Below are 60948 nucleotides of genomic sequence, written 5' to 3'. Positions count from 1 at the left end.
CCCCCTGAGCTAAAATGAGTTGACACCGCCGGGATACAGGATCAGTTCTGATATTGTTGGTTTCATCACCATATTTTTTTATCAAAGCAAAACTTGCGTCAGCTTGCGCAACCTCTTATCCTGGATCTATCCCCCGCACACGCTTGTGCATCCTTGGCTAAATATGACTTTGCGTCTCCCATGTGTGTCACTGTGTGTGCTCCATGGCAGGGGAGGAGGAGAGGGAGAGAGAGAGAGAGAGAGAGAGAGAGAAACGAGAGCGGTTCAAGACCTCAATGGATAAACGTGCTGTACTGATGTTCTCGTAGTCTACACTCTGAGTTTCCTTGGCAAGTTTTTGCACCTCTGCAGGATTTTCCTGAGCTCGAATGTGCTGCTTCTTCTGCTGTTAATTTCCTAGACACACCTTCTCCAACTCAACAGGTAATGTGTGTACGTGCAACACTTTTTTATGTCGTTTTTTTTTTTTTACTGAGTTAAAGCTTTAAGATACTGTATGTCTGCACTTGGAGTTTCTAGTTTCCCTCGTCTTTACTTCAGCATACTTTTGCTATGCCTTTATATTCCTATTCTGGTTTTTCCTCTTTTCCTTCTTTTCTTTTTTTTTTTACTTTTGAAAGACTTTGTTTGCACATGAAGGTCAGTGCGTGTGTGTGTGTGTGTGTGTGTTTGACAACTCGATCTATAACCGAGCTGGTTGCTGCTGAAAACATTCCATTTTGTATTACGTTGTGTTTTGCATGCTTTTATGACTTAAGCAGAAAAGGGTGACTGCAATCAAGACATCACCTTTAGGATGACCCCTATGTTATGATAGACGGACTCAAATTCAATTTTGCTGCCATGTGGAGTGAGTTGTGCATGTTGAGGTAGTGAATATATAAACAATGCAACTGATGAATGAGGTTATTGAGATGAGAACTTGTGTAAACGTCTCCGGTTTTATGACGATCTCCACTTTCAAAGGTGATGAAAATGTCAGCGAGGCTCGTTCCTGTCCTCCTAACATCTGATCGTCACAAGGCTTCGCGGAAACAGATCCAGTACGTGTGAAATTGCACGGGCAAAGTCGATCGACGTGTTTCCTTTCATTCGATGCGCTTGAAAAAGTTACGAATAAAAAAACAAACTGGTGTAAAAGCTCAAATGGACATACGGTCCCCGGTTTGCACTTCACACACTCCTAGATGTGAACGTACTGGACGGATAGATAAATGGATTTGTTCGGGTAAAAGTAGTCCACACGCTTTCTGAAATGTTTCTGTATGTGTCCCTCGATGGAAAAAGTTGTGTGCAGTGTAGTTCTTTGCCGCTTACAGGCTAATTTGGTACTGTGACGGAGCTCTTAACTCAAAACACGCGTATCTTAAATCAACGTCTCCCGTTGAAATTAATTGTAGCGTGCTTTTTAAGAAGAAAAACGTTTTAGAAAATGTAGTCGGTGTGGTTAAATTACCCTTTGCATTTGACCCATCCCCCTTGTTCACCCCCCTGGGAGGTGAGGGGAGCAGTGAGCAGCAGCGGTGGATGCACTCGGGAATCATTTTGGTGATTCAACCCCCAATTCCAAGCCTTGATGCTGAGTGCCAAGCAGGGAGGTAATGGGTCCCATTGTTATAGTCTTTGGTATGACTCGGCTGGGGTTTGAACTCACCACCCACCGATCTCAGGGCGGACACTCTAACCCAGTGGTTCTTAACCTTGTTGGAGGTACCGAACCCCACCAGTTTCATACTCGCATTCACCGAACCCTTCTTCAGTAAAAAAAATATATATATATATTTTTTTCAAATTCAAGACAAAGTTATATGTTTTTTTACTGGTGCACAAAAAGAACAAAACCAACACAATGCATAAACTCACAACAAATTACGCACCTGCAAATCAGTGTGACTTCTGCTGTTGCCCTATCCCTAATACGCCGATATGGAGAAGTTTTTATTTCCACAATGAGTCAGGTGTGTCTCGACATCCGCGGCGGAGGGTCCGCCTAACCCCTGAGGCCGACTCACCAAACCCCTAGGGTTCGATCGAACCCAGGTTAAGAACCACTGCTCTAACCACAAGGCCACTGAGCAGCACTAACAAGTACAGTAGTTTTATGAAGTAATGCAATAATAATGTGCCGGCATTTACCTTAGAGAGTGGACTTCTACAGTATCTCTATCCAGCTGCTTCTCCGTCAAACACACCATCAGCAGCTCTTCTATATTTTCATGGATAAATGTACTGCCGTATAGATATTATTTTTAACATCCTTGGCTGGGGTTGGACTCATTTTGCTTCGTTACAGTGCAGACTCGAATTGCTTCGCCAAAGTTTGCGACACGCCCGGTCCCGTTTTTGATGATTGCTTTATTTAATTCAATGAGTATCATCCACTTCTTCTCAGCACTGTGCTTCACACTCACTTTTTTCCTTCCGGTGTTTCGGTTATGTCCATCTCTAGCAATAATCTTATCTCAAAACACTCTTAAGTTGAAGTACCACTGTATTCCATTTTGTTTGTGTCAACTGGTTACTTTGTTTTTTGCAGAGGGCCTTCAATAACAAAGTCCTAAGCCTTCCACGTCCTCGTCCTCCAAGAACGACACGTTTCATTCAGTTTTTCCGACCCCCGTGTTTGTTCCCCTGATGGGCGCCATACCAGACTGCAGGATCGTCTTACTTTCATCAGCGTCGATAACCTCTTCCGAGCCCTAACCCGCCTCACCGAAAACACCGACAGCAACACCAGATGGAGACGAAAGACATGATGATGACAAGCGTGTTGACAAAGGACAAATGGGAGGCCGGGGCCGAGCGAGGCAAAGGGAGCGAGGAGGCGAAAGACGAAGGGACGCAGGAGGAAAACTGTCGACTGATGCTGGCCGACGGTCTGGCGGAGAGAGGACCGAAGAGCCCGGGTTCCGGTCAACAGGTGTCCAACGGCTTCACCACGTCTGGCCCTCAGGGCTCCAAGGAAGGAGCGGGGCTTCCGGATGCTTCCCCCGCAGGTACGGCGTCCGCGCCTGCAGGGGCCTCCTCCGCGCCGGCGGGAGGCCTCAGGACTCTCGTGGTCCAACAAACCACCTTGGACCGTCCTAGAGAGACCTGGAGCAAGAAGATGGACTTCTTACTCTCTGTGATTGGCTACGCAGTGGACCTGGGCAACGTGTGGCGTTTCCCCTACGTCTGCTACCAAAATGGAGGAGGTGAGCAGGTTTTTTGTTTGTTTTTTTACTTACAAGTCGATTTATGTGTTTTTCTACACGATCTAAGTAGCAAAGGTAAGCAATTATTTTGTGTGCTCCAGCAAACACGACGCGTTTCACTTTTATTGAAACCGCAATAATAAGGTCTTTGCAATTTCCTGTGTTGTGTGTATGTGTGAAGCAGAGATGGGCTCAGGGAGACACTTGATAGAGGCAACACTATTAATTGTGTGTGTGCGTGTGTTTTTTATTAGAACAGCCTCAGTCTTCTGCGTGCTTAATAACCTGTTTGTCAGGCAGATGCTCAATCAACTCTTATCTTTGTCAACAACAAAACAAAAAAAAAGCCACACATATACATGTGAAGGAAACCGATATTTCGATAGGATGATAAAAAGGGAGATGTTATCAACTGCTGCATGTTGAGGCGAGCATCACAAACACCATTTTTTTTCCATTAAATAAAATAGTCCATTAAAATACAGTAAAAAGCTGTAAAATATCCATTTAAATAAATATTAAGGTTTTTCTATTTATCTAAAAAAATTGTATTATTAAATTATTATTATAATTTGGGTCGTTCTGTATTTATTTTTACTCTTTTTTTATTTTTTTATGTGGCATTCCCTGATTATTTATATATATATATATATATATATATATATATATATATATATATATATATATATATATATATATATATATATATATATATATATATATATAAAGAATCAATGTTTTAGATATTGCAAACATTTGTGAAACCATTGCAATAAAGTATTAAACAAATGTTACAAACTAAGAAGTAACACTAATATACTTATAAAATATATTCAATATATATAGAAAATGGATGGATATATATTATATATATATATATATATATATATATATATATATATATATATATATATATATATATATATATATACACACACTTATATATACATATATATGTACTGTATATACACACATATATTTACATATATATATATATATATATATATATATTTATATATATATATGTGTGTGTGTATATATCATTATATATATACATATATATGTACATATGTATATGTATATATATATGCATGTATATAAGTATAAATATATATGTATATACTGTATATGTGTATGTATATATGTATGTATATGTATGTATAGTAGTTTATTATTTTACATGTTATTCTAAAATGTATTTTTATTATAATAAATTTAAAAATGTATTATTAATTTTAATGTAGTTCTTTTATATTTAATATATATATTTCTTCTCTTTACTTAGTTTTTTATTTATGACATTTACAATATCATCAATCAATGTTTACTTATATAGCCCAAATCACGAGTGTCTCGAAGGGCTGCTTATAATTATTGTTTATTTCTTTTTTTTTTACTTTGCAATATCAAATGACAAGATTTTGCATACTTTTGTAAAAGCATTGCAATAAAGTGATAAAAAAATGTTGGAATAAAATCATAAATCATATTAGAGGGGTACCTTTGTTTTTGTTAGTAATCTGTTCCAAAATGTGCGTACATTTCATGTTGAAGTGCATGCGTCACAAAGACCAGTCCTTTGTCAACATATAAAATAGTCTATAGAGATACAGTAAAAAGCTGTAAAATACAAATTAAAAAGTAGATAAAAATAAATGTTTTATCTTAGAATTATCTAAAAATAAAATAGTTGTTATTCATTCTTTGTAGTTCTTTATGAATTGTGTTGTCCTTCTTATTTTTTAAATATTTGACATTAACTATATTTAGTTTTTCTTTCTTTTTTTCTAAAAGTAAGCAATGTTAATGGACAAGAAATCATACTTTTGTGAAACAATTGCAATAAAGTAATAAACATCTATTCCAAAATGTCCAATGCAAACCCAAGGAAGAAAAGGGAGATGTTATCAACTGCTGCATGTTTGTATGTACATTTCATGGTGACGAGATATCAATGCAAGCCTCACAAAGACCGTTAATTTATGTTACAATACAAAAATGTTTATTAAGATACATTAAAAAGCTGTAAAATATCAATTAAAATAGTAAAAAAATAAATATTTGTTTTTTCTTACAATAAAAAAATGTAATTCCTTATTTTTTTCATTGTTTCTCTTAAACTTTTTTAACATATGACATTAATATTGTTTAATTCTTAAAAAAAGAAGAAACAATGTAAATTTTTGTGAAACCGTTGCAATAAAATAATTTAAAAAATAAATACATGTCCTTAAATAAGAAACCATATTACAGAGGTACCTTTGTTTTAGTTTCTGACGTACACAAAAGTCCAAGCGTCACAGTCACAAGCTGTCAAATATAAATTAAAATATATTTAAAAATATATATTTTTACATTGTTAGTAGTATTTTTTTCTTTAATTATCTATGTTTATCTATGTTTATTTCTTTGAAATAAAAAAAAACTTTGAAATATAAAGAAGAAGCAATGTTAAAGGAAAATATATTGTATTATTTTGTGAAACCATTGCAATAAAGTAATTTAAAAAATGTATGTGATAAAATTAGAAATCACATTACAGACGTGCCTTTGTGTTCTTTAGTAATCCGTTCCAAAATGGTCGACGTAAACCGAACTGTACGAAAACTGAAACAAAAGAAATTAAATTAACCCGATAATACAGACAATATACACATTTTTCAGTGGCTAATTATTCAATGCAACTGAAAGTTTCACATGCCTAAAACAATGCAAAATATATATAAATGATGAGTGAAAAATCACTTTTACCTTGAATGAAGACTTGTTTGCAAAAAGGGCGGGGAGCGGAGGAGGAGGTGAGAATCATGTACTTTGCTATGGTGTGTTTCACCTTCTTTGTCAAAGTGCTGGCACTCGCAACTTTCTTCGACCCCATGCACTCTCAAAAATAAATGTACAGAATAAAAACATTTCTTTACCTAAAGGTACATTCTTTAGAAATGTTCTGTCGAAATTGCAATATTGCTCTTTAAGAGCAGAAGTATATCTTTGAACAGTCCTACCTCATTTATCGCTGTTAATTGGTTCCGCGGTAAATTAATTTCTGCGATGCAGGGATCGTTACTTATAAATCAAATATTTTCATAGCGAGGGAAGTAAAAAAGATCTGCTTACTACCTTTTAAATACGTTTTTTTAACTTTATGGACTTTATGGAGGACCTGAGACATGAAATACACCCTTTAGTCCTCTTTAATCCACAGTATAGTAACGCTTCCTTATGCAGAGCCAATCAGTGGCCACGATACTGAACAGCGCGCTCTGATTGGGTTGGTCTCCTCTAGTGGCCAATACTACTGTAGTATTGATATTTTTAGTTTATTTAGCAATGTGTATGTTTGAAAATGCTCAATTTAGGTCCAAAACCTTGGAAAATATGCTTTAAAAAGTTATTTAAAAATATCCCCCAAAAATCTTACAACTGTAAAACCAAAAAGGGTACAAGGTGATACTAAGTGCCGTACAAATGTATACTATTTCAACCCTAAGGGTACCTGCTGAAATAAAAATATGTGTAGCTCATAAATAATGCCTATTATTAGTAGTATTTGGAATAGGGTATACTAACAGTAGTTAAATTAAAATTAGGTATTTAGAACCAGTATTAATACTAGTATTAATTATACTATTTATTAATAATAGATGAATTTATCGTATTAGCATATTTTATTTTAGCCATCATCTGTCCTATTAAATTGTATTCATCATTTTTAGCATGATCTTATTTTATTGTCAATTTTATTCTTCAAATTTGTATTTGTTGTTGTGTTTTGATCATTTTTCTTACATGTTTCATTTGACCGTACGGTAACCGAGACAGTTTATAAAAAAATAAACCGGGGGAAAGATTCGAAACCAAAATTTCAGGGGGGAAAAAAAAAAAAAAACTCTGAAAAGTATAGCGTATAAATAAGCGCGATGTACACGATAGTGCAGTGCTTCCCCCTCAGAAAACACTTGGCCAACATTAAACACAGTAGCATAGTAGGCCTAAGTATTCATTAAAAAAAACAAGGCAGAGGTTTTATTTTTAACGGGTATATTTAATTTTTTTGGGCCAATGTAACATTACATAGTTTGAACAGTGACACTGTGCTTGAATATTTAGTTAAGTAATTATTCGGCGTACCACTAGATGGAGCCCGCGTGCGTACCACAGTTTAAAAAAATTACTTTTATAGCGTTTGCAGTACCGTATTTTTCGGACTATAAGTCGCTCCGGAGTATAAGTCGCACCGGCCGAAAATGCATAATAAAGAAGGAAAAAACATATATAAATCGCACTGGAGTATAAGTCGCAATTTTGGGGGAAATTTACTTGATAAAACCCAACACCAAGAAGAGACATTTGAAAGGCAATTTAAAATAAATGAAGAATAGTGAACAACAGGCTGAATAAGTGTACGTTATATGAGGCATAAATAACCAACTGAGAACGTGCCTGGTATGTTAACGTAACATATTATGATAAGAGTCATTCAAATAACTATAACATATAGAACATGCTATACGTTTACCAAACAATCTGTCACTCCTAATCGCTAAATCCCATGAAATCGTATACGTCTAGTCTCTTACGTGAATGAGCTAAATAATATTATTTGATATTTTATGGTAATGTGTTAATAATTTCACACATAAGTTGCTCCTGAGTGTAAGTCGCACCCCCGGCCAAACTATGGAAAAAACTGCGACTTATAGTCCAAAAAAATACAGTAGTATTTGAAATTGGGCATACTAATAGTAGTTTAATTATAAGTAGGTATTTAGAACCAGTATTATTACCCGTATTAGTAATACTATTAATTAATAATAGAATGATTTATCTTATTAGCATATTTTATTTTTGCCATCATCTTTACTATTAAACTGTATTCATTTTTTTTTTAGCATGATCCTGTTTTATTGTCAATTTTATTCGTAAAATTTGTAATTATTGTTGTGTTTTAATCATTTTTTTTGTACATGTTTCATTGGGCCGTATGGTAACCGAGACAGTTTATGAAAACCCGGGGAAAGTTTGGAAACAAAAATCTCTGGGAAAACAAACAAAAAAAAAACCTCCGAAAAGTATGGCGTACAAATAAACGTGATGTAAACAGAAAACACTTGGCTGCTCAAGTACCACCATAGTGACCAACATTAAACTACAGCAGCGTAGTAGGCTTAAGTATTCATTGAAAACAAGGCAGAGGTTTTATTTAACAAGTATATTCGATTTTTTTGGGCCACTGTAACATTCCATAGTTTGAACAGAGACACCGTGTTTGAATATTTTATTAAGCAATTATTCGGCGTACCACTAGATAGAGCCCGCGTGCATACCACATTTTGAGAATCACTTTTATAGTGTTTGCAGTAATGTTTACCTGCTTTTTTCTGATACTTTGATCAGCTCATCAAATGTTAGGAAGTGCAAACGCACAAACTTTCACCATACTTGCCAACCCTCCCGAATTTTCCGTGAGACTCCCGAAATTCAGCGCCTCTCCCGAAAACCTCCCGGGACAAATATTCTCCCGAAAATCTCCCGATTTTCAGCCGTAGCTGGAGGCCACGCCCCCTCCAGCTCCATGCGACCTGAGCGAGGACAGCCTTTTTTCATGACGGGAGGACAACAGGGTGACAAGAACTAAATCATCCAGACTAGAGATACATTGTATTATTATGTTTATCTTACCTAAAAATAAATATATATATTAATTTAAAAAAAAATTAAAAAAAATTACTATATTTTGCTAAAAACATCAAAATTAATTATATTTTTATTTGTATGTTTTCTGACTCCTTATTACATTCAGCCATAGAATTATACATTAAAATAAACATATTTGAAATAATTAATTTTAAATGATCATAATAATTCATTTAAAATGACCATATTTAATTATTAAAATAATTGCTTGTTTATCAACAACTTTAACATTTTATTCATTACATTTTGAAGCTCTCAGAAGCCAAGTTATGTTATATTCCTTAATATTTATTTATGCAAGTTTGAAGTATCAATTATCTAAACACAGTTTTGTTTGCATATTTTCATTGGCAAGTATGACTTTCACAATATGCACTATTTCTAGCCGGAGCCTATGTGTGATGTCGTTAAAATTGTGCACGGGGTACCTAATGAAGTGTCCTATTTCTTCGCCCTGCCCCTATGTGTCCCCTCGCGCGCTCACCTCAGGTGCCTTTCTGCTGCCCTACCTGCTGATGGCGGTGTTTGGAGGTGTGCCTCTCTTCTACATGGAGCTGGCTCTCGGTCAGTTTCACCGCAATGGCTGCATCTCCATCTGGAAACACATCTGCCCCATCTTCAAAGGTGAGTTCCACGGCCCCAGGAGGTGTGCCCACACAACATGGGGGGGGGACCCTAATTCCACAAATTGAGCGACATGGGCAGTGAAAGTGAAATGAATGTATACCTTTCTGTGACGTTGACACAGGTAGACATATTTGTACTTTTACTTTGAAATAAATGCACCAAATAGAAGACGAAGGTGTGATGATAATCTCGGATCATTTCTCAATGGTTTGATGTTATCCACTTCTGTTCAGATAAATATGAATTTATATTTAGGAGGCTGCCGATACAACTTTTTCACTTCCGATATCGATATTGTAACCTTGAGTATTGGCACGATATCAGCACGAATCATACATACTTGTATTATTTTGTAGGTTTTTTTTAATGAACTTAAGCTGTATTTAAGTTAAAATTGAGTGATAATTGTTTTCGGCGACACTTATGGCCACAATCATTGAACTCACCATGCTGACACCTTTGTTACTAGAGGCTTTCTGATACAAATCCCAGGATACTGAACAGCGCCCTTTAATTGATTTGGTCTCCTCTAGTGGCCAATACTACTGTAGTATTGATTTATTTTTTTTAGCAATTTATATGTTTGAAAATGTTTAATTTAGGTCCAAAAAATTGTAAAATATGCTTTAAAAAAAGTTTTAAAAAAAATATCCCCCCCCAAAATTCTTACAACTGTAAAACCAAAAAGGGTACAAGGTGATACTAAGTACAGTACTATTTCAACCCCTAAGGCAGGGGTGTCAAACTCAAATACAGAGTGGGCCAAAATTGAAAACTGAACAAAGCCGCTGGCCAAGGTTGAACAAATTAACCTTTTTGATAGGGACCCAAACAAGTTTTGCATTAAATATTGAACAAGCAAGGCTTATATAACTTTATAGCGACATGCAAAATCGAGTTTCAAATAATAATAATAATAATTAAAAAATATCAATGGCATATCAAATACAATTTAAATAAAAATTGAATGCCTCTTTTCTATTTGCAGCCTTCTGAGGTAAATATCAACATTAACTTTTTCCACAGGCTAATAAATTAGAAAATAGAATAACAATGAATAAACCAACCAATCAGGACTTTAAACCGCTCAGTTTGCAACACACTTATCTAATCTGATGTGCCCAAGCTGCCATCTTTTCTTGGATGCTAGTTCATTCATTTCGGGGCTCAGGCTTTGAGCTGAGGCAACATTCATTATCGAACGAAGTTGTTCATCAGTCATTATACCTCGAAGTCCACCCGGACCACAGTCTTGGGGGCGTCCTCTACGAGCTGTCGTCACGTCTACTTTTCATCCATTCTAACAACGTGCCGGCCCGTTCACAAAATATGTGCGGCGTCTGTACACACACACGTAAATGCAATGCATAGTCGGCCAACAGCGATACAAGTTACACTGACGGTGCCAGTATAAATAACTTCAACACTGTTAGAAATATGTGCCACACTGTGAATCCACACCAAACAAGAATGACAAACACATTTCGGGAGAACATCCGCACAGTAACACAACATAAACACAACAAAACAAATACCCAGAATCTCATGCAGTGTTGTGCCGGATAATGCACCCCCGGCGTAGAATGCACCCCCTGACGGGAGTGTTATATCAACTAAAGCCCACACTTAAAGTTTCCACGTGCAAGATTGAATCTATTTAAAAAAGTTATTTAATAAGAAGCCAAAAGTGCTAAAACAATAATGTTTGTGTTGGAGGAGTTGTGAATGAATGAAATATGAAATCCGTGCTGCAGTCGCTGCTGGGCCACAACATTAGGTTCACCTGCAGACTGCAGCACGGATTTCATATTTCATTAATTCCCAACTCCTCCAACACAAACATTATTGTTTTTGCACTTTTGGCTTCTTATTAAATAATTTTTTGCTTGGATTGGAGATTTCCGATGATTTTCAAGCCAAAATCAGTGAGTCTCAGTTTGAAAAATTAATTAATGGTATCATTTTTCTTTTAATAAAAAATGAAAACGGGTCCACACGAGGGTTAAACTGATCCATATTTGTACATGGTTTCAGGTCCAAAGTTGAATTCCACTAACAGATACACTAAATCGGTGTTTTTCAACCTTTTTTGAGCCAAGGCACATTTTTTGCGTTGAAAAAATGCGGAGGCACACCACCAGCAGAAATCATTAAAAAAAGAAACACAGTTGACAGTAAAAAGTCGTTGTCGCAATTAAATAAACCATAACCAAGCATGCATCACTATAGCTCTTGTCTCAAAGTTGGTGTACTGTCACCACCTGTCACATCACGCCGTGACTTATTTTGAGTTTTTTGCTGTTTTCATGTGTGTAGTGTTTTAGTTCTTGTCTTGCGCTCCTATTTTGGTGGCTTTTTCCCTTTTTTTGGTATTTTCCTGTAGCAGTTTCATGTCTTCCTTGACCACTTTTCCCCACACCTGCTTTGTGTTAGCAATCAAGAATATTTCAGTTGTTTTTAATCCTTCTTTGTGGGGAAATTGTTAATGGTCATGTCATGTTCGGATGTACTTTGTGGACGCCGCCTTTGCTCCACAGTAAGTCTTTGCTGTCGTCCAGCATTCTGTTTTTGTTTACTTTGTAGCCAGTTCAGTTTTAGTTTCGTTCTGGATAGCCTTCCCTAAACTTAAGTGCCTTTTCTTAGGGACACTCACCTTTTGTTTATTCTTGGTTTAAGCATTAGACACCTTTTTACCTGCACGCTGCCTCCCGCTGTTCCCGACATCTACAACGCAATTAGCTACCGGCTGCCACCTACTGATATGGAAGAGTATTACATGGTTACTCTGCCGAGCTCGACAGCACCGACACTCAAAAACAACACATAATGTGCAGACTATAATTACCATACTTGCCAACCCTCCCGATTTTCCCGGGAGACTCCCGAATTTCAGTGTCCCTCCCGAAAAACTCCCGGGGCAACCATTCTCCCGAAATCCACCCGGACAACAATATTGGGGGCGTGCCTTAAAGGCACTGCCTTTAGCGTCCTCTACAACCTGTCGTCACCTCCGCTTTTCCTCCATACAAACAGCGTGCCGGCCCAGTCAAATAATATGCGGCTTTTACACACACATTAGTGAATGCAAGGCATACTTGATCAACAGCCATACAGGTCACACTGAGGGTGGCCGTATAAACAAGTTTAACACTGTTACAAATATGCGCCACATTGTGAACCCACACCAAACAAGAATGATAAACACATCCGCACCGTAACACAACATAAACACAACATAACAAATACCCAGAACCCCTTACACCCCCGCTACCACCAAACCCGCCCCCATCTCCCGAATTCGGAGGTCTCAAGGTTGGCAAGTATGATAATTACTGGTTTGCAAAAAATATTTTTAACCTAAATAGGTGAAACTAGATAGTGTGCCGCGGCACAGTGGTTGAAAAACACTGCACGAAATGGCTACAAAAAGGAAAGAAGGTCAGGGTTTAACCCCATTCAGAGTAGCTATGACTCCTTCTTGAACATTTACAAAGATTTCCTCAATCTCTGTTATGGAAATCATCACATTTCCATGCCAAATGCCAGGTGTTTGGAAATTGGATGCTATGTAAATTGTCGTGGCCCTGGAAAATGTCAGCCACTTGAGCATCGGCGTGAAAACCGAACTAGTATCTATGTAGGATGAGTGACACGCCAAATAACCTTTAGAAAGTATTGCAAAACATACAGTAGGCTTTTTTCTAACTGTGATTTGATTTCCTCATCCAGGTATTGGCTTCGCCATCTGCATCATAGCCCTCTACATTGCCTTCTATTACAACACCATCATGGCCTGGGCCTTGTACTACCTGTTGTCGTCATTCCAGCCCACCCTGCCCTGGACCACTTGCACCAACAGCTGGAACACGGCCAACTGTAACAGCTACATGTCCACCGACCACAATGTCTCCTGGACCAACTCCTCCACCTCCCCCGCCGAGGAGTTCTATACGTAAGTGCATGTAAGTGGGATGTGAAAGCATAGACTTAGACTTAGACTTAGACAAACTTTATTGATCCACAAGGGAAATTGTTCCACAAGGTGGGTCATATTGATTGATTGATTGATTGATTGAGACTTTTATTAGTAGATTGCACAGTACAGTACATATTCTGTACAATTGACCACTAAATGGTAACACCCGAATAATTTTTTCAACTTGTTTAAGTCGGGGTCCACGTTAATCAATTCATGGTTTATAACATGACATATGCTAACTGTTAGCATGCAAATGTTAACATGCTAAAAAAAATGTTTGCTAATTTTGCAGGCGTACGCCTTACAGTCATTACACTTAGTAGGTGACACATGCTAACTATTATCGTTAGCATGCTAACTTTTTTGGCCTGTTTTGCCGCCGTACACCTCAGAGTTATATTCCTTGGTATTTGACACATGCTAATTGTTGGCATGCTACCTTTTTACGCCAATTTTGAATGCGTACACCTATTAATCATAATTTGGAGCTTGTCGCAATCTTGTCGGCATGCTAACGTTAGCATTAGAGATGTCCGATAATGGCTTTTTTGCCGATATCCGATATTCCGATATTGTCCATTTCTTAATTACCGATTCCGATATCAACCGATACCCATATATACAGTCGTGGAATTAACACATTATTATGCCTAATTTTGTTGTGATGCCCCGCTGGATGCATTAAACAATGTAACAAGGTTTTCCAACATAAATCAACTCAAGTTATGGAAAAAAATGCCAACATGGCACTGCCATATTTATTATTGAAGTCACAAAGTGCATTATTTTTTTTAACATTCCTCAAAAGAGCAGCTTGGAATTTGGGACATGCTCTCCCTGAGAGAGCATGAGGAGGTTGAGGTGGGCGGGGTTGAGGTGGGGGGAGGGGGGATAGCGGGGGGTGTATATTGTAGCGTCCCGGAAGAGTTAGTGCTGCAAGGGGTTCTGGGTATTTGTTCTGTTGTGTTTATGTTGTGTTACGGTGCGGATGTTCTCCCGAAATGTGTTTGTCATTCTTGTTTGGTGTGGGTTCACAGTGTGGCGCATATTTGTAACAGTGTTAAAGTTGTTTATACGGCCACCCTCAGTGTGACCTTGGCGCTCTGTACTTCTCCCTACGTCCGTGTACACAGCGGCGTTTTAAAAAGTCATAAATTGTACTTTTTGAAATTGATACCGATAATTTTGAAACCGATACCGATAATTTCCGATATTACATTTTAAAGCATTTACCGGCCGATAATATCGGCAGTCCAATATTATCGGACATCTCTAGCCTGCTAGAGATGGGGCTTCACGGTGGCAGAGGGGTTAGTGCATCTGCCTCACAATACGAAGGTCCTGAGTAGTCTTGGGTTCAATCCCGGGCTCGGGATCTTTCTGTGTGGAGTTTGCATGTTCTCCCCGTGACTGCGTGGGTTCCCTCCGGGTACTCCGGCTTCCTCCCACTTCCAAAGACATGCACCTGGGGATAAGTTGATTGGCAACACTAAATTGGCCCTAGTGTGTGAATGTGAGTGTGAATGTTGTCTGTCTATCTGTGTTGGCCCTGCGATGAGGTGGCGACTTGTCCAGGGTGTACCCCGCCTTCCGCCCGATTGTAGCTGAGATAGGCTCCAGCGCCCCCCGCGACCCCAAAGGGAATAAGCGGTAGTAAATGGATGGATGGATCTAGCCTGCTTAATAATGTGGAACATCACTCCTAAGCAGTTTTCAAAATAAATCAACTAAAGTTATGGGGGAAAAATGCCAGCATGGCACTGACATATTTATTATTGAAGTCACAAAGTGCATTATTTTTTTTAACATGCCTCCAAACAGCAGCTTGGAATTTGGGACATGCTTTCCCTGAGAGAGCATGAGGACGTTGAGGTAGGCGGCGTTGAGGTGGGCGGGGTTGGGGGGGTAGAGGGTATGGGGGGTGTATATTGTAGCGTCCCGGAAGAGTTAGTGCTGCAAGGGGTTCTGGGTATTTGTTCTGTTGTGTTTATGTTGTGTTACGGTGCGGATGTTCTCCGGAAATGTGTTTGTCATTCTTGTTTGGTGTGGGTTCACAGTGTGGCGCATATTTGTAACAGTGTTAAAGTTGTTTATGCGGCCACCCTCAGTGTGACCTCTATGGCTGTTGACCAAGTATGAATTGCAATCACTTGTGTGTGTGAAAAGTCGTAGATATTATGTGATTGGGCCGGCCCGCAAAGGCAGTGCCTTTAAGGTTTATTGGCGCTCTGTACTTCTCCCTACGTATTTTACTTTATGAAACCGATGCAGATAATTTTGAAACCGATACCGATAATTTCCGATATTACATTTTAAAGCATTTATCGGCCGATAGTATCGGCAGTCCGATATTATCGGACATCTCTAGTTAGCATTTCAGTTGGACTCGCGTGTATCCCGCGGCTTGCGCATACAGTATTTACATGCAATTTCGGTATAAATTGCATATTCTAGTACCTTAACAACTCTTGATTCGCGTTCACTTTTTAAAATATCTCACCTTTTTGCATCTCCCTCCAGTCGACACGTGTTGCAGGTCCACCGCTCTTCGGGTCTGCACCAGTTAGGTTCCATCAGCTGGCAGCTGGCCCTCTGCCTTCTCTTCATCTTCACCATTGTCTACTTCAGTATCTGGAAGGGAGTCAAGACATCTGGAAAGGTAACTGACGAGGCGCCTATACGGCTAATGGGTGGCGGCTGTCACTTAGAGCGGATGAATGGCCGCGTGAATTGACGGTAGAATGGGAGGATTACATATCGCGCTCGTTATCGTTCATCATTTTGGCTACAAGTTGGTTATGTGCTTCACCAATTAAGAGACCAGCAACCGGACCTGAAAGTCTGTTTCTAGCAGCTTCACTTGATTATTTTTTTCCATGACGTAAATAAAAAAAGAAGTGATGACGCCACTTTCATTACAGCTGTAAATAATACAATGTCTATTATAAATTCAATGGCAGTGTCATCAATTTCCTTCTAGGTGGTCTGGGTGACCGCTACATTCCCTTACCTGGTCCTCCTGGTGCTGCTCGTCCGTGGGGCCACTCTTCCAGGGGCTTGGAGGGGCGTGGTCTTTTATCTGAAACCTGATTGGGGGAAACTGCTCAGCACAACCGTGAGTTGTTTTTTTTCTACTTACAATAGTACAGTAGATGTTTTTATACTGTACAATATTTCTTATATAAAAGTTTGTTTTTCTTTTTAAATAAAATTGTGCTTTTTGGGGGGGAAAGTGTTTTCAGTTAAGTGCTCCGTCCCAGAATCAATTAAGCTCGGAAGTTGTGATACTAATATACAAACCCCAAAACCAGTGAAGTTGGCACGTTGTGTAAATCGTAAATAAAAACAGAATACAATGATTTGCAAATCCTTATCAACCTATATTCAATTGAATTGACTGCAAAGACAAGATACTTAACGTTCGAACTGGAAAACGTTGTTATTCTTTGCAAATATTAGCTCATTTGGAATTTGATGCCTGCAACATGTTTGGAAAAAAGCTGGCACAAGTGCCAAAAAAGAATGAGAAAGCTGAGGAATGCTCATCAAACACTTATTTGGAACATCCCACAGGTGAACCGGCTAATTGGGAACAGGTGGGTGCCATGATTGTGTATAAAAAAAAAGCAGCTTCAATGAAATGCTCCGTCATACACAAACAAGGATGGGGCGAGGGTCACCACTTTGTGAACAAATGCGTCAGCAAATTGTCGAACAGTTTAAGAACAACATTTCTCAACAAGCTATTGCAAGGAATTTAGGGATAACACCATCTACAGTCCGTAACATCATCAAAAGGTTCAGAGAATCTAGAGAAATCACTGCACGTAAGCGATGATATTATGGACCTTCGATCCCTCAGGTGGTACTGCATCAAAAAAACGACATCAGTGTGTAAAGGATATCACCACATGGGCTCAGGAACACTTCAGAAAACCACTGTCAGTAACTACAGTTGGTCGCTACATCTGTAAGTGCAAGTTAATCTGTACTATGCAAAGCCAAAGCCATTTATCAACAACACCCAGAAATGCTGTTGGCTTCGCTGGGCCTGAGCTCATCGAAGGTGGACTGATGCAAAGTGTAAAAGTGTTCTGTGATCTGACGAGTCCACATTTCAAATTGTGTTTGGAAACTGTAGACGTCGTGTCCTCCGGACCAAAGAGGAAAAGAACCATCCGGATTTTTCTAGGCGCAAAGTTCAAAAGCCAGCATCTGGGATGATATTGGGGTGTATTAGTGCCCAAGACATGGGTAACTTACACATCTGTGAAGGCACCATTAATGCTGAAAGGTACATACAGGTTTTGGAGCAACATATGTTGCCATCCAAGCAACGTTATCATGGACGCCCCTGCTTATTTCAGCAAGACAATGCCAAGCCACGAGTTACAACAGCATGGCTTCTTAGTAAAAGAGTGCGGGTACTAGACTGGCCTGCCTGTAGTCCAGACCTGTCTCCCATTGAAAATGTGTGGCGCATTATGAAGCCTAAAATACCACAACGGAGACCCCCGGACTGTTGAACAACTTAAGATGTACATCAAGCAAGAATGGGAAATAATTCCCCCTGAAAAGCTTCAAAAATTGGTCTCCTCAGTTCCCAAATGTTTACTGAGTGTTGTTAAAAGGAAAGGCCATGTAACACAGTGGTGAAAAGGCCCTTGTGCCAACTTTTTTGCAATGTGTTGCTGCCATTAAATGCTAAGTTAATGATTATTTGCAAAAAAAAAATTTAGTTTCTCAGTTCGAACATTAAATATATTGTCTTTCAAAAGTCTACTCAATTGAATATAAGTTGAAAAGGATTTGCAAATCATGGTATTGTGTTTTTTTTTTACGAATTACACAACGTGCCAACTTCACTGGTTTTGGGTTTCGTATTTGTTCATCATTTATTATATATATCAGCCTGGACTTCTTCCCTGGTTAGATATTATTCCAAGGCTTGAATTTCCATTCAAATTTGGCGAAAAATTATGAAGTCATAAATTATACCTAACTTTGAGTGAGAGGCAGCATACAGCCTGGACTTGTTGCTCAACAATTTATTACGTAAAGCTATAAAAAAGTAAGATGTATTTGTTCATTTTGAGTGTTTTAGCCTTTTTCCAATGGAAACGTTTGCAAATGAGAAAGATCACGTTGTCAGCCAGTACAAGTCAACGCGACGGCGGTGTGTCTTATGAAAAAATTGCTCATTTACGCGGCTGTCGGAAATCATACTATTCTTAGGTTTTATAGCAGTACAAGCGGTAGAAAATGGATGGATGGATGGGATCTTAGTTGATCAGGCGCTTAAAGCAGCAATCATAGAGAATACTTTTTTTTTTTTTATTATTATCAATATGAAATGGTGACACTGTAGCATATAGACTCCTGTGTCAAAAATATGAAAGACTAATATTTTACTTAAATTGTACGACATCCAGTGAGGCGATATTGCTGCTGAAGTCTTGACAAATGACTGCTGCAAGATGGCGGACAGCTTGACATATTATACGGCCAATACGTGAGGTGCCAACAGTTTAGGTCTAAGATTATATTAGAAGATATTTTGGCAAAATTTAACAAATCATACTCGACTATGTAAATATTTAGTCAAACACTTTCCTATTGATTAGTGATGTGCGATACCATATTTCAGGCTGGTATCGGTGATACTGATTCACCGATGCTTTTTGCAGATATACCTCATGTGTCTGCTAAAATTTGAAAAGTTGTGTGTTTTTCAATAATAACATGTCTCATAGCATAAAGCAGGGGTGTCAAACTCGTTTCATTGAGGGCCACATCGCAGTTATGGTTGCTCTCACAGGGCCGATTTTAACAATGAGTAATATATGAATATACATGTATATATATATATGTATGTATATATATATATATATATATATATATATATATATATATATATATATATATATATATATATATATATATATATATATATATATATGTATATATATATTAATATATGTATATATATATATATATATATATATATATATATATACATATATATATATACATATATATATATGTATGTATATATAAATATATATGTATATATATGGGTTGCCGACCCCTGAGTTATATGAACATGTTAATGTGAACATACTGAACATGTAAATAACACTTAACAAAACCATCCAACACTGACACATTCCCTTATTCACAAATTGAGTTACTGTGTTCCTGTTAATTGATACACATTATCTAAAATAACTAAAAAGTATCGATATTTTGGATTTGAGAATTTGTATTACAACATTCATATCTGGTATCAATATGCCAGTATCGATCCGCACATCATCACTATTTATTTCACATGTGACAAACATGGAGTTTGTGAATCTTTAGAATAGAATAGAATAGAAAGTACTTTATTGATCCCTGGGGGAAATTCAGCACCACAGTTCGCTCACAATAGACAATAAACACTTGGGTATTTTTTACATGTAAATAATATAAATACAGTCTATTATACAGCATTATTCACATGTGAATAATGCTGTATAAATGCTGTGAATAAAGGCTCCAAACAATTTGATCTGATTCCGATTTTTGGGGTGACGATTGAACTCAGAATCAACTCTCAATTCAATGCAAAAAAATTTTTTTTTTTTTTTTATTTTTTTTTTATAAATTATTGAAAATAAAGAAACAATTTAGAGTGGGCATGAATAAGAATCGCGATTCGTGTGTAAATGGATTTTTTTGTGCACCCCAAACCACCTCTAACTTGTCTGCATTGTCGCGTTCAAGGTGTGGATCGACGCCGCGGCTCAGATCTTCTTCTCGCTGGGTCCGGGCTTTGGCGTGCTCCTCGCCTTTGCCAGCTACAACCCCTTTCACAACAATTGCTACAAGTGAGTTTAAACATGAACGCTCCTGCAGTTTAGATTAACAAGTCTTAAAGGGGAACATTATCACAATTTCAGAAGGGTTAAAACCTTTAAAAATCAGTTCCCAGTGGCTTATTTTATTTTTCGAAGTTTTTTTCAAAATTTTACCCATCACGCAATATCCCTAAAAAAAGCTTCAAAGTGCCTGATTTTAACCATCGTTATATACACCCGTCCATTTTCCTGTGATGTCACATAGTGATGCCAACACAAACAAACATGGTGCATAGAACAGCAAGCAATAGCGACATTAGCTCGGATGCAGACTCGGATTTCAGCGGTTTAAGCGATTCAACAGATTACGCATGTATTGAAACGGATGGTTGTAGTGTGGAGGCAGGTAGCGAAAACGAAATTGAAGAAGAAACTGAAGCTATTGAGCCATATCGGTTTGAACCGTATGCAAGCGAAACCGACGAAAACGACACGACAGCCAGCGACACGGGAGAAAGCGAGGACGAATTCGGCGATCGCCTTCTAACCAACGATTGGTATGTGTTTGTTTGACATTAAAGGAAACTAACAACTATGAACTAGGTTTACAGCATATGAAATACATTTGGCAACAACATGCACTTTGAGAGTGCAGACAGCCCAGTTTTCATCAATTAATATATTCTGTAGACATACCCTCATCCGCTCTCTTTTCCTGAAAGCTGATCTGTCCAGTCCAGTTGGAAATGCATCTGCTTTGAGTGTCGCAGGATATCCACACATTCTTTCCATCTCTGTCGTAGCATAGCTTTCGTCGGTAAAGTGGGCGGAACAAACGTCCAATTTCTTGCCAATTTCGCATCTTTGGGCCACTGGTGCAACTTAAATCCGTCCCTGTTCGTGTTGTTACACCCTCCGACAACATACCGACGAGGCATGATGTCTCCAAGGTACGGAAAACAGTCAAAAAAACGGAAAATAACAAAGCTGATTTGACTCGGTGTTTGTAATGTGTTTGAGAAAATGGCGGATTGCTTCCCGATGTGACGTCACGTTGTGACGTCATCGCTCCGAGAGCGAATAATAGAAAGACATTTAATTCGCCAAAATTCACCCATTTAGAGTTCGGAAATCGGTTAAAAAAATATATGGTCTTTTTTTCTGCAACATCAAGGTATATATTGACGCTTACATAGGTCTGGTGATAATGTTCCCCTTTAAAAAAAAAAAAAAAAACTTTGCAAAAGATTCGTAAATTAAGCACGGTTATTTTTTCTGCCTTTTAGAGACGCGTTGATCACCAGCTCGGTCAACTGCCTCACCAGCTTCCTGTCTGGCTTTGTGATTTTCACCGTGCTGGGCTACATGGCTGAGATGAGGCAGCAGGATGTGGATGCTGTCGCCAAAGATGCCGGTAAAAATAACAGACCGGCAGTCTTTCAATCTCACAATGATGGAAAAAAAAAAAAAAACCTTCCCTAAATTGGTTCTATATAAAAACTGAGGACATCTATTCACCAATAACTGTAACTTGATGACATTTTTAAAAATCTGTTTGTTTTTTTCCCTCTGCAGGACCCAGTCTGCTTTTCATCATTTATGCAGAAGCCATTGCAAACATGCCGGCTGCAACTTTCTTTGCCATTATCTTCTTCCTCATGATCATTATGTTGGGTCTGGATAGCACGGTAAGTCACTTCAAAATCTGTCGCCTCAATTTGTCCGTCTCATGTCTCACCGCCCTGACAAAATGTCATGGCAGCATTTTTGTAAAAGCAAAGTTGCAAACCCCCTTTTCCACTTTGACTTGCTGCCTGCCGCATTTTCCTTATTGGTAAACAAGGTGACAATGCCCTGATATCACTGTGGTCATCCTGGCTCCATAAGCCTGTGTTTATCTGCAGCCAGCTTTGGAGACCCGTAAGGCTCTTATCAAGTCTTGCTAATCAGTTTAGCATCAGCATCAGGGATGCTTTGCTCCTCTATTTCACGTCTGAGGATATTACTGTGTGCGCGTGTGTATGTGTGTGTGTGTGTGTGTGTACTCGCCACAAACTACCCTTGTGTCACCTGTGTCTTGTCTTATTGGTTTCATAAGGCACCTCCTGTGGCTTTTTCACATTAATTACCTTAAACCCGACTGATAAAATTTAAATATCCTGTCCCATAATGGTACAGCAGTAACCAGAGTAAAAAAAGAAGATGTTTTATTTGGGTGCTAAATGAATGCAGCCATATGCAGAGAGTGTTTGAATGTGATATTGTGCAAGTAACATCTTGTAAGTAATGTAACGTCCCGACACAAGCTATTTTGAAACTTTATTGCCGACTTGACTGGCCAGTACCCACAACAACACAGCACTTCAAAGTCAATCAATCAAAGTTTATTTATATAGCCCTAAATCACGAATGTCTCAAAGGGCTGCACAAGCCACAACGACATCCTCGGCGCAGATCCCACATCAGGGCAAGAAAAAACTCAACACAATGGGATACAATGAGAAACCTTCCTCAATATGCACAGATGAGGGTTACAGCCAGTGAGGTTGCATTCACGAACCCCCGGAATTATGAGTATCAATATTACAACACAAAAGGCGCTTTTTGCACCTTCTGTATGTGCTGCATTGCTGCAATAATTACACGTGTACGTCAATTTACGAGCTTAATTAATTCTGTAACGGAGCTCTTAACTCAAACACTTGTATCTCAACTCAGTGTCTCCCGTTGAAATTAATTCAAATCAATTTAATCAGTGCTTGGCACCCCTAAAATAGCACAATTTCAACACGCAACATATATAAAAATATGTTCGAATTAGAAATATTATATAAAAACATTACGATTGTACTACTCACAACTAAAGTATGTGCAACTGAAGAATGAGGAAATGAAACAAAGCAATAACATCATTCTGTTTAAATTGAAATACAAAACAATATTCTATATATGTACAACAAACAGGAGGAAACAAAATACCAAATATCAAATCAAATCAAATCAACTTTATTTATAGAGCACATTTAAAATTTACCACAGGGGTAGCCAAAGTGCTGTACAATGAGCAGGTTAAAAGATAAAACGAGTACCGAGCAAACACAACACAACACAAACAGAACACGATAGAAAATAAATAATTAAAATAGAATTAATAAAAACATAAAAACATAAAAACAGGATCACAGCAGGTGTATTATGGGGCGCCATTGCAGGATGGATATCACTCAGTGTTAAAAGCCATGGAATAAAAGTATGTTTTTAAGAGAGATTTAAAAACAGGAAGAGAGGAGGCTTGTCTAACACTCAGGGGTAGGTCGTTCCAGAGCTTGGGAGCAGCAACGGCGAAAGCTCTGTCACCTCTAAGCTTCAGCCTTGTGTCAGGGACCGTCAACAGCAGCTGATCGGCTGATCTTAAGGATCGGGTGGGGCAGTAAGGCTGAAGGAGGTCGGAGAGATAGGTTGGCGCGAGGTTGTTTAGACATTTAAAAACAAATAAAAGGAGTTTAAAATGTATTCGGTAACGCACAGGGAGCCAGTGAAGGGACGCTAAAATAGGGGTGATGTGCTCACGTCTGCGGGTCTGTGTTAGCAGACGAGCAGCAGAGTTCTGCACGAGCTGCAGGCGGGCGAGGGAGGCCTGGCTAATGCCAACATACAGGGCATTGCAATAATCAAGACGAGTCGAGATAAAAGCGTGGATTAATTTCTCAAGATCATGTCTTGATAGAAGCGGTTTCACTTTCGCTATTTGGCGTAATTGATAAAAGCTTTTTTGAACGACGCTGCTGATTTGTTTTTCGAATTTAAAATCTGAGTCAAACTTTACCCCCAGGTTTGTGGCAGAGTCGCTGAGATACGGGGTCAGAGTGCCGAGGTCAACGTTGGGGGAGGGAGAGCGACTTGGACCGAACAACATAACTTCTGTTTTATCTTCATTTAGGCTCAGGAAGTTAGCTGAAAGCCAGACTTTGATGTCGTGCAGGCAGTCAATAAGACGTTGAACCGTGTTATTTTGTGCCATGGGAAAATAAATCTGGCAATCATCGGCATAAAAATGAAATGCAATACTGTACTTCCTAAAAATAGAACCAAGGGGGAGAAGGTAAAGCGCAAATAAAATTGGGGCAAGGATTGAGCCCTGGGGGACCCCATGTGGTAAAGGAGCTGTCTACTTTTACACAAAAACTCCTGTCGGTTAGGTACGACCGGAACCAGTTGAGGGCGGCACCCTTAATGCCCACACAGTTCTCAAGACGAGTGATTAAGGTGGCGTGGTCGACGGTGTCGAACGCAGCAGACAGATCTAAAAGCACCAGGACAACATATTTACCAGAATCAGTGGACAGGAGGATATCGTTAAAAACTTTTAGAAGCGCTGACTCTGTGCTGTGGAGGGCTTTAAAACCGGACTGGAACAGCTCAGTGATACCATTATCCTCTAAGAAGGGCAACAACTGACTGTAGACAACCTTCTCTAATATTTTGGAAATGTATGGAAGATTAGAGATAGGTCTGAAGTTAGAGAGGAGAGAGGGGTCGAGGCTGGGTTTTTTAAGTAGAGGTCGTACCACTGCATGTTTAAACTCTACTGGAACTATTCCACAAGAGAGGCTACTATTGATAATGTTAAGGACACTTGATCCAATAGTAGCAAGTACCTCTTTAAACAGGCGAGGTGGGAGGGCATCTGCAGGAGAACCAGAGGGCTTCTTCATATGACTAACTGTGTCACTTAAAAAAGAAAAGGACACCGGCTCAAACTGATGGAAAACAGAAGAGAAATGCAGGGGAACAGAAGGGTCATATGAAGGCTGAGATAGACTGGCTCTAGTTGACACAATTTTGTCAGTGAAAAAATGGAGACAATTTTCACAGAATTCAAAAGAAGCATCAAAACCAGTAGATTTGGGAGCATCAATGACAGTGTTAATAGTTTTAAACAGAACTCTGGGGTTGTTACAGTTAGAAGATATAATCTGAGATAGATATATATTCATTTCTGCTTTTACAGTCATCTGAAAGGAAAACAGGCTTTCTTTAAAAATGGCAAAGGACACATGCAGCCTGTCTTTTTTCCATTTTCTCTCTGCTCTTCTACATACGCGCCTGGCAGCCCGAGTGACGTCATTCAACCAGGGCAGAGGCGTGGCTTTAGCGCGGCGGCATTTGAAAGGCGCGATCGTGTCCAGTGTTTGTAAACAGATAGAGTTGAACCCAGAAACCAACTCTTCAGTATTCAGACACACAGATGCTGCAGAATTATCATCACAAAGAGTCGAAAAAATAGAGGAGAACCGAGCAGGAGACGAAGAATTAAACATGCGAGAGCGTTGGGGCGGTGCGCACAATTTAACTGGGCACTGCGTGGCAATATCAAACAGGATCGGCATGTGATCAGAGAACACAGCGTCGCAAATGTCCAAATTAAAAACACACAAACCATACGAGAGCACTAAATCGAGTGTATGCCCGCGTTCATGTGTAGAACCACACACAGACTGTACAAAGTTAAATGAGTCGATTATATTCAGGAAGCTCCTGGAAAGCGGCTCATCTGGACAGCAGGTGTGAATATTAAAATCACCCACAATAAGGACACGATCATATTTGGGCAGGATTTCAGCCAGAAATTCAGAAAAGTCAGTTATAAAGTCTTTGTGGTACTTGGGTGGTCGATAGATGACGGCACACAGGACGACATCAGAAAGACCCAGTTCAAACATGCACTGTTCGAAGCTTGAAAAGGAGGATTGTAGGCGGATCTGACGGCATTTAAAGTCATTTTTAAAAACGACTGCTAATCCTCCTCCTTTTCGACCGGACGGCCGTGGGGAATTAAAGTAGGAACACTCCGGAGGCAGAAGTTCATTAAGAGGGGCGGACTCACCGGCTCTCAGCCATGTCTCCGTCACACAGAGGAAGTCCAGTCCGCGGGAAGTGAAGAAATCCTTCAGGATAAAAGTTTTGTTTGTCAAAGATCTTGCGTTCACAAGACCGAACCTGGCGGGGGCCAGCACGTCCAAGGCCGCAATTAATCCGGGTGGGGCCCGACACACAGCCCGCAGGTGGCGGTGATCCACCCCGCGCCTCCGGGGGCGGGGACAGCAGGAGCGACGGCGGCAGGAGCGACGACGGCAAGCTTCTTCCTCCAAACCAACGATAGGAACCAGCCAGGAGCCGATAGGATCGAGCGAGCGTGGGTGCAGGAGGAGACCGGATACCGCACCATTCCTCCTTCGGGGAGCCACGGGGAGCCACGGGAAGCCGGGCCAGGAGTGCCCTAACTTTCACCAGCTGGCCGCCACGTTTACCGCGGCGCCGGAGACGCTTCCGCCGGGGGAGAGGAGCCAGGGGGCGGGAAAGGAAGGCAGGAATCCGGCCAGGTGAAAAAGCTGACTGGGACGTCGAAAAACCAACGTCGAAGTTGATCATATCAGTGGGAGAGGGGCAAAGATCCAACAGTGTTTGGCGGTCATACACAAGCAGTGAGCTGACAGAGACGAAAATAGACGCAAAAAACACAAAAACGAACAGAGCTGACAGCGAGAGACGGCAGGCCAAAGCACATACTGGCGCCATCTTGCATCGGGCAATATAATATATATATTATAATAAATATAAACCACATTTGATTTAATAATGAGTTTTTATTCAATTTATAATTTTTATTTTGAGTATTCATGAATGTAATTATAAATGTATTCTGTAATTATTTACTAAATATACTATAATATAAGATGTATTATAATATGTACTAAGTGAATGTTGTTAGATAAGGTCATCATGTATTCTGTTGTAGATACAAAATCTGATTATTTTGATTATTAAATTGATTATTTTCTGTTTTTTATTTACCTTGGTAAAATTGCATAGATGGACAGTATTTTTGGTTGCTGTGATGGAAATAAAGTATAAAGTCTGAGTCAACTAGAGCAGTTTTAAAAAGTAATGTAATCATAATGTACAGCGGAGAGCGGAGTTCTTATGGTATCTACTTTCAGCTGCTTCTCCATCAAACACACCATCAGCAGCTTATCCATATGTTCATGGATAAATGTCCAGCATTTAGATATTAGCTTAACATTCTTGGCCGGCGTTACACTCCTCCTATTTCATTGTGATGCAGACTGGCTGTGATATGCTAAAAAATGGCTGCACACTCTTTCATGTGTTTGATGATTTATTTCTTTAATTCAGTGAATATCATCCACTTTTTCTTTTCAGCACTGTCCATCACACAGACTTTTTTTTCCCCACGTTTGGAAAACTTTTGTCGCCCCCGATCTGTTTTAAAGACATTTAACGGGACAAATTGACTGTAAACACAACTCAAGACCACAGATCATCTCATAGTATAATCATAACACAATACACAATAACACTTTTGCTGAGGACTCCTGAGTCGTTGCTCCTTGAGTCGAGTTAAAAAAATAACAAATATAACAGTAAAAAAATATATGTTTCTACTTATACAATACTGACAAATAAAGTGTCTTCCAGTTCCAGATGTAATATAGAAGCGTGTTTTGGTTTTCTAAGCAAGATTTCAACGATATTACACACGAGCACATGAGGGAATATTTTATTTATTACTTAAAATGTTTCACCACAAAGACAGATATGTCTGATAAGTATGGATAGGTACTAAATTCCATTGGTACTTCCAGGTACCGGTTTACTTAAAATCAAACGTTACTGTAGTTTGATACCTTTGTTGCAGGTTGCAGACTCGGGCAAAAAGGCGTATTTGTAGCAAGTATGCCTGATAGAAAGTGCTCTAAAGTAAAGCCCCACTTTTCAAAATGTGCTAGCTTGATGATAATGCCCTATACATGCTACATTAGCATTAGCAATTTTACATAGCGATTTTGACACTTCTAAATTTGGTAATGAAAACTACAACGAAGATACTTGTTACAATCAAACTGCAGGTGTGTTAATAGTGCAATATTTACAGTATACACAAGATGTAGGACACAACAAAAGACAAGACTGGCACATTCAGCTAAATGACAAAGAAAATTTTTTGGACTAAGAGCGCACCGGCATATAAACCGCACCCACAAAATTTTAGAAGAAATACTTTTTTTCTATATTAGCCGCATCGGACTATAAACCGCAGATATATCCATTTTTAATTGAGATTTTGTAAATGTTTTCCAAACAATGTCTGTAAGACAGCAGTAAAACGGATGATCAAACAAAACAGAAGTCATCGTCATGGACCCATTAGTTGTGGAAGCCAGCTCTCCAATCAGCGAAACAGACTCAACAACTCCACTGTGATGTCTTGGTAAATATTCTGAGTAATTCGTGAAACTGAGATAATACAAAAAGAATGCCATTGTTAGTTAGTAATACTAACACAGGCATTCGTAAACGTTTTAGCATATTAGCTACTGATAACGACAATCGCATTAGGATAGCACATACAAATATGCATGAAAACACTCCTACAAACATTGCACATGGGACAGTTTAGTAAGTATGAATAGTTTTAGTTATATTGTAAAACTTACAATCGCTGCTTGTAGTGATGGGTGAAGAATCCATACGAGTAGAAACGTTATGGACGAATAAGAGACGAAATAGCATTTTTTCTTGCGGTTGAAAGAACTAAACACAAAGAAATTCTGGAGGCGTTCACACCGCAGTACCTGCAGTGAGCAAACTCGTCCAAAAGATGGCGCTATTGCACAGACAAAAACACACCTTTTCTATGATTTTGCTTGTGTTTCATGAAAACTATTTGCATTACGGTCGTTAGCGAAGAAAATCCATAAATTGGTTCCTCGGTTCAAAGCATAGAAAAAAGTAGCAGCTTATAGTAAGGAATTTACGGTACTTTTTGACTACGGCAACACACCTAGAACAAACCGCAACTTAGACATATACTTGCGAATAGGACTCACATAAGTAAGAAAACGAGATATAACAACTAGACAGCACATCAACCAATATCAGTTCGGTGTTAAATTATAAAAAAATAATATTTTATAATTAAACAAATTAACATTTATTGCCACATGAACACACAAAATGACTGATAACTGGTACTGTAGCGATTCCCACGGTACCGGGCATTGGTACTCTTATCGGTTTGAATGTAAAAGGCACCCATCCTTACCGATAAGCCACATGCTGAACATCCAAGTCGTTTTGTTTTTTTCCCGCAGTTCGCCGGCTTGGAGGGTGTGATCACCGCCATGCTTGATGAGTTCCCCAACATCTTGGTCAAAAGAAGAGAGTGGTTTGTCTTCGGTCTGGTGTGCGTCTGCTACCTGGGGGCGCTCACCACGCTCACTTATGTAAGTCAACTCTATCTTTCAAATAGGATAATAGTCTTCAAGACGTTTGAAAAATAGTCTGCACAAAAATGTGTCCTTCTGTGTTTAAATGTCGGTACCTTAGTTACTGCAGCTGATGTAATAAGCTGCAGTTTGCGATTAAAAAGAATGAGATTACAGCAGTAATTCCTTTATCTGCAGCCGTCTATTAAAGGAAGGCGGTAATTAACGGCTTTGCTCAACATGTGTTATTGCATCACCGTCATCTGTGTGGACAAAAGTCGTTAGATACATTTTTCCCCTGACATTCTTTGCGCCCCTGCTTGGATCAGGGCGGAGCGTTCGTGGTGAAGCTGTTTGAAGAATACGCCACAGGTCCTGCAGTCATCACCGTGGTGCTGCTGGAAGTCATCGCCGTTTCCTGGTTCTACGGTCAGTCTGGACTTTATTGCCTTGACAGAAAAGACAGCAGTATAAGCAGTGTTGGGACTATTGCGTTACAAAGTAACGAGTTACTGTAACGCCGTTACTATCGGCGGTAAATAGTAATCCTACGCGTTATTTTTTATATTCAGTAACTCAGTTACCGTTACTACATGATGCGTTATTGCGTTATTTTGCGTTATTTTTTATGTAGTATCGGCTAGAAACTGAGAAGATCTGAGTGTTTTATTGCAGCGCTGCGGAAGAGGCGACAAGGAAGAGGCGGGCCGCGCGCTGTCGGTGTGTACGTGTGTGTGTGTGTGTGTGTGTGTGTGGGAGGGGGCGTGTCTGTGTCTACTAACAAGACGTCATGGCGAACCCCGAAGCCGAGTTTCTTAAAATGGAGATATTTTCAGTACGTTTCTTTTATCGACCACAAAGAAAAGAACATTTTAGTTGAATGTAAGTTGTGTCTTGGATCAAAGATCCTATCCTCGCAATTCAAATATGCTGAAACAGCTACAAAAACAACATGCTTCGACGAAGCTAGTAAAAAGACACACACTTCACCTCCACCTCCAACAGCGGCTGGATTTTATCGAGGCACTGCACACTGAAGGTACACACTCTGTCAATTCTCTTATATACTCTTTCATTCTAGACTTATAGAGTGTTTGATTATCACATCACTCTAAATGTTTAGACTATAAAGTTCACAAACCTAAAGAGGGATACTAGTGGGCCAGGCTAATATTTCCTTTTCTTTAAACTAAGTGGGGAAATGTGTAGAGTGTTCTGGGCTTCAGACATGATTTTATTTCAGAATTCCTTGAGAGAAAAAAACGCCTGGTTAGGCTTTATGTATGTAGTGTGCCTTTCTTGGTTTACAGCTATGTTGTTATTATGTTGTTTGTTACTTATGTATGTTATGTTGCAGCTATTTAAAATAGTTTTGTCAATTTGTTCTGGTCTGAAACAAATTGGCCCTTTGAAACATATCTTTGTCTTTGTGTGTTGTATGTAGACCACATTGCTTAGCAGAGTTCAGTAATGCAAATGCATGTCAAGTTGATCAACACATTGTATTATTCTCCAGTGCAATAACAGTACTAAAATGAAGGCTAAAAGGGCATTAAATGGGGCCTTAAAAAAATAAAAAATATATATATAAGTAACTAAATAGTTACTTTTCACAGTAACGCATTACTTTTTGGTTTAAGTAACTGAGTTAGTAACTGAGTTACTTTTGAAATAAAGTAACTAGTAACTGTAACTAGTTACTGGTTTTCAGTAACTAACCCAACACTGAGTATAAGGGACTTTGTGTTATAGCGAATAAATAAACGTGGGTTTTTTTCCAACGTTTTTGTACCCATTGTGGATGAAAGTGGTGAGATAGTACACGTGCCTGTGTGTGTTTTCCAGGAACCAACCGTTTTTGCAACGACATCCAGGTCATGCTTGGTTTCTACCCCGGGTGGTTCTGGAGGATCTGCTGGGTCGCCATCTGCCCCATCTTTCTGCTGGTGAGAGTCCTGCACAGTGCACACTCATAGCTGGGTATCACCTATCCGTCCACTTCCCCTGCCCTTGTGTCACCCCCATTCTGGTATTCAAACGATGGTGTTTCAGTGACGTCCCAATAGCGTCGCTGTGTAACCAGACTTTTGTCCTTATAAAGCCATCATATTTTAAGAACCAATTTATTATACCTTCTCAAAGGACGATATTAGAGCATTAGAGTAGTCAGTGTACAACTATTCAACCCGATGGCCCAGGAATCACACCATGAAGTGGCCCTTAATTTCAGTTTAACATTTGGGGAACATTTTTGCAGAAAATTCCTAAGAACACTAGAGCAGGGGTGTCCAAACCATGTACAAACCCCGTTTCCATATGAGTTGGGAAATTGTGTTAGATGTAAATATAAACAGAATACAATGATTACAATCATTTTCAACGCATATTTAGTTGAATATGCTACAAAGACAAGATATTTGATGTTCAAACTGATAAAAAAAAATTTTTTGCAAATAATCATTAACTTTATAATGTGATGCCAGCAACACGTGACAAAGAAATTGGGAAAGGTGACAATAAATACTGATAAAGTTGAGGAATGCTCATCAAACACTTATTTGGAATATCCCACAGGTGAACAGGCAAATTGGGAACAGGTGGGTGTCATGATTGGGTATAAAAGTAGATTCCATGAAATGCTCAGTCATTCACAAACAAGGATGGGGCGAGGGTCACCACTTTGTCAACAAATGCGTGAGCAAATTGTTGAACAGTTTAAGAAAAACCTTTCTCAACCAGCTATTGCAAGGAATTTAGGGATTTCGCCACCTACGGTCCGTAATATCATCAAAGAGTTCAGAGAATCTGGAGAAATCACTGCACGTAAGCAGCTAAGCCCGTGACCTTCAATCCCTCAGGCTGTACTGCATCAACAAGCGACATCAGTGTGTAAAGGATATCACCACATGGGCTCAGGAAGTCTTCAGAAACCCACTGTCAGTAACTACAGTTGGTCGCTACATCTGTAAGTGCAAGTTAAAACTCTCCTATGCAAGGCGAAAACCGTTCATCAACAACACCCAGAAACGCTGTCGGCTTTGCTGGGCCTGAGCTCATCTAAGATAGACTGATAAAAAGTGGAAAAGTGTTCTGTGGTCTGACGAGTCCACATTTCAAATTGTTTTTGGAAACTGTGGACGCCGTGTCCTCCGGACCAAAGAGGAAAAGAACCATCCGGATTGTTATAGGCGCAAAGTTGAAAAGCCAGCTTCTGTGATGGTATGGGGGTGTATTAGTGCCCAAGACATGGGTAACTTACACATCTGTGAAGGCGCCATTTCAGCAAGACAAAGCCAAGCCACGTGTTACATCAACGTGGCTTCATAGTAAAAGAGTGCGGGTACTAGACTGGCCTGCCTGCAGTCCAGACCTGTCTCCCATTGAAAATGTGTGGCGCATTATGAAGCCTAAAATACCACAACGGAGACCCCCGGACTGTTGAACAACTTAAGCTGTACATCAAGCAAGAATGGGAAAGAATTCCACCTGAGAAGCTTAAAAAATGTGTCTCCTCAGTTCCCAAACGTTTACTTAGTATTGTTAAAAGGAAAGGCCATGTAACACAGTGGTAAACATGCCCTTTCCCAACTACTTTGGCACGTGTTGCAGCCATGAAATTCTAAGTTAATTATTATTTGCAAAAAATAAAAAATAAAGTTTATGAGTTTGAACATCAAATACGTATCTTGTCTTTGTAGTGCATTCAATTGAATATGGGTTGAAAATGATTTGCAAATCATTGTATTCCGTTTATATTTACATCTAACACAATCTCCCAACTCATATGGAAACGGGGTTTGTACACACATATATATATATATATATATATATATATATATATATATATATATATATATATATATATATATATATATATATATATACACCCAAACTGATGGAGAGATGGAGCGGAGACCAACCTGTGAAAAATTGTGTTTTAATTTAGTACAGTATGTCGCCGCTAATAGCTAGCTGGAAACTAGCATGCTAATCACAAGCTGGAAGCTTGCGCCGCTAACCAATAGCTGGAAACTAGTGCTGATAACTAGCTATTAGGGTTGTACGGTATAGCGGTACTAATATAGTACCGCGATACTAATGAATCATATTCGGTACTATATCGCCTCTAAAGGGGTATAGTGACATTGCTAGTTTTATGAGCAGAGGAGTGTGTTTGGCAACGCACAATCACGGAGTATTTACAAGCAGACACAGTGTGTAGACAGAAAAGGGAGGACAGACGCATTTTGGCCCTAAAAACTAACGATAAAGGTGAAGTTATAACACTGAAACGCCCTCAGGAAGAGGTGCTTTAAGACATGGCTAGCTAGCTAGCGGCTAACAAAATCTTTTTTTGTTTTTAAAAATGTATATTATGTTTATAAACTCTGGAAATATGTTCCTGGACAAAAATGTTAAAATAAAGCCAATAACGCCATTTTTTTGTGGTCCCTTTATTTAGAAAAGTATCGAAAAGTAACCAAATACATTTTGGTACCGGTACCAACATATTGGTATCGGGACAATCCTACTAACTATCTTAAATGCTAACATGAAGATAATAACACAAAATATGTTTTCATATTTTTATTTTAACCCTGCAAAGTAGTTTTCCTTTACTTTATAGTCTAAGGTAGATATTGACTGATTGATGTAGGATTTTCATTAGTGGATACTGTAATAACAATCATAATAATACATCACTATTATGATTATTATTATTAGCTCATTTACTGGGCGTTAAACCTTGCCTGTCTTTAAAAACTAGCTCTGTTTCGAACTTTAAACAAGGTTCCTTGAATGCAACACAGATATGTGCTATGTTGGATCAATGTTAATGTGTTTTTAAAGACATTCACATTTGCGGAAACTTTTTAACCAACCGAAAATTTCACTACACTCCTGCGGTGCCTCTGTAGAGTCCTTGTTGAAGACCTCTGTTCTAAAGCAGGGGTTCTTAACCTTTTTGACCTAGGGACATAGCTTTTCCACTACAGAGGGCCCCGGAGCCCACTGAAATATTAACATTAAATTAGAAATCATTTAATCATATTTAATTATTATATCTCGCTTACTTACAGTTTAACAGCATAAACCTGGTCAAATGATATGAAAGCATCACAAAGATTTTTATCAAGGCTTAGGTCAGGCTGATTGCAAAAATAAATACTCATCAAATATACCGTATTTTTCTGACTATAAGTCGCAGTTTTTTTCATAGTTTGGCCGGGGGTGCGACTTATACTCTGGAGCGACTTATGTGTGAAGTTATTAACACATTACCGTAAAATATCAAATAATATTATTTAGCTCATTCACGTAAGAGACTAGACGTATCAGATTTCATGGGATTTAGCGATTAGGAGTGACAGATGGTTTGGTAAACATATAGCATGTTCTATATGTTATAGTTATTTGAATGACTCTTACCATAATATGTTACGTTAACATACAAGGCACGTTCTCAGTTGGTTATTTATGCGTCTTATAACGTACACTTATTCAGCCTGTTGTTCACTATTCTTTAATTATTTTAAATTGCCTTTCAAATGTCTATTCTTGGTGTTGGATTTTATCAAATAAATTTCCCCCAAAAATGCGACTTATACTCCAGTGCGACTTATATATGTTTTTTTCCTTCTTTATTACCGTGTTTTTCGGACTATAAGTCACAGTTTTTTCCGGGGGTGCGACTTATACTTAGGAGCGACTTATGTGTGAAATTATTAACACATTATCGTAAAATATCAAATATTATTTAGCTCACTTATACTCCAGTGCGACTTGTGTTTTTTTCCTTTTTTATTATGCATTTTCGGCCGGTGCGACGTATACTCCGTAGCGACTTATACTCCGAAAAATACAGTATGCATTTTCGGCCGGTGCGACTTATACTCCGGAGCGACTTATACTCCGAAAAATACGGTACTAAAAAAGAAGATGTGCATACAATGTATTTACATACAATTATGCAGTGCTAAAATACATTTGAACTCAATTAATAATAATTAATAATACATATGTTACTTAAACCGTCAAAATTGAAGTTCAAGTTAAAATACAGCTTCACCACTTTGGTCATAATTTTTGCGCTTTAGAAACGTTTGTTTGATATTGCCATTACTGCCTCAAGTGGCGGAAAAGTGTATTACAACTGAATAGTGCTGCGGCCCATATGGACCACAGCTGAGAAACAGATATTTTTTGGTGGCCTTCTAGTGGGTGCTCGCGGCCCAACAATATGTTTAGGAACCACCGCTCTAAAGTAGACCTAAGTTCACATTCTATTGTAGCTTATTGTCCTTTGAGAGTATTGTAATACATGTGAGGCGTGTCATTTAATCTATCCCTCGTTTACAGTTCATCATCATCAGCTTCCTGGCCTTCCCTCCAGAGGTGAAGCTGTTCGACTACCAGTACCCACCCTGGACCACGGTCCTTGGCTACTGTATCGGCGTGTCCTCTTTAATCTGCGTGCCTGCTTACATGGTCTACCACCTCGTCAATTCCAAAGGCACACTCAAACAGGTACCTTTCTTCTTTCCTCCATGCTTTGGGTCAAGTTGTTCCTCTCACGGTGCCTCATGCGCAGTCGAGATCAAACCCGCGAGCATGTCAGCATCAAAGGCAAAAAGCCGAGGTCAGACATGAGCAAGAAAAAAAAAAGCAGTATTATACTAGGAAGCCCTTTCATTCATTGAATAATCACTCACTGCTTGGTATAATAAGCACACACCTGTCATATTGTAATGATGGGGAAAAATCCTTCGTCTCATCATCGGAGCTATTATTGTAATGTGCTAACAGCATATGGTGCGGTGAAATGGAGGAAGGAGACCGTTTTACTGTTTGTCCAGTGTTGACATCTCCACCGAGGCAAACGATAAACATACATATAAGTTCACTTCTGCTGATGGATGAGTGAACAGTTCAAAACGTGTGTTTTCTTACCAGGTATTTAGATAGATAGATAGATAGATAGATAGATAGATAGATAGATAGATAGATAGATAGATAGATAGATAGATAGATAGATAGATAGATAGATAGATAGATAGATAGATAGATAGATAGATAGATAGATAGATAGATAGATAGTACTTTATTGATTCCTTCAGGAGAGTTCCCTCAGGAAAATTAAAATTCCAGCAGCAGTGTACAGAGTTTAGATCGCATTTAACAAGTAAAAAGTAAATAATGGGGGTATAAAGGGAAACAAAATGGAAAAATATTACAATAAGAATAAAAATAAAAAGCAACAATGAGAATAAAAATATAACAGTAAAATAAGAATACAACAAGAGAAACTAGGCAGTAGTGACCATGTTATGAAAAAGTATTGCACTGTTATTGTTTTGCATCCCCTGTCATCCGAGTACCCTCCCTCCCCCCCAGAGAGGAGTTGTACAGTCTAATGGCGTGTGGGACAAAGGAGTTTTTTAGTCTATTATTTAATTACAGCAGGGAAGGGATTCATATGGGTAGAATCATTTTGCAATGCAGTCTGCTGAAAATGATGGAAAGCGCCGCTCTACTGTCAAGGATCGTGTGGTGACTGTCTGTGCACCAGTCTCCCCACGCTAAACAAAGTCACGCACAGGCATCCTCCATAAAGGGATACACCCCTACCAGGAAGATCGTCATACTCGTCCGAGTGACCGCCGATGATGATGATAGCAACTGACGCTGTGGTCAAAGTTGGAATTTCCACAAAACACATTTTATGATATTCAACACTGCCGTCTGGAGGCTAAAGTGGATAGCTCACCCCAATTTGTCACGTTTCATGTGTCATGCAAACTGCAACAGATGGGGCTATATCAATCAATCAATCGAAGTGTATTTATATAGCCCTTAATAGGGATGATGTTTGATAAGAAATGATCGAGTTCGAGCCTATTATCGAATCCACTTATCGAACCGATTCCTTATCGATTCTCTTATCGAGTCCAGATAGGTTGTTGTATATGGAAAAAAACCACACAATATTTGGTTTAACAAATCACTTCACATTCTCTACTGCTCGCTACTATAGTATTACCATATCTGAGTTATTGTGCAGAAATGTGGGGAAATAACTACAAATGTGTGCTACATTCGTTAACCGTGTTACAAAAAAGATCAATTAGACTGATACATCATGTTGGATATAGAGAACATACAAACACTCTATTTATTGAGTCAAAAATATTAAATTTCGATGATTTGGTAAAATTGCAAACAGCTAAAAATTAAATGATGGAATGGATGAAGTAAAGAAGTTAAACATTGTACTGATATGATCCAGTTTAAGAGGTTGTTCAAATGAATAGTGCTTACAAAGTACAAAGAAGAAGAATTATGAGAAATACTTTCAACCTTATTGAAAATAAGATATTCTTTCTTTCTTTCTTTCTTTAGTTTATTTCGAACATGAACACACTTACATCATATTACATCACACAATTTCATATCATTTCACTTTACATCATGTCCGAAAAGGAGTAGGAAGAAGCAAAGCTTATTTAATTGTACCCCTTTCCCACTTCAGAGCGTTTACAAATATATAGAATCATTTACTGACCTTTTTATATAATAAAATAACATCTATGAATTAGTACACACAACAGTTTTGTAATATTTAATTAATTAATTCAGTCATTATTAACATACTGAGATGAAGAATATATTATTTCCAATAAGGTTGGAAATATTTCTCATAATTCTTCTTCTTTGTACTTTGTAAGCACTATTATTTTGAACAACTTCTTAAACTGGATCATATGAGTACAATTTTTAAGTTCTTTACTTAATCCATTCCATCATTTAATTCCACATACTGATATGCTAAAAGTTGTAAGTGTTGTACGTGCATATAAATGTTTTAAATTATTTTTTCCTCTAAGGTTATATTTCTCCTCTTTAGTTGAGAAGAATTGTTGTACATTCTTTGGTAGCAGGTTGTAGTTTGCTTTGTACATCATTTTAGCTGTTTGCAATTTTACCAAATCACCGAACTTTAATATTTTTGACTCAATAAATAAAGTGTTTGTATGTTCTCTATATCCAACATTATGTATTATTCTAGCTGATCTTTTTTGTAACACGGTTAGCGAATGTAGCGCACATTTGTAGTTATTTCCCCATATTTCTGCACAATAACTCAGATATGGTAACACTAGCGAGCAGTAGAGAAGATGAAGTGATTTTTGGCCCAGGACGTATTTTGCTTAATTCATTATTGAAATGTTTTTTGCCACCTTATTTTGTATGTTTTGTATATGAGATTTCCAGTTCATTTGATCATCTATTAATACTCCCAAAAATCTGGTTTCTTTTACCCTTTCGATGTCTACTCCGTCTATTTGTATTCGTGTATAATGCTCTTTTCTATTGTTACCAAATAGCATTATTTTAGTTTTACTGAGATTCAAAGAGATTCTTCATCTCAGTATATTAATAATGACTGAATTAATTAATTACATATTACAAAACAGTTGTATAAACTAATTCACAGATATTTTATTATAAAAAGGTCAGTAAATGATGTATATATTTGTAAACGCTATGAAGTGGGAAAGGGGTAGGATTAAATAAGCTTTACTTCTTCCTACTCCTGTAAAGTGAAATGATATGAAACTGTGATGTATTATGATGTGGTCGGATCATGTTTTGTTTTTGCTTTATGTTCTGTTAGTTTTGGACTTCCTTAGTTGTTTTGTGCACTTCGGGGGTTTGTTTGAGTCACCATGGTTACTTATGATTTTCACCTGCCTTGCACGCGCACCTGTTGCTCATCAGAGACTCTATTTAAGCCTGCCTTTTCCGGTCACTCGTCGTGGCTTCATTGTTTGCCTTTGCAACAGTTACGTTGGTATTCTGGCTTTCGAGCTCATGACTCCTGTGCTAAAGTTACCTTAGCTTCTAGTATTCCTGTGTTAAGTAAGTCTTTGCTTTAGCTTCTCGTGCGAACGGCACACTTTCCTTTTGTTTCGTTCCTGTCTGTTGTAATGTGTATGATTTATGAAAAATAAATCATCTCCTACCTCAGGGGTCGGCAACCCGCGGCTCTGGAGCCGCATGCGGCTCTTTAGCGCCGCCCTAGTGGCTCTCTGGAACTTTTTCAAAAATGTATGACAAATGGAAAAAGATGAGGGGAAAAAAAAAAGTTTTTTGTTTTAATATGGTTTCACAAACCTCCCTAATTGTTATAAAGCACACTGTTTATATCAAACATGCTTCACTGATTCGAGTATTTGGCGAGCGCCGTTTTGTCCTACTAATTTTGGCGGTCCTTGAACTCACCATAGTGTATAACTTTCTCCGACTTTCTAGGTCTAGGACGTGTTTTATGCCACTTCTTTTTCTGTCTCATTTTGTCCACCAAACTTTTAACGTTGTGTGTGAACGCACAAAGGTGAGTTTTGTTGATGTTATTGACTTGTGTGGAGTGCTAATCAGACATGTTTGGTCACTGCATGACTGCAAGCTAATCGATGCTAACATGCTATTTAGGCTAGCAATATTATGCATCATTATGCCTCATTTGTAGGTATATTTGAGCTCATTTAGTTTCCTTTAAGTCCTCTTAATTCAATTTATATCTCATGACATACTATCTGTATGTAATATGGCTTTTAATTTTTTGCGGCTCCAGACAGATTTGTTTTTGTATTTTTGGTCCAATATGGCTCTTTCAACATTTTGGGTTGCCGACCTCTGTCCCACCTGCACGCTTTCGTCCAAAGCCGTCAGTTTTGCGTCCCGGTAAAACGAACCGCAGGACGCTGCACCCCACCGTGACAAATGACTGAGCTACATGACGTAATTTCTTGTGATGTCCTACGGGGCATTTCTTGTCGGGACGGGATTCGTTCCCAGGGATTCGAATAAAGAACCAACTCTTTTTCTTTACTACAGTGGTCTCGATAACGGGTACCGGTTCCTCAAAAAGGGATTCGAGTCCGAGGACTCGGTTCTTTTCTTATCGAACAACCGGGAAAATCGGGTTCGAGCATCATCCCTAGCCCTTAATCACAAGTGTCTCAAAAGGCTCAACGACATCCTCGGATCAGATCCCACATCAGGGCAAGAAAAAACTGCAAAGACAAGATATTTAATGTTCGAACTGAGAAACTAAATTTGTTTTTGCAAATAATCATTAACTTAGAATTTAATGGCAGCAACAGTTGGCACAGGGGTATTTTTACCACTGTGTTACATGGCCTTTCCTTTTAACAACACTCAGTAAACGTTTGGGAACTGAGGAGACCCATTTTGACCTATTCTTGCTTGATGTACAGTTTAAGTTGTTCAACAGTCCGGGTGTCTCCGTTGTCGTATTTTAGGCTTTATAATGCTCCACACATTTTCAATGGGAGACAGGTCTGGACTACAGGCAGGCCAGTCTAGTACCCGCACTATTTTACTATAAAGCCACGCTGTTGTAACACGTGGCTTGGCATTGTCTTGCTGAAATAAGCAGGGGCGTCCATGATAACGTTGCTTGGATGGCAACATATGTTGCTCCAAAACCTGTATGTACCTTTCAGCATTAATGGTGCCTTCACAGATGTGTAAGTTACCCATGTCTTGGGCACTAATACACCCCCATACCATCACAGATGCTGGCTTTTGAACTTTGCGCCTATAACAATCCGGATGGTTCTTTTCCTCTTTGGTCCGAAAGACAAGGCGTCCACAGTTTCCGAAAACAATTTGTGGACTGGTCAGACCACAGAACACTTTCCATCAGTCCATCTAAGATGAACGAAGCCGGGGGCATTTCTGGGTGTTGTTGATAAATGGCTTTGGCTTTGCATATTACAGTTTTAACTTGCACTTACAGATGTAGCGACGAACTGTAGTTACTGACAGTGGTTTTCTTTAGTGTTCCTGAGCCCATGTGGTGATATCCTTTACACACTGATGCCGGTGTTTGATGCAATACTGCCTGAGGGATCCAAGGTCACGGGCATTCAATGTTACGTGCAGTGATTTCTCCAGATTCTCTGCACATTTTGATTATATTACAAACCTTAGATGGTGAAATACCTAAATTCCTTGCAATAGCTCATTGAGAAATGTTGTTCTTAAACTGTTCGACAATTTGCTCACGCATTTGTTCACAAAGTGGTGACCCTCGCCCCATCCTTGTTTGTGAATGACTGAGCATTTCATGGACGCTGCTTTTATACTCAATCATGGCACCCACCTGTTCCCAAATAGCCTGTTCACCTGTGGGATGTTCCAAATAAGTGTTTGATGAGCATTCCTCAACTTTCTCAGTCTTTTTTGCCACCTGTGCCAGCTTTTTTAAATTATGTTTAAGGCATCAAATTCCAAATGAGCTAATATTTGCAAAAAATAACAAAGTTTTCCAGTTCGAACGTTAAGTATCTTGTCTTTGCAGTCTACTCGATTGAATATAGGTTGAAAAGGATTTGCAAATCATTGTATTCTGTTTTTATTTACGATTTACATAACGTGCCAACTTCACTGGTTTTGGGGTTTGTAATCCAATTAGAGATGTCCGATAATATCGGCCTGCCGATATTATCGGCCGATAAATGCGTTAAAATGTAATATCGGAAATTATCGGTATCGTTTTTTTTATTATCGGTATCGTTGTTTTTTGTTTTGTTTTTTTGTTGTTTTTTTTGTTTGTTTTTTAATTAAATCAACATAAAAAATACAAGTTACACTTACAATTAGTGCACCAACCCAAAAAACCTCCCTCCCCCATTTACACTCATTCACACAAAAGGGTTGTTTCTTTCTATTATTAATATTCTGGTTCCTACATTATATATCAATATATATCAATACAGTCTGCAAGGGATACAGTCCGTAAGCACACATGATTGTGCGTGCTGCTGGTCCACTAATAGTACTAACCTTTAACAGTTAATTTGACTCATTTTCATTAATTACTAGTTTCTATGTAACTGTTTTTATATTGTTTTACTTTCTTTTTTATTCAATAATTTTTTTTATTTTTTTTTATTTTATTTTATTAATTTTTTTTAAAAGTACCTTATCTTCACCATACCTGGTTGTCCAAACTAGGCATAATAATGTGTTAATTCCACGACTGCATATATCGGTTGATATCGGTATCGGTAATTAAAGAGTTGGACAATATCGGAATATCGGATATCGGCAAAAAGCCATTATCGGACATCCCTAAATCCAATACTTGTTTTTGTTTTTTTTGTTTTTTGATGAATTGGGACCAATATTCTATGTCAATATCGGATCGGGATACCCCTGGTGCTAATTACCAATCCCACACATTTTCACTGTTAGTGCAAAACAAGTAAAAAGAGAATACTAAAGAAGAGTCTGACAGGGAAAAATACGCAACACAAGACAATAAGTCCAAAATGTACAGTAATAATGCAATGTTGTGTAGTATCTTTTAGCGTCAGTGTGGTAAATATTAGTGATGTCAAATGATATTTTTGAAATCTGATTAATCACACTTTTGAATTTGGATTTTGGCCTAAACTTGATTACCGTAATCACAGTAAATGATGTGCTTACATGATTCAAACTAACTAAAAAAAAGACCTCAATATTTGAATTATTTCATCCACAGAATGCCATACACAAACATTTTTTTGCTCAAGGCCTGGTAAAAGTATTGTCTAAAATCCTGTGTTTTTGTTTGTTTTTTAAGCAACATTTTGTGTGCGTATGCATCACTGACCTAATAACAATGTACGCTGCTTTTCAGGAAACTATTTGTAGTTAATGTAAAAGAGCTCAACATAAATTAATACAAAAAAATACTTCTTAAAAAATCTAAATAAATGATGTGATTAATCTGCAACTATACATGAATAATACAATAATGTTTTGTGATCAATCACATAAGTTAACTTGTTATATTTGACACCCCTTTTAAACATGTCTGTCATTTTCAAGTTTTTATCTTTCTGTTAGTACAATACAGTAAAAACCAACATATTTCCCATATAGATTGTAATGTTGTCCTGATACCAATATTTTGGTACCGGTACCAAAATGTATTTCGATACTTTTCGGTACTTTTTGATAAAGGGGACTACAACAATGTGGATAATTGGCTTTATTTTAACAAAAAAATCTTAGGGTACATTAAACATGTGTATTATTGCAAGTTTGTCCTTAAATAAAATAGTGAACATACAAGACAACTTGTCTTTTATTAGTAAGTAAAAAAAACAAAGGCTCCTAATTTAGTCTGCTGACATATGCAGTAACATATTGTGTAATTTTCCATTCTATTATTTTGTCAACATTATGAAGGACAAGTGGTAGAAAATGAATTATTAATCTACTTGTTCATTTACTGTTATTATCTGCTTACTTTCTCTTTTAACATGTTCTATCTACACTTCTGTTAAAATGTAATAATCATTTATTCTTCTGTTGTTTGATACTTTACATTTGTTTTCTTTCTTTCTTTTAGTTTATTTCAAACTTGAGCACACTTACAGCATAATACATCACATAATTGAATATAATTTCACTTTACATCATGTCCGAAAAGGAGTAGTTTTGGATGATACCACAAATTTGGAAATCAATCCGATACACATGTTGCCAGAAGCTATGTACTGTATTTTTCGGAGTATAAGTCGCACCGGCCGAAAATGCATAATAAAGAAGGAAAACATTTATATACGGTAAGTCGCACTGGAGTATAAGTTGCAATTTTTGGGGGAAATTTATTTGATAAAACCCAACACCAAGACCAGACATTTGAAAGGCAATTTAAAATAAATACAGAATAATGAACAACAGGCTGAATAAGTGTACGTTATATGAGGCATAAATAACCAACTGAGAACGTGCCTGGTATGTTAACGTAACATATTATGGTAAGAGTCATTCAAATAACTATAACATATAGAACATGCTATACGTTTACCAAACAATCTGTCACTCCTGATCGCTAAATCCCATGAAATCTTATACGTCTAGTCTCTTACGTGAATGAGCTAAATAATATTATTTGATATCTTACGGTAATGTGTTAATAATTTCACACACAAGTCGCTCCTGAGTATAAGTCGCACCCCCGGCCAAACTATGAAAAAAACTGCGACTTACAGTCCGAAAAATACGGTAAATGGAAATAAATGCGCCGAGAAATTAGTTCCGGCAATGCTTAAAATGATCGAAATACGGTAAATATTGTGCATATTACATATTGTTAAGAACCTGTCTGTTACTACATTATATATAGACTTGCCGTGTGTATATAAAACGTTTATGTAGGGTTTTGAAGTTGTTTTAGAGGGCTTTGAAGGCTACAACGGTGACTCCCATTAGCCGCATCTTTCAAGCGTTTTTTATCATCTTTAAAATCGTAAAAAAAAAATGAATAAAAAAAAGACCTGTGTTCTTGTCTCTTATAATGATTGGGAAAAAAAGTGCCGTTCCCCTTTAACTAATTGAATTTACCACAGCTGAACATCTCAAGGATGATCAGTCGTAACAGTAGCACCTGATCTCACTTTTAAGCTTCATGGCAAAGTCTGTAAATACTTAAAATATTTATTGAACATTTTATGTAATATTTATTAATTTTTTTTTATAAAGTTGCAAAAAATTCTAAGAAAGAAAAAAAAAAACGCTTTCATACTGACATTATGGGGTATTTTGTGTAGAATTCTAAGGACGAAAATGGATTTATCCCATTTTGTACCCAGGCCGTAACATAACAAAATGTGGGGAAAGTGAAGCGCTGTGAATACTGTCCATTCTAACCTGATATCTCCTGTGTGGCGTGATGTGATGTGATGTGATGTGCAGCGTCTGTCAAAGAGCATCACTCCCGAGCCCAGCAACGATCAACACAGAGGCTTCATCGTCACCAACGCAGTCTGACCCGGACCCGCACCAGTGCCATCTTCCACCGACCACCGCTTTTGCCTCTCGTTCACACATTTCTTGCACCCCGTGTGTCTTTGTAACCCCCCGAAAACCTCGGAATAACCGGTCGTGACGTAGGCGAAGGCTTTTGAACGCATCGCTTTCTTTACTGTATAATCACTGCCTTTTTCTTCAGGTCACACATGATTCTATGCGTTATGTCGGACTATACGTTATTATGTTCCCGTTCACGGTGAGTCGAAGAATACACCCATAAGTTTATGCATTGTGCATGTAGCGAAATTCAGGTATTATCTCTTATATTTGTTATTGAAGCCAAATATATGATCTTTGTTCTGCTCATATTACAAGCACTAATGGTGTTCCGTTCATGTTTGGACTGTAAAGACAGATCTATCGACACTGTGAAGCAGTGTGTGTGTGTGTGTGTGTGTGTGTGTGTGTGTGTGTGTGTGTGTGTGTGTGTGTGTGTGTGTGTGCGTGCGTGCGTGCGTGCGCGTGCGCGCGCGCGCGCGTGTGTGGTGTGTGTGTGTGTGTGTGTGTGTGTGTGTGTGTGTGTGTGTGTGTGTGTGTGAGAGAGAGAGAGAGAGAGAGAGAGACAGCAAGACTGTTATAATGTCCTCTGGAAAAATATCTAATTGAATATTTCTTTTGTCAAGCATCGGCATCTTGTCACCTGTTGTTATTTTACCACAAGACTGGACTTGGTGTTGCAGAGTCGTCGGTAATAGAAACCAAATATGAAGTGAACACTTATATCTAAACAAAAAAAACAAAAACAAAAACTCTTCATAACCACCAAAGTGTTCTTGTATTTCTACCCTTCTTGAGACATCAACAAGGAAAAGTACCTCCCATATGAACCATGGCGTCTAATAGAGAATGTCTCAGTTGCACCCCCTGGTGGGGAAATATATCAAAATTAGGGTGGTCCCAAAAAGAAGGGATTTTTCTAATTGACTGTGTGTCGGTTTTAAAAGTGCTCCCCCCTCTGGTCAACATATGAAATAACAAGTGTGTGTAAGAAATTGATATAGGGGCCCTTTGGCCAAAATAAAAAATAAATATATAGAGACATACTGTAATAACTTGAAGTAAATAATGAAGATTAAAAAAAAATTACAAACAAAAAATTAACGAAAAGCAGTCTTTTTCTCACAAGGCGTCGACTTTTTTCTTACAAAATTGGGAACAATTTATCACATTATTTCTGTTTTTGTAATATTGCAATATTTTCTCTGAAAAGTATTACTTTTTTATGTAACTATTACTTTGTTATGTAAAATTATTACTTTTTAATGCAAAATGGCGACATTTGTCATATAGAATTCTGACTTTTATCACAATATTGCAAATTTTTTGGTTCTTGTAAAATAATGAAATTTAGAATTTAGAACTAATGAAAATTAGAACTTTTGTCATAATTTTGCAAAGTCAAATTCTGATTATTATTATAATATTGCCAAGATTTTAAAGTTTTCTTATAAAACTGTGACCTTTGTCAAGTAAAATCACGACTCTTTTCATAAAATTGCCAAAATGTTAAGCTTTTCTCGTAAAATTGCGACTGTTACAGAGTAAAATTCCAACTTTTATCATAACATTGCACAAATGTTCAGTTTTTCTTGTAAAATTTTGACTTGCGTTGAGTAAAATTACGACTTTTACTATAATACTAGAGGTAGGCAGTTTTCTCTGGTCTCAAGAAGGTAGCAAATACAAGAATGTGTGTGTGTGTGTGTGTGTGTGTGTGTGTGTGTGTGTGTGTGTGTGTGTGTGTGTGTGTGTGTGTGTGTGTGTGTGTAAGAGAGAAAGCGACTATTCAAAAATGACAAGTACTGTACCTCCATGTGTGTATTTCCTTGTCTATGTGGTATTGATGTAATCTATCCTGTGAATATCTCCTCCTATGGATGTGTGTGTGTGCGTGTGTGTGTGTGTACTGTACTTAAAGGGTGTGTGTGTGTATAGAAAATGTGCTCTCTTGTTGTTGTCAACTGCCAAAATATTTAATGAAGGAAGTAAACTCTCTATAGAAAATCTATGTACGTCCACTAAAGACCCTCCCTGTATAGAAGAAAGATATAGAAGTATATGGGAAATAATAGATAATAAAGATATATAGGAAAAAATACCTTGTCTAGGGTGGTTCTTTATTGCAATGTTTAATAATATGTTTATTTCAGTTGTTAACAAGCGTTTGTCCAACCAGTTGTCACATTTTCAAAAATCCAAACACAATTATTTATTTATTTGTGTTATTTATTTATACTTTTGAATTAAGATAGTACATATTGATTTATTTATTTGTGTTATTTATTTATATGAATTAGGATAGTACAAATTGATTAATGTGTCAGCAAAAAATAGTTTCAACATAAATATGCTGGAATTAGCACAAAAGCTAAATTGCATGCATGGTCCTAAGGCAGGTAAACAAACGACAAACACACGCAGTGAGACACATAGATAATATGGACACAATCGACCAACTTTTTTGTAAATATCTGACAGTATAATTGCTGCATCTTTGCCGCCATCCTGTGAATAATGTCAGCAATTCAGATTGATGACCATGAATTACACTTTGAAGTTTAAGTAGCAGAGCGAATTTTAAATAAAAAATTTCCCACTCATGGCGCAAAAAAACCAACACAGAAAGTCAACACACATGGTCACACATTAACACAACGTGCTCACTGAATATTGTCATTATTTAAAAAAAAAAAAATGTCCACGCACAACACATAATTCAAAATTACACCCATTCAAATCCCCTGCAATGCATGATGGGAAAAATTCAAAACACTCTCTCTACACTTATCAATGTTGGCTACATTTTAGCTCCTTGATATTTCCAAATGATTACAAAACTTTTAGGAGGACGTCAAGGAAGTAAATAAGGTAGGCGTTGAACTTTTACATAATTTTTATATCTAATTATATGAATTATTAATTATATATCCATTTTATTAATACAATATGTAAATATACATACACAGACACACACACACACACACACATATATATATATATATATATATATATATATATATATATATATATATATATATATATATATATACACATATATACAGACATACATAAATATATATATACATACATACACACACATGTATAGGCTATATATGTGTATGTGTGTATATATATATATATATATATATATATATATATCCATCCATATTCTACCGCTTATTCCCTTCGGGGTCGCGGGGGGCGCTGGAGCCTATCTCAGCTACGATCGGGCGGAAGGCGGGGTACACCCTGGACAAGTTGCCACCTCATATATATATATATACTGTATGTATATATATATATATATATATATATATATATATATGTATATATATATATATATATATATATATTGTTACTTTACATGCAGTCGGACCCATTTTTTTAGCCCAATGCGGTCCCCAAGTCAAAAAAAATGTGGACACCCCTGCAATAGACAAACAATAACACCACAGGTACAAATACTCAGAGTTTTAAAGGAGAGAGTCCAAGGAGAGGTTCATCTATAAGAGCATGACTGGCACAGCATCGTTTTTTTGTGGCCCCATTCACACATTTCATGGCGTTCTCCCACAATATGCAGTCAGTGAACACGTTTCCACAATGCTTACATTTTCTTAACAAACAAGTTACAACTCCCAACAAAATATTTTTGTACTATTCACAAATGTTAACACACAACAGCCAACAATAGCAAAAACAATATTCCCAACCTTAGATACAGTAAAAAATAAATTATACATACATATACGTTAGGTAAGAAAAAACACTGGCTATATCATCCCTACAAGCCTATTTCGCAGGTTTCCCTGCTTGACAGGGGATTTTATAAAATCAGTTACTACATTATATATATATAGACTTGCCGTGTGTATATAAAGACGAGCAGGGAAACCTGCGAAACAGGCTTGTAGGGATGATATAGCCTCTGTGTTTTTTTCACCTAACGTATATTCCGCTCTACCCCGGTATTGAGGACTGTATAACGGATAAACCACAGAAACCTCGACTATATATACATAAGACCATAAAAAAAATGTAAACTGTTTTAGGCTTATTAGACAGTGTTTATCTGTTCAAGCTGCACAAGTTTACATGCATGCAATGATTTTATCCCATATGTCTTATTGTGCCATGGTCTGGGGACAGGCCACGAAATGTGTAGCGAAGCCTCGTTATATAAACAAACACTCAAAGACATTTGATCAAAAACCAATGAAGCATCGTCACTGCCTTATTATTCAAAAATATAACATGAGTTTTGATAATTTTATACATTTCTCATTTTTAAGAGCTATTTTTAAGTGTCTTAATGGATTAGCCCCTGATGTGATGTGTCAAGTACAAAGATACAATAGTGAAGGTGTGCAGACTCCAGCTGCAGTCGGTGGGAGCTGCAGAGTGAAAAGGTGCCGGACCACTCTGGAGTGAAGGCCTCACATCTGTGGAACTCTTTGCCACTGGAGTTAAAGTCACAGTCGGACTTTAAACTTTTCTCCACAAAACTGAAAAAGTGGCTTAAGAAAAATGTAGAAGTGTGAGCACTAGAACTGGGTGTAGTATGGACAAATGGGGCCAATTATTTTAAATTTATTTTTTATTTTTTGTTCTTGTCTTAATCTTTTTGTATGTGTTTTACACTTTACTCAACTTTTCTTTAAAAGCTTAACCAGGGACGAGGGTTGCAAATTAGCCTGTGGCTAGAAGTCCTATGTACTTTGACATTGGTTACTGTGGAAGTCGCTTCCTAGCGGTCCCACTGACAGACACGTCACAGGATCCAAGCTTGCAGGTTTTAACAAAGTTTTAATGCTCATATGTTTTATCAACTGTTTCCTTCTCCCAGAACGCGACTTTTCAGCCACGTCCGTACCTCTCTCTCCCTCTGCTCCCGGCCGCTTACTGTTAAAGACAACAGATGATTAGATTAACACGTACCACCTGTGAAATCTAATCACCTGCCAGCTGTGTCTCGCCGTCAGCACATGCCTCGTCCTCAGTACCATGGACAGTGGCGGTGACTTTTCCTCCTGCAAGCAGCGCTGACTACACCTCCCCCCACAGTCACCTATGGGTAGCAATGTTTAATTGTACTGTACCTGTCCAATAATCACACAAAGAAATACAAATATCAGTTAAAACAATATATCTCAGCTGATAATAAGCAACATGTTGGGTAAATTGGGCCAACCACAGCTAATTCCAGTCCGTCTTGGAATCAGTGGCAGTGGTCAGGAGGACTTTGAGGAGTGATGTTTTTGGAAAGAGAGAACGAAAAAGACGAACACTGTAATGTCCCGGGGCCCAAGGAGAGGCCAAGGCCCAGGTGTAAGAATGCAAGGTGGTGGCATTGCAAGGGCTGCAAGACCAGTAGTCATTGGTACCACGATCATTGACCACGTCATCAACCACGGTCTTTCACTAATTAAGGCTGGTGAAAGAGTGCAGCCCACTTAAGTGCCTCCATTATACGCATCTTTCAACAGACCAACAGGTAAGTATTGCATTTTACAAGGATTGTTTCTATCTTCTCTCGGCAGGGTCCTTGAGGGTGCATGGGAGTTTGCCCAACCAGTCTACATGTGCTTTGTGGACTTGGAGAAGGCATTCGACCGTGTCCCTTGGGAAGTCCTATGGCGATTGCTCAGAGAGTATGGGGTAACGGACTGTCTGATTGTGGCGGTCCGCTCCCTGTACAATCACTGTCAGAGCTTGGTCCGCATTGCCGGCAGTAAGTCGGACACGTTTCCAGTGAGGGTTGGACTCCGCCAAGGCTGCCCTTTGTCACCGATTCTGTTCATAACTTTTATGGACAATTTCTAGGCGCAGTCAAGGCGTTGAGGGGATCTGGTTTGGTGGCTGCAGGATTAGGTCTCTGCTTTTTGCAGATGATGTGGTCCATTTTTCTGGCCAGGATCTTCAGCTCTCACTGGATCGGTTCACAACAGAGTGTGAAGTGACTGAGCTGAGAATCAGCACCTCCAAGTCCGAGTCCATGGTTCTTGCCCGGAAAAGGGTGGAGTGCCATCTCCGGGTTGGGGAGGAGACCCTGCCCCAAGTGGAGGAGTTCATGAACCTCGGAGTCTTGTTCACGAGTGAGGGAAGAGTGGATCGTGAGATGGACAGGTGGATCGGTGCGGCGTCTTCAGTAATGCGGACACTGTATCGATCCGTTGTGGTGAAGAAGGAGCTGAGCCGGAAGGCAAAGCTCTCAATTTACCGGTCGATCTACGTTCCCATCCTCACTTATGGTCATGAGCTTTGGGTCATGACCGAAAGGACAAGATCACGGGTACAAGCGGCCGAAATGAGTTTCCTCCGCCGGGTGGCGGGGCTCTCCCTTAGAGATAGGGTGAGAAGCTCTGCCATCCGGGGGGAGCTCAAAGTAAAGCCGCTGCTCCTCCACATCGAGAGGAGCCAGATGAGGTGGTTCGGGCATCTGGTCAGGATGCCACCCGAACGCCTCTCTAGGGAGGTGTTTAGGGCACGTCCGACCGGTAGGAAGCCACAGGGAAGACTTTGGACATGTTGGGAAGACTATGTCTCCCGGCTGGCCTGGGAACGCCTCGGGATCCCCCGGGAAGGGCTGGACGAAGTGGCTGGGGAGAGGAAAGACTGGGCTTCCCTGCTTAGGCTGCTGCCTCCGTGACCCGACCTCGGATAAGCAGAAGAAGATGGATGTTTCTATTCTCACTTGACATGTCAATAAGGCCATACAGACTTTTTTTTGTCCCTCTAAATCAGATCCAGGAAAATTATGGCTTGTTAAAACTTTTAGACCTTTAGCATCGAAACTGTGCAGTGCTTTTTTCAAATTACCGTAAGTCTTGAACTATAGACAGCATTTCAATGGTTGGAATCTGTGATTTTAAGAGTGATGTACGAGGTATTACGGTAATCTACGTCACAGCAGCTTAGACGAGGCACCAAGCAGTGTGGGCGGGGTTTGTTTCCACACAGTGCTTCCAGAACCAGCCTGTAAAGCGGGTATTAGGGACAGACGTGGTAGCAGATTTTTACAACAAAGTTCTGCAGAAAAGTGATATTTTATTAGATTGTAGGAGTTTTTTTTTGTTTTAAATACAGAAAAAACACGCACTCTCCAAAAAAAACGTAATAAAACAAAAATAAAGAGGTGCACGGCAGAAAGTGTACTTAAAGAAAAAGCAATACCAGCAACACTCCTGTCCTTCTTATCATTTTAATATATCAATCAATCAATCAATGTTTATTTATATAGCCCTAAATCACAAGTGTCTCAAAGGGCTGCACAAGCCACAACGACATCCTCGGTATAGCCCACATAAGGGCAAGGAAAAACTCACCCCAGTGGGACGTCGATGTGAATGACTATGAGAAACCTTGGAGAGGACCGCATTTGTGGGTAACCCCCCCCCCCCCTCTAGGGAGACCGAATGCAATGGATGTCGAGTGGGTCTAACATAATATTGTGAGAGTCTAGTCCATAGTGGATCCAGCATAACAGTAAGAGTCCAGTCCACAGTGGGGTCAGCAGGAAACCATCCCGAGCGGAGACGGGTCAGCAGCGCAGAGATGTTCCCAACCGATATACAGGCGAGCGGTCCACCCCGGGTCCCGACCCCGGACAGCCAGCACCCCATCCATGGCCACCGGATCTGTGTGTCTCCCCTTTCACAAGGGATAGGGGGGAGCAGAGGAGAAAAGAAAAGAAACGGCAGATCAACTGGTCTAAAAAAAAAGGGGGGCTATTCAAAGGCTAGAGTAAACAAATGAGTTTTGAGATGGGACTTAAATGTTTCTATAAACTGCACAGGCGCTGCCAAACACAGACCGTTTTCAACGAGGTCTTCGTCAGTGTGCAATTTCTTAACACAGTGGTTCTTAACCTTGTTGGAGGTACCGAACGAACCCCACCAGTTTCATATGCTCATTCACCGAACCCTTCTTTAGTGAAAAAAAAAAAAAAAAAATATATATATATATATATATATATATATATATATATATATATATATATATATATATATTTTTTTTTTTATTTTTTATTTTTTTTCAAATTCAAGAAGAAGTCGTATGTTTTTTTACTGGTGCACAAAATGAACCGTGCATGAACATCACCTTGTTCAAAGAACAAAACCAACACAGTGCATAAACTCACAACAAATTACACACCTTACACACATTACCATGAATTGATTAACGTGGACCCCGACTTCAACAAGTTGAAAAACTTATTCGGGTGTTACCATTTAGCGGTCAATTGTACGGAATATGTACTGTACTGTGTAAACTGTACCGTGTATTCTCTTCCTTTGCAATCTGCTCGTAAAAGTTTCAATCGATAAATCAAATAACCTGAAAATCAGATGGAAAATTAGAGGGAACATTGTTTGGGGGTTATCCATAATACGCTGATAGGGAGAAGTTTTTATTTACACGATAAGTCGGATGTCTCTTTACCTCCGTGGCGGAGGCTCCGCCGAACCCCTGAGGCCCCTAGGGTTCGATCGAACCCAGGTTAAGAACCACTGTCTTAACAGCTGTCGTGAATCAATTGATATAAGTCAAGAACATCTTCAAAAATGAAAGTGCATAAATAATAAACAAAATGGACAATTGGCCAAAATAAATCAAAGATATTACCATAGGAAAATAAAGTCTCATTCAGTAAAAAAAACTAAAAATTCCACTCCGTTTAATGTGGTCTGTCATAACGTTTTTAGCATTCAATCAGATATTATTGTGAGGTTTTGTATTAGTGTTCCTAAAAATAGATATACCGGCCCCCAGACACATTTTTTTTCTCTAAATTTGGCCCCTCGAGTCAAAATAATTGCCCTGGCCTGTGTTGGACCCTACAATACCTTGCCTTTCTCAATGATCTCCACCTGCGCTTTGGTTCCTGAGCAGGATCAGGAGGGTGAAAGCTTGAGGACCTTTGTAATCACCTGGGACAAGAAGTCCACCCCAGACTGGTACCTCTCTTCTTTCCACGCTATTCACCTTTCCTCAACCCCATAGAGGAGTTCTTCTCTGCATGGAGGTGGAAGGTTTATGACCATGGGCCACATGACCAGATGTCCCAACCTTGAAGCCATGGATGCTGGTCTCAGGGACATCACAGTCGATGGTTGCCATGGGTGGATCCGACATACCAGGTGCATCGCCTTGGATAATGTCAGGTGCGATGTAGATGAAAACACGTTGCCTCACCCTGAAGATGGCGGAGATTAGAAACAGTAATTATGTGCTTTTTTTTTTAGCCCGCCACCCCGTTTATCTGGCCGTTTTGCTGTTGTTTTTTGTTCAGAATGCTCTGTTTCATTGATGTTTTGTTCACTGGAAGCAGTTCTGTAAAACGTTTCTTGTTCTATCATATTGTAAACAGTGTTTCTACTCTACCTCCTGTCGTAAACAGTAAAGGAAAGAAATAACTCATTTGCTTTTTACAGGAATGCTTTTAACTGTGAACGTTACATGCGGACCTTCAGTTCCCAACCAATACTTTTAGTGTACAAATTGGTGGATTGCATGTTTTGCATGCAAAAACCTGTAAAACTGAAATAGAAAAGTCTATGCAGTTTTGGCAATGTGTGCTTTTAATGACTGCATGTACCTTGTGAAATAAAAACAAGTGTTATTCTTTGACAGAATAATTTCATTTTGGGTCGGATTTGCAGTGTTTTGGTAAAGTTAGTGTGTGCAGAGAAAGATGTGTTCTATTTTTGTAATGAAGAGGTAGAAAATTAGGTACGTGCAGTCTGTGTTAAGAGTTTGGAAAAAGTAATCTGGAGTTAGCGACTGAAAAAAACTCTATTGCTACAGTTTGATATTGCTGCAAACTACAACCGCACAAGTATGTAATTAGCTCAACAATGATACAAACCATGAATGAATACACGATGGATATATTCAGGAAAATGTGCAACTCCACAACACACAAGTGCGGGACAAACGTTTATTCAAAATAGCAACATCCAGAACGGTATTTCGTAACACCCTTTCCCCCGGGAGGGCCGCCCCAAAAAAACCTGTATTGTCAGGTTCGAACACTGATGACATCTATTAAACAAGACAAGAAGCAAGGAATTAAACAGAGACATAATTAAATTTGGCTCTGAAGAAAGATTGTACTCCTCCTCTTTTATTTGGACTTTCCCTGATTACATGGCAACAGCTGTTTCTGTTTCACAAAGTTATATTGTGCGCCCTCTTTGGCCAAAATTTCAAAAATAAAGTATATCAAGACATACTGTAATAACTTTAAGTAAATAATGAAAATTAAAGACCAATTACAAACAAAAATATCAATAAATAAATACATTAACTATAAAGTGGTCTTTTTCTCACAATGTGTCGACTTTTTTCTTATAAAATTGTGAACAATTTCTCATATTCTTTCTGTTTCTGTAAGATTGCAATATTTTCTCGTCAAATGATTACTTTTTTATGTCAAATTATTACTTTTTAAATCAAAATGGTGACATTTGTCATATAAAATGTTGACTTTTGTCCCAATATTGCCAATTTTTTTGTGGTTCTTGTAAAATAGTGACATTTTTTTGAGTAAAATTATGACTTTTGTCATAATTTTGCCAAGTAAAATTCCGATTATTATTATAACATTGCCAAAATTTCAAAGTTTTCTTACGGAATTGTGACTTTTGTCGAGTATAATTACGACTCTTTTCATAAAATTGCCAAAATGTGAAGCTTTTCTTGTAAAATTCCAACTTTTATCATAACATTGCACAAATGTTCAGTTTTTCTTGTACAATTTTGACTTGCCTTGAGTAAAATTACGACTTTTCTTATAACACTGCCAAAATTCTAAGTTTTTCTTGTGAAATTGTGACTTTATTTTGTGAACTTCCAACAAATTTTAGGGACGGGGGTCGTAAACAGCTATCGCCTCTGATTACAAAACAGTTGAAAGAAAAGGTTGGTTCAAAGAAAAGGTCGCCTGGAGGGGAGTCTGGTCCTGCTTCCTCTCCGCTTTGTAGTTCTCGGGTCAAGACAAAACCTTTCTGTGGATTACAATACATCAAAGAAACAGAACACCTTCATGTTGCTTCCCATCCTACACAGTGGAGTTTTACAAGCCTTCTTCTATGGTAGGATCAAAGACAGCTTAATGTAACACAAAGTTTTGTGATAACTTAGATACAATTATTCTGACATGTATCTCAGCTGTGGGTCGTACAGGGCGCACTGGTACTCAGTTGTAATACACTTTTCCACCACTTGTGGCAGTAATGACAAGCTCAAACAGACAGAAGAAGTCTGGAGCTAAAGTGATAGAGAAGTTCCTTCAGCGCAAACATTATGACTAAAGTGGTGAAGCTGTATTTTCAATTGCACTTAAATTCTATTAACTGTTTATTTGAGAAACATATATATTTCTACTATTTTTAATGATTTAGTTAGAATGTATTTATTTTCGTACTGCGTATTTGTATGTAAATTCCCTTATTATTAGTCCCTTCTATTGCAGTCTTTTTGATTAGTATTTATTTTTTGTAATTAGCCTGCCCTAAGCGTTGATAATAATCGTTGTGATTAACAGATTGTTTTATATCATTCGAAAAGGTGTAAAATTCCGATTATTATTATAACATTGCCAAAATTTCAAAGTTTTCTTACGGAATAGTGACTTTTGTCGAGTATAATTTCGACTCTTTTCATAAAATTGCCAAAATGTGAAGCTTTTCTTGTAAAATTCCAACTTTTAGCGTAACATTGCACAAGTGTTCAGTTTTTCTTGTACAATTTTGACTTGCCTTGAGTAAAATTACGACTTTTTTTATAACACTTCCAAAATTCTAAGTTTTTCTTGTGAAATTGTGACCTCTTTTTTGGTGAAATTCCAACACATTTTTCACAACAAGCTTTTTTATATTTGCATAGTATGTACAGTTGTGTTTCAAAAATAAATAGAGACATACTGTAATAACTTTAAGTAAATAATGAAGATTAAAAACCAATTGCAAACAAAAAAAATAAAAAATAAATTAACTAAACGCAGTCTTTTTCTAAAAAATGTGTCGACTTTTTTCTTATAAAATTTGGAAACATTTCTCATATTCTTTCTGTTTCTGTAAGATTGCAATATTTTCTCATCAAATTATTACTTTTATATGTAAAATTATTACTTTTTAAATCAAAATGGTGACATTTGTCATATAAAATTCAGACTTTTGTCACAATATTGCCAATTTTTTTGTGGTTCTTGTAAAATATTTTGTAAAATAATTTTTTTGAGCAAAATTATGACTTTTGTCATAATTGTGTCAAGTAAGATTCCGATTATTATTATAACATTGCCAAAATGTAAAAGTTTTCTTACGAAATTGTGACTTTTGTCGAGTAAAATTACGACTCTTTTAATAAAATTGCACAAATGTTCAGTTTTTCTTGTACAATTTTGACTTGCCTTGAGTAAAATTACGACTTTTCTTATAACACTGCCAAAATTCTAAGTTTTTCTTGTGAAATTGCGACCTTTATTTTGTAAAATTCCAACAAATTTTTCACAACAAGCTTTTTTTTTATTTGCATAGTATGTATATATGATTAATGTTGTAAATACAAATCTTTATATATCTAGAAAGGGTGGTCCTAAAGATGTAGGCATTTTTCGTAGGTCTCGAGAAAGTAACAAATACAAGAGTGTGTGTGTGTGTGTGTGTGTGTGTGTGTGTGTGTGTGTGTGTGTGTGTGTGTGTGTGTGTGTGTGTGTGTGTGTGTGTGTGTGTGTGTGTGCGCGTGTGCGTGTGTGTGTGTGTGTGTGTTGTCATCACTGAATAATCCTTCTAACTCAGCGTCCAACATTTACACGCAAACTATTTAGTTTGTTGCCTTTTTTGTTACTTGTGTAGTTTGTTCTGGTTCACCTTTGCCCGCCTACACACACTTTTGCACGTTTTGTGTGTGCCGCCGCCATACGTGCACACTTTATTGTGGTAATTTCCTCTAAGCTTCCTTCGCCTGACTGACAGACCCGTGTTCCCTAATCGCAGAGGATCTATATTAAACAACGGAGCGCAGCGTGCGTATCCTTCCACCTCGTACCTGCCTCACTATCAGGTGTCTATCAAGACTCCCAGTTCATTTCATCCATACACTCTTTTTCTTCTCGTTGCTTTGGCCTCCTGCACCGACGCCTGTGGCTCCTTCTAGAACATTCCAGTTTGACATATCTTTCAACTCCCTTTTTTTTTTTTTTCATCCCACTCCTCTAAGTTCCTCCTTTTGACATCAATCTGGAGAGAAAAGGCTGGCATTTACCTCTCCAACTTGCACCGTCTGTCCTCTCAGGCTCTCTCCATTTTGCTCCACAAGCGAGGCACTACTCTGCTGATGCTCCGATACCAGCGCTGCCTCTGAAGAACAGGAAATGAGAATCTTTTTTTTCGCCCGCCTCCAATCAGTTGGTCCGGTCCTTTATCGTGCAGAAAAAACACCGAATTCGTGCAATGGCCGTCTTTCACTCGTCTAATGAACTCATTTTGCAAGAAGGGAGAATACCATCTTATCTTTGCAGAGGAGGCCTTCTGTGACACGTACACTTCATTGCTTCCAACATGGCAACAGTTTATAAATAATGTTCAGTCTCCAACATATCTTTAATTGTCATACATCGGCTTCACTATCATTCAAACGTTTACTGTTCTTCTGGATGGAGTTTGCACGTTTATCCTGTCCATACAGTCTGATGCAGAGGTATGTTTTACACTAGGGACTAAACTACACAAAGGAATCCTGAATATATTGTCTGGTGTTGGTCTGGACCCCGGGATGCGGAGACAGCAGGCGACAGTGTAAGAAGAACAAAAAACGAAGATGTGCACAAAGGGCAAGTGCTTGCTTTGTGCAAAGCAAAAATGAAAGGAGTGTCCTGCTTGCCAAAACGGGGAAAAGTGTGTCCTGATTGACAACCGGGGACAGGTGTGTCCTGACGTGTGTCCTGATTGCCAACTGGGAACAGTGCACAAAGGGCAAGTGGTTGCTTTAAGAAAGCAAAAATAAAACGAGGGTCCTGCTTGCCAACCGGTGATAAGTGTGTTCTCATTGACAACCGGGAACAGGTGTGTCCTGATTGACAACCGGGAACTGGTGGGGCCAGGCTGACAACCAAGACATGTGTGTCCTGATTGTCAACTGGGTACAGTGCACAAAAGGCAAGTGCTTTATTTAAGAAAGCAAAAATTAAAGGAGTGTCCTGCTTACTAAACGGGGATGAGTGTGTCCTGATTTACAACCGGAGACAGGTGTGTCCTGGCTGACAACCGGGGACAGGTGTGTCCTGATTGCCAACTGGGAACAGCGCACAAAGGGCAAGTTCTTGCTTTAAGAAAGCAACAATTAAAGGAGTGTCCTGCTCGCCAAAACGGGGATAAGTGTGTCCTGATTGATAACCGGGAACAGGTGTGTCCAGGCTGACAACCGGGGACAGGTGTGTCCTGATTGCCAACTGGGAACAGCGCACAAAGGGCAAGTGCTTTCTTTAAGAAAGCAAAAATTAAAGGAGTGTTCTGCTTGCCAAAACGGGGATAAGTGTGTCCTAAATGATAACCGGGAACAGGTGTGTCCAGGCTGACAACCGGGGACAGGTGTGTCCTGATTGCCAACTGGGAACAGCGCACAAAGGGCAAGTGGTTGCTTTAAGAAAGCAAAAATTAAAGGAGTGTTCTGCTTGTCAAAACGGGGATAAGTGTGTCCTGATTGATAACCGGGAACAGGTGTGTCCAGGCTGACAACCGGGGACAGGTGTGTCCTGATTGCCAACTGGGAACAGTCCACATAGGGAAAGTGCTTGCATTAAGAAAGCAAAAATGAAAGGAGTGTCCTGCTTACTAAACGGGGATGAGTGTGTCCTGATTGACAACCGGGAACAGGTGTGTCCTGATTGCCAACTGGGAACAGCGCACAAAGGGCAAGTTCTTGCTTTAAGAAAGCAAAAATTAAAGGAGTGTCCTGCTCGCCAAAACGGGGATAAGTGTGTCCTGATTGATAGCCGGGAACAGGTGTGTCCAGGCTGACAACCGGGGACAGGTGTGTCCTGATTGCCAACTGGGAACAGCGCACAAAGGGCAAGTGCTTTCTTTAAGAAAGCAAAAATTAAAGGAGTGTTCTGCTTGCCAAAACGGGGATAAGTGTGTCCTGATTGATAACCGGGGACATGTGTGTCCTGATTGCCAACTGAGAACAGCGCACAAAGGGCAAGTTCTTGCTTTAAGAAAGCAAAAATTAAAGGAGTGTCCTGCTCGCCAAAACGGGGATAAGTGTGTCCTGATTGATAACCGGGAACAGGTGTGTCCAGGCTGACAACCGGGGACAGGTGTGTCCTGATTGCCAACTGGGAACAGCGCACAAAGGGCAAGTGCTTTCTTTAAGAAAGCAAAAATTAAAGGAGTGTTCTGCTTGTCAAAACGGGG

General features: G+C 38.6%; 1 protein-coding gene across 3 annotated transcripts; it reads left to right on the top strand.

Moving 5' to 3' along the window:
- The first annotated feature begins 204 nt into the window (after positions 1-204).
- On the top strand, positions 205-45926 carry slc6a4a (solute carrier family 6 member 4a). 3 transcript variants are annotated; one of them, XM_061925628.1, is made up of 14 exons: positions 205-423; positions 2537-3194; positions 9381-9515; positions 13248-13470; positions 16018-16156; positions 16478-16612; positions 20266-20369; positions 21626-21753; positions 21915-22027; positions 29516-29647; positions 29959-30058; positions 31475-31575; positions 35990-36157; positions 45413-45926. In XM_061925628.1, exons 2-14 carry the CDS (start codon positions 2738-2740, stop codon positions 45485-45487), a joined length of 2010 nt encoding a protein of 669 aa, XP_061781612.1. In that variant the 5' UTR covers positions 205-423; positions 2537-2737; the 3' UTR covers positions 45488-45926. The 3 variants fall into 3 exon arrangements, with proteins under 3 accessions (XP_061781612.1, XP_061781613.1, XP_061781615.1); XM_061925629.1 differs by having other exon boundaries at positions 205-428; XM_061925631.1 differs by having other exon boundaries at positions 400-432.
- The last annotated feature ends 15022 nt before the right edge of the window (positions 45927-60948 follow it).

Source organism: Nerophis lumbriciformis, linkage group LG30, assembly GCF_033978685.3.
Source record: "Nerophis lumbriciformis linkage group LG30, RoL_Nlum_v2.1, whole genome shotgun sequence".
NCBI lineage: Eukaryota > Metazoa > Chordata > Actinopteri > Syngnathiformes > Syngnathidae > Nerophis > Nerophis lumbriciformis.
The sequence above is the reverse complement of the archived record's forward strand: the minus strand, read 5'-3'. Positions and strand labels throughout refer to the sequence as shown.

What these genes read in the sequence shown, in the direction of transcription:
- slc6a4a (XM_061925628.1), top strand. Translation starts at nt 2,738, where the DNA reads ATGGAGACGAAAGACATGATGATGACAAGCGTGTTGACAAAGGACAAA. An exon ending in TGTTGGGTCTGGATAGCACG is followed by an intron (nt 22,028 to 29,515) that starts GTAAGTCACTTC and finishes TTTTTCCCGCAG; the next exon opens with TTCGCCGGCTTGGAGGGTGT. An exon ending in CGCCGTTTCCTGGTTCTACG is followed by an intron (nt 30,059 to 31,474) that starts GTCAGTCTGGAC and finishes TGTGTTTTCCAG; the next exon opens with GAACCAACCGTTTTTGCAAC.